The sequence below is a fragment of the Grammomys surdaster genome, unplaced genomic scaffold (genome assembly GCF_004785775.1).
Source record: "Grammomys surdaster isolate TR1022 unplaced genomic scaffold, NIH_TR_1.0 192, whole genome shotgun sequence".
Lineage (NCBI taxonomy): Eukaryota > Metazoa > Chordata > Mammalia > Rodentia > Muridae > Grammomys > Grammomys surdaster.
The window spans coordinates 213,598-284,904 of record NW_021604637.1 but is presented as its reverse complement, the minus strand read 5'-3'; the positions used below and the strand labels follow the sequence as shown (position 1 = coordinate 284,904).

Here is a 71,307-nt window from a genome sequence, read left to right as displayed (position 1 = left end):
CTTGTCCACACTCACCCAGCCATAGCTGGAATATAAACTCAGTTTGTTTCCAGCTATTTCCTCTAATTACTGTAGATAACTTTAGGAAATACCAAGAGACTGGGGGGACAGGGACTCCCCTATGAGGAGGCCAGTGTTGCTACTGATTAAGTAATAGTAGTTGTAGCTGTTGTTGTTGAGGCAGGGTCTCACTATGGCACTGGTGGCCTGGAACTCACTATGTAGATCAGGCTAGCCTCAAACTGCAGCCTGCCTCTGTTTGGCAAGTGCTGAGATTAAAGGCATGCGCCACCACACCTAGCTTTCTTTTCTTTCTTTCTTTTTTTTTTTTTTTTGTTTCTCTTTCACTTTTTTGGTGTGTGAATTATATTTTCGTTGCTTGCACAGATATTATTTTAGGGCTGACCACTATGTTTTGAGTAACCAGTTAGGGGCCTCATCCTGGGAAGAAGCTGATTCTTCTCCTAGCAGTCGTTAGTTTCCTATAGGTGTTTGTCTAGGGGTGGGCTGGCCCATTGAGATTTCCCCTTTTATGTTAAGATGTCTAACTGATACTGTCATTGTTTGAGTCTTGTTTTAGTCAATCATATTGTTGAGGTAGCAAGGGTGTAGCTCCCCTGTCATTTTTAGGAGACACAGCTATGTGACAGACTTCCTGGCCCTCTGACTCTGGGAATCTTCCACCCTCTCTTCTTCGATGTTCCCTTAAAATTAGGTTGCAGGAATTGTGATAGATATATTGTTAAGGCGGGACTTCTCACAGTTTCTGTATTATGACCAGTTATGGTCTTCTGCAATGATCTCCCTTTATCACAAAGAGAAGCTTCCTGGGCGAGAGCTACATTTACCATTATAGGGGTACGTTTTAAAAGGCAGTGAGGAATTGTGCCGATTTAATAAAGTGTCAGTGGTAGGGTCTTTCTAAGGTCCATGCCTCACTAGTCCTGGGTAGTTTTGAGGTTTCTGGTGCCAAGCATGATTTCCTCCTACGGAACAGATAGAGAACTATTGGTTGCCATCAAGATATGAGTGCCACTACTGCACCTTTAGGGACATTGTGTTAATCCGGTCATTGTGATCATGGGTGTCGCCGATGGATAGGATGGATAGAACCGTGGATTGCTTCCCTCCCTTGGTGGCTTGCATAGCACTTTTTCTTTTCTCTTTTATTCTCTCATATAGTACATCCGGCCTAGAGTTCCTACCCTCCATAGGGTAGGAACTTTCTGGTGCTATGGAAGCTCGACCAGCAGATCACAGACTTGCAGTTAGATCACCTCAAGTCCCCCCGACACCTGTGTCCAAAATCAGTGGTGTCTTTAGCAACGGGGGCTTACCTTCAACCTGTGAGAGACGTCTGTACCCTGCTACTCCCCTCTAGCCCCTCCCTCATGGTCCCTTTATACTTGACCAGTTTCTTTGGTTACTTTTGAGACAGGGTCAGTCACTGGCCTAGAACTTGATAAGCAGGCTAGGCTGGCCAAGAATCCCCCTCTGTCTGCCTCCCCCTGTACTGGGCTTGCAGGTGTGTACTACCATATCTGGCTTGTTTTTTTTTTTTTTTTTAAAAAAAAAAAAAAATGGATTCTGGGGATTGATTTCAGATCCTCCAGCTTGCAACACAAGGGCTTTGCTGACTGAGTCATTGTCCCAGCCCTCTGACTGGCTCAATTTCAAACACCAAGAGCACCTCTCTTGTCTTTCATTTTCAGAATAAAGAGATAGAAGAACTCACCAAGATTTGTGACGAACTGATTGCCAAGATGGGGAAAAGCTAACTCTGGACCAAGCACTTGGACTTGGCCGCTGCGTGCAATACGACCCTCCGTCGGCACACTGTTCGTCCTTCCGACTCTGTGGACAGGTTCTCCTTTCACTTCCGTATGCACTACTGTGTCCTCTTTCTAAACAAGGTTGGTTTGACCGTATGCAGTGCCGAGACCTACCAGGATTCCTTGCTATCTGTTTGCATTTTCTAGTATAATTCATAGCAAGTTGACCTCGGAGTTCCTGTATCAGGGAGATTATCAGATTCTCTAATAGAATACACATTGCTGACCTTGGCTTTGCCCTTTGGTGAGCGGCATCTGATGTGACGTGAACACATGCAGCCTGCATCGGGACTCTTGCCTTAAGGAGTGTACAATTGATCCACATTTGCTGGTTTGATTTTTTTAAAAAAGGAATGCATGTTTCAAATAAAATTCTCTATTGTAAATAAATTTTTTTCTTTGGGTCTTGACAGCGAGTGTGGCTGTGAGTTATTTTCTGGGAATGGCTGAGTCCTTTCCTTTGTTAAATCATATCAGGTTTGGTCTCTGCCTCTTTGGGCTCTTTTCTTTGTTTATTGATTTAAATTGCATTTCCTTCATTATCGTGTCTGGGTTTGTAAGAGGGAGCAAATGAGAAATATTGATTGGGGCTTAAATAAGTAAGTGGATATATTGGATTAGCTTAGATTTCATTTTTACAAAGTCTTGGTCATTAGAAGGCAAAAAAAAAATCTGTTTCCTTTTATAATTGTGCAAAGGAAATGGCAAGCTGTCAGTATTTCTGTCCCGCCCCCTTGGAACCTGACCAACCCTGAAACACTGACTATTCCTTTATAAGTGGCTAGGAAAGGCCCAGGAACACCTGGCGGGAGGCAGGCAATTAGTCACCAAGCTTCCTGATGCTCTGACCTGCACATGTGACCTGTGACCTGTGAGGGAATGTAGGGTAAAGGATGAGATGGAGGGATGAGGGAGTAGAAGGTAGCCTGGTTTTCTGGGGCTTTGGTCACAAATCCCCACAGACATATCAGCTGATAGCTTCCAGAAATTCAAAGTCAGAGCGCCCAGTAAGGTTTGGGCACTCAGAGAGAATCCATTTGGTCCCCCTCTCCCAGCTTGCTGTATCCTCTGTAACATTCAGCCTCAGCTCACACAACCTTCTCAGCCTTTTGTGTGTCTGTCTCAAACACCCCTTCATAATAGATGCTCTCACCCCAGCTGAGCTATATCTCCAGGCCTCTTTATTTAGTATGTAGTAGATGCTGTCACCCTGGCTGAGCTGTATCTCCAGGTGTCTTTTTATTTTCTTATTTTGAGACAAGGTTGCTCAAATGGGCCTTGAACTCATTCTGTAGCCCTGACAACCCTTGAATTCCTGTCTCAAGAAGCTGGCTCTACAGGTCTGTGCCACCACATCCAGTCCTTCTCTTTATAAGAATACCATCACTGGGCTTAGAGCCTACCGAAAATCCACGGAGATCTCGGATATCTTGAGATCCACATCTGCATCCCGCAAAGGCCGTTTCCGGTTACAGCCGTGTTCATGGGGAGCAAGGATGAAGAAGTATGGATGTATTTAGTTTATCTTATTACGTCATGTATTTATGTATGAGTGAGGTCAGAGGACAACTTTTGAATGCACATTAGGATGGTGCACATGTGGGTCCTGGGAATCAAACACCAGGTAGGTCACCAGGCGTGGCTTTGAGAGCCGTTACCCACTGACACATATGCGCCGGCAGAATAGGTGTTGTGTCTGAGTGTGGAAAGCAGACCTGAGCTCCCGGGTCTCAGTTGAAGTCCCCCTCTATGCCCCAGGCACAGCATTAGCCACACCTATCAGGGCAGGTTTTAGGCAGCCTTGTCTGGGAGAGAGGATGGGCTGGAAGTCTCAACTGTGACTTAAAAGGTAGATGAAACTGGGCCATCTGGTCAGGACAAAAGGACAAAGGGAGATAGACGAACTCTTGAACTCTTGTGAGGCCATTGGTTCAGTGGCAATGGGCTACATCATAGGGTCTCTTGAGAGTTTTTACTTCATTTCCTCTGTATCTGGGCTCCATTGGTGGGGCTCTGGCCCCATTGCTGTCCTCACTTGACAGACTCCCTTCACCTGTCCAGTACCCACTGCCTGATCCATCCAGCACCCGTGACCCTAGAGTCCTCGCTCACCCTGGCCATATACCTCTCTAGGATTCTCCCTTCTGCTTTCTCTTATTTTTACCTAAATTTAAGAAGAAAATTTTCATTTCTTTTTTTTTTTTTTTTTTTTGGTTTTTCAAGACAGGATTTCTCTGTGTAGCCCTGGCTGTCCTGGAACTCACTCTGTAGACCAGGCTGGCCTTGAACTCAGAAATCCGCCTGCCTCTGCCTCCCAAGTGCTGGGACTAAAGGCGTGCGCCACCACTGTCCGGCTTAGAGTTTTTAACGTATGTCTTTTTCTTAGCATATGAAATATTTACCTAATTTTTTCACTGTGCTACTTTTAAAATACTTACCTGTTTGTTTGTGTGTCTGTCTACCAGCCTCAGGTTCCCTTCTTTTAACTTTTTCCCCACCTAATACTGTAACGTGACCATCACAGAAACTCTTTTTCCTTAGGAAAATAATTAAAATATATATTTTTTTTAAAATGCCCAGCTGTCTAGAATATCATCAAAACAGTTGCCACCTGTACTTTGGGTGATTACAAGGTGTTCAAGTCTCGGAATTATTCCACAGAAGCCTCTTCAGAGATGGCTGACAAAGCCTGCTGCCAACTCCCATGGTGTTTCTGTCCCTACACCGGACAGCCAAGGTAGCGGCTGTTGCCTGAACTGTCAGGACAAAGGTCTGGAAAGACGCATTCAGTGGTGTGGAGTTCTGAATGAAGACTGTCCCACATAAGTTCAAGTATCCGAATACTTGTCCCCTGCTGTTTGTGGCACAGCATGGAGAGGTTACCAGAAGACGCCACCTTCCTGAAACAACTGTGTCACTGGAGATAAACCTTGAGTAAAAGCCTTGCCCCACTTTAGCCTCGCTCTCTGCTCTGTGATGGTGGTTAAAGATATGACCTCTCAGCACCCTGCTCCTGCCGTCATGCCTGCTGTTTGTGGCCATGCCTTCCCCCATGATGGACTCATCCCCCTGGAACAATGTTGGTACAAGGTGTTGAAGTCACAGAATGATTAGTCCGTAGAAGCTTCATCAGACAGAACTGTCTGGCAAAGCTGCAGTGCATGGACAAGAGCTGCTGGAGCTGAAGGACTCTCCTAAGATGCCTCTGGTCATGGTGTTTCGTCACAGCAACACAAAAGCCACTAATATAAGCAGTGTGCTCCTGACACCCTTACTTTATTTTTCCTCCAAAAGAGATAGAGAGTTCATATTTTACAGACAAGAAAAACCTTTCGCTGGAACCCACTTCCTCTTCTGCCCATTTGTCTTCTCCGTTGTCTCAGTTGGGCAGTCTCAGCTGCATCAGGCTTCGCTATGCTTGTGGGCCGCACATCCTTCTTGTGATCCTTTACTTCAGTATTCTTCTCTTCCCAAAGTAGCTTGTCACCTATGCAAGCTCGGTCCTCATCTCTCCGGGGGCCTTGGAGCTCACCAACTGAGAACATGGTGATCTTCGGAGTGATCCTCAGACCAGAGAAAAAGGTTGATTCTTGACCTGTCTTTTGTTTTCCCCACAAATGGGATTTGTGTTTATTCATCCAGAAGGCCCTTATTTTCTTTGCCACATCTTGTTTTGCCCTTTCAAGATTTGCTTATTTAATGTGTGAGTAGTACACTGTTGGGAGCCGACTCCTAGCCGAAAGCGGCTATCATCTTTGCAGCCATCTCAGGCCATAGACCCTGACAAGAGACTTGTTTTCAATAGCCCGAAACAGCTGAGCACACTCTGATAAATATCTTGTTTTTCTCACATATCTTGTTTTGCTGTTTAGTGCCACCAGCTGCAAGGCACACGTGATATCCACGCTGCTAGGTGCACGTGGTCTCCTCACTGCTAGCTAGGTGCACGTGGTATCCATGGCTACAAGGCACATGATGTAGTGCCTTCAGCTGTGCTTGTCCACGAGGGCAAGGCACGTGGTAAAGGGTATAAATACCCAGGATTTCCTTCCAATAAAGGAGACTTGATCAGACTCCCTGTCTTGTCTCCATTCTTCACGTCTCCGTCCCTACTCTCTCTCTTGCTAGGCCCTGACCCGCGGACCAGAGCAGCAGAACGGGCGGTTACAAAGTGGCGCCTCAACGTTGGAGCTCCAGTAAGTGGGGTACAGTGAAGGACACAGCAGGAATTGGAGGCGTGCATCCTCACTCCTGCGCTGGAGACCCTGCTGACTGACCCGAACAGGCAGCTACAGTACACTGTTGCTGTTTTCAGACACACCAAAAGAAGGCATCAGATCCCATTTGAGATGGTTGTGAGCCACTGTGTGGTTGCTAGAATTGAACTCAGGACCTCTGGAAGAGCAGCCAGGGCTCTTAACCACTGAGCCATCTCTCCAGCCCATTGTTTTGGTGTGTTGAGACAGGATTTCATAAAGCTCTCTCTAGCCTCTCACTCAAGTGACCTTGAACTCCTGACCTGTCTGTCTTAACCTGCTGGGATTATTAGGTGTGTGTTGTTTTCATGTTGGTGCCTGGTTTCCTTGTACTTTTTTTTTCTTTTTATTATACCTGTGCTGGTTTGTGTCTGTGTCCTGGACGCTATCTGCAGAGATCTTCGGAGCCAAAGAGCTGTACTCTCTGAAGGGGAGGGTGGGGCCAGATCAAGGCGAGCTGCTGGGGTCTCTTCTGAGAGTCAGAAGAGTGACCTCCAGAGTCAGTGCAGCATGGAAGGTTGGGGCCACTGAAAGGGAAGTGATTGTGGTGGGCTCGAGCAGCTTCTGCGACTAGAGCTTCAGGAGAGAATTCTCTTCCCCAAAGTGTTACAGCTCTATAAGACAGCGGCTCTCAGGTGGTCCTTGGTGAAATAACTTGTGTTTTATTCACTGTGGACAGGATCTTATAGACATTTTGGGGTGGGATGGGGTCTAAAAGCAGATACTTTCTATTGGCTTGGTCTGAGATGTCAGGGATGCCTCATCTACATGTAGAGGGGCTTCGGGCGCTGTCCTTATGTGACTGATTGGCACAGTCCTCTCCATGGGGTGTCATGGTCACATGTTCCAGGACAGAAAGTTGGTCCAGGGTAGATGAAACTCCTATCGTCCTCAGGTATGACAGTACCAGGGTTTCTGAATCTACTCAACCTTACCAAGTTTTTGTCTGGTGACATGGTTCCGCTTGCCCCACACGCCTGGACTGCTTTTCAGTCCTGCTTTGAAACTTTGAGAAGCTCATGGAAGCCACTTGCAGACAGAGTACAGTGGTCTGGTAGTTTAAATGAAAATGGCCCCGATAGGCCCACAGGGAATGGCACTATTAAGAGGTGTGGCCTTGTTGGAGTAGGTATGGCTTTATTGGAAAAAATGTGTCACTGGGGGTAGGCTTTGAGGTCTCTATGATCAAGCCAGGCCCAGTGTGATACTCTATTCCTGCTGTCTGCTCATCTGGATGTAGAACTCACAGCTACCTCTCCAGCACCATGCCTGCCTGACTGCCTGTCTGGTGCCATGTTACCAACTATAATGAACTAAAACTCTGAAAAGTAAGCCAGTCCCTTAAATGCTTTCCTTTATCAGAGTTGCTGTTTTCATGGTGTCTCTTCACAGCAATAGAACAAACACTAAGACCAATTTGTTTCAGTGTCAAGCCACAGTGTCACATGATAAAAATTTCATCCCCAGATGGTGGTTCTATTTTGAGATGTTCTGAAAATATTTTTAGGAGGTGGGGCCTGATGGCAGGTAACAGGAAGTATCCTTCTGAAGGTTATTCTCGGTCCTAGGTCCCCCCTATTTTTCTTTAATTCCTGTCTGCCTTTGTCGTGTGCTTCCTCTGCTGCCATGTCCCTTGACACAGGCCCAGAAGAGTGGAGCTGCCCACAGCAGACTGAGTATCTGAAGACCTGAGCCACGATGAGGGGAAGGTGTTTCTCAGAACCTCTTGCTAAATTCTGTTACTTTTCCTTGGGGACTCTGTGCTGTCACTCTCTGTGGAGTTCAGTGAGCTGCAGTCTGGCAAATTCTCTGTCAATAAATGTAGCCATTTGTCCCTTTGAGTTGCCACATAGCAAACCATGTTACCAAATAAACAACTGTCCTGGGGATGGTGGGCATTTAAGTTGTGTTCAGTGTTTTGCTATTGTTCTGAACTACCTGAGAGTCCTTATGTACCTATGTGGACATACTCCTTTAAGCTGAGTAATTTTTGTTGATTGTTTTTGAGACAGAGTCTTACTGTGTAGCCCTGGCTGGCCTGGAGTTCACTGTGTAGACCAGGCTGGCCTCAAATTCACAGTTCCACCCACCTCTGCCTCCCGAGTACTAGAACTAAAGGTGTGTACCACCACACACAGCTCCTAATTTTTTTTAATTATTTTATTATGTATGTGAGTACAATGTCGCTCTCTTCAGATACACCAGAAGAGGGAATTGGATCTTATTACAGATGGTTGTGAGCCACCATGTGGTTGCTGGGAATTGAACTCACGACCTCTGGAAGAACAGTCAGTACTCTTAACCACTGGGCCATCTCCAGCTCCCTCCTAATTTTATTTTATATTTTTACTTTTAGTTTTTATGTGTATGATTGTTTTACCTGCATATATGTAAATGTACCTACCAGGTGCATGCCTGGTATCCATGGGAGGCCAGAAGAAAGCATCAGATCCCCTGGAACTAGAGTTACAGATGATTGTGAGTCACCACATAGGAACTGGGAACCAAATGCTGGTCTTCTGCAAGAGCAACAAGTGCTCTTGATTGCTGAGCCATCTCTCCAGCCCCTAAGCTGAATTCTTCAGAGTGGCTCACCTGGGCTGAAGATGCCACTGTGACTGCAGATCCACCAGGTCCCAGCTTCTTAAACTGGGTCATGCTAGCATGTGGTGTGCATAACTGAATGTGGAGATTGAGGAAAAAATTGGCAATAGTAAAAGATTTTTGAATCTGCAGTGCCCACAGAATTAATTAAAAATTAAATGTACAAGGTATTTTTGGCTGGTTTATTCCATTTCACAGCTACAGCCTGGGCTGTGAACATACATGGGCTTCTACATTGCTCAAGGTCAACAGCACTGCCCAAAACAGCCCGCTTCCACCCGAGGCTCCCAGTGGAGGCTGCCACCCGAGGCTGCCATGTGTTATAAGTGGCAGTGTTTTTTACTGTAGATGCAGAGTTTTCTACTCTAATGGTTTCATTATGGAAAACAAATGGCTTGCCTGGTCTACAGAGTGAGTTCCAGGACAGCCCCGGCTATAAGAGAAACCTTGTCTCGAAAAAACAAAAAACAAAAAACAAAAAAAACCAAATGGCTTTTAATGGTTCCTGCCATCATTTGTCAGAGTCCAAAGTATCCAGTTAGCATTGGGGAAGTTGTGTTGCTAGGATACTTGATTTAAAATGAAAACTGGGTTGTTAACCTAGGTTCCTTGAAATTTCACTAGGTGGATTTTGGCATGGGATTAGGACAGAATTTCCAACAATTTCTTCAGTGGTTACTGTGCCTTTGTCATTTGTACTGTGTAAAGGTATGTTCTCAGCACTGATAATTATAAAATCTAAATACTGACCAACTCTGAGAAAGAAGGTGCTCTGTATGCCGCAGTATCAAATACCCAATATTCAACTAAGCTCTCTTATTTATGTGAAAATAAATAAGCATCCATTCTCATTAGCATGCAAATTTGCTTTCATCTTTAATAAATGACAAACTATGTCTACCAAACATGGTTTAAATATGTCTACCAAAACTGTTTCAAAATCAACTTCTCCATAATTGTTTGCTGGCAAATGTCTGATTTGTAGTCATTTACATGCCCAGTGCCCATATACACAGGCTTGGGTAGAAGCCACTGTTGTAGCCAAACACTAGCCAAACCAGGTGTAGTTGAGCAGGTTGACTGTGGTTGCAGTGTAGCAGGAAGTCCACCAGGCAGAGCTGCAACACATCTTCTAAAAGAGTCCCAGAAGGCCTAGGAAGAGTGGGGCGGAGCCACCTTAGACTCCAGGACTGAGAAACACCGATCCTCGATGTAGGTCAAATCAGGTTCAAGTTTGTCTGTGTCTGACATGCTTACAGAGTGGTATCGGTTCTTTTTGATCCACCACAATGCAGGTGGCCCTGACCAATGCTGTGGTTCCTGTGACATTGCTTGTGCCCAGGGCCACATGAGGTCCAGGCCAGCTCCAGAGTTTCAAGGTCTATCCTGTTCTTTCTCTTCAACAGCCACGAAGCCACCTTGAGGTGTCGTTTCTCTTCTCCTCTCCTCCCCTCCCCTCTCCTCCCCTCCCCTCCCCTCTCCTCTCTTCTGTTTTTTGAGACAGTCTTCCAGGCTAGCCTCAAATTCATTATGTAGCCAAGGATGACCTTGAACTTCTGATCCTCCTGCCTCTACCTTCCAAGTGCTGGGGTTGCGTGTGTCACAATGGCTTGTTCTATGCTGTACTGGAGATTGGGCCCAGAAGTACACTTTAAAGTTTAGGAAGCTTATTGTCTTAGAAGCCTTCTAGAGTTGGTACTTGTGCTGGCTAGATTTAGATTTATGTCAACTTGAGACAAACTAAAGTCACCTGAGAGGACTGAGAAAATGCCCCCATGAGATCAGGCTGTAGGCGAACCTGTAGGACATTTTCTTAATTACTGACTGATATGAGCAGATCCAGCCATTGTGGGTGGTGCTGGCCAGCCAGCCTCCATGGCCTCTGCATCAGCTCCTGCCTCCAGGCCCCTGCCCTGTTTGAGTTCCTGCCCTGACTTCTTCCTTCAGTGATGGACTGTGATGTGGAAGTGTAAGCCAAATAAACCCTTTCTTCCTCAACTTGTTTTGTTCATGGTGTTTCACTGGAATAATAGAAACCCTAACTAGGACAGAAACCATACATACCTGCTCCCCTGGCCCTTGGTGTATATATACACCCTATGGGACATGTGGAGCTGTCCCTATGGGACATGTGGGACTGCTCTCTGCCATTCAGCTGCCTTGGCCTGGCTTCAGACTTGTTCTGTGCGTGGTCACCTCTCTTCTGGTGTTGCCTGCTGAGGATGCTGCACTGTCAGTGAGAGGCTGTGGGAACAGCTGTGTTGGCTCCTCCGGTATCTGCCTTACTGAGGGACTGAGTAAGTCCCTGAGTATGTGTTTCCAGTCCCTTGGCTTCTTTGAAACTCTGAGGGACTGTGTCAAGACAACACAGAGGTATGAAACTGAGGTAGACCTTCCCCTACAGAGGAAGATATGGGCAAAGATAGCCATGGCCTCCTTTCTCTATGCCCTAGAGGGAACTTAGGGTCCTCCTGCCTCAGTCTGTCTTCTGATATTACAGGCTATTCACAAGCCCAGACATCTGTGCTCTCTTGAGGCATATTGGGTTACTGTATGATTCTGTTACTTGTGTGTGTGTATGTGTGTGTGTGTGCACTCGCACGAACAGGCACCTTTCTGTATTCATAAACTGGCTCTATATGGGGAAATCCTTGAGTATGGGGCACACTCAGTACTCACTGTGGCTTCACAGCATGTTTCTGGAAATGTATCTTTTCCTGACCGTGTGCACACAGCCTCCCTGTCAGAGGCTGCCATGTTCCCTCTAGGAACTTGCTCCCCTATCCCTCTCTGGAGCCTAAGCAGGTGCTCTCAGAAGCCGACTCCAACCCTTCAGGATCCAGAACACACCAGGTGAGACGGAAAACAGCTCCCTGAACACTGGCCTAAAGCTGGGATGGTGGTGTTGCACCCTATCCTCCTTTTTCTCTCCCATGGGGGTGGGTCATCACCATCACCAGCAGGTGGATGCCGCCAGGTAGAACTCTCAGGGGACTGCTAGAGCTATTTCTGTTTATGTGCGGTTGACTTCGGCTTACAGCTCAGCTCTGAAGAGATCCATGGAGCCATCTGGGGGTGAGCTGAAGGCTTCAGAGCCAAGGTCAAATGTTGGGCTCAGGGACGGTGAGGATTGTGGCTCCCTGAAACACTTTCCCAGTGTGGCCAATAGGAGGCGCTCAGGGGCTGTTTCTTAGCCAGTAGCCCCAATAGTACCAGAAATAGGATCCAGAGGGCAGGTGTGATGTCAGGAGGGTCAGGTTCTTGTGTTTCAAACACCTTAATTCAAATCATGTGTAAAGTCCTCTATTCCAGAGAAAGTTTACATGGGGGAAGTCTGAGGTAAAGGGAGGGCAATAGCAACAGAGAGGGCAGACCTGCCCTTTGGTGCTTTTGCTGAGGCGCCTCCTTCCACACACACTATTACACCGTGGTCTTGGCACTGGGCTAGGAGGGAAGCAGCAGAGCAGACTCCAGGTCAGCGAGCGGCTGGTGTGTACTCTGGTGGTACGGGAAGTGTGGCAGACGCTCTCCAAGTGTGTGTGTAGCTCAGTCCCCTGCAAAGGAATACAGCCCGGTTGCAGGTCTTGCGCTTCGAGACACTAACGTCTGTCAGAGGCTAGCTACACTACCCACCACTTTCCCCCACATTGAGAGACACGGCATTACTATTATCAATAATACACAGGAATGGGGGAGGGGAAACATGTATATATGTGCACAAATATTGATGTAGAATTAATTAAGGGTAATTTTGGCCATGAAATTCAAATTACTTTTGTTGTGAAAATATTTTGGTGGCCAGGCAGGGTTATGTGTGTGATAAACTGTCACTAACAGTCTGTTTCCCGACAGTATTGTCTCCTCTCAGCAGAGAGCCTGAAGCCTCAGGCTGAGCTAACACCAGAACCCCGGAACAGGAAGTCCTTGGAATCTGACTGCTGTTACCATGGTGCCCACAACTACCCCCCCAGGAAGCCAAAGGCAGGCTTCCCCAGCAAAGCATCTCATCCTGTAAGAGAAAGGAGTGAGCCCCAGGTGTCATGAGAGCTTTCAAGATTCAGGCTCAGAAGGTGGCGAGCCTCCAGCTCTCCCTTAATTCAGAGACCAGTGCGACCAGTGTCCCTCCGCCTCACCCTCAACCTCTGTGACAGCCCCTGTGGGCAGCAGGACTTCAGAACTATTAAGTGGGATTGGTACCTCATCCACAGCAGAGACCAAGGGGTCACCCAGTGATGGGAGCTGTTTGCATGTAGCTCCGCCAGGGAAAGGAGGCAGGCACTTGAGAGGTTCCTGGCTGGGAGCTGACAGAGGGTCACAGGCACCTTCCTCACCAGAGGACCAAGGAAGCAACAACTAAAGCTCGCCAAGGACAGCTCCTGGTGAGACAAAAAATAAGACATTTCAGTGCTACTGAGATATTCCTGGGGTTCAAGGCCAGCTAGAAAGACCCTTGGGTAAAAGAAACAGAAGCTAGGTAGCCGCCTCTGAACTGAAATGAGCCTTTTCTACGGAGGGCCCTGCCTGGCAGGAGCGTTTCTTCACATGCTGACCCGCTCTGTGTGAAGTCTGCCTGGAACCCACTCCTCTCTCCTTACATGCCTCTGGGCTGTGATGAAGACTCAGAGCTCTTGTGTAGAATAGTAGATAGTTGGCAAGCTAGAGAGGTGCAGGGTCATTCTGACTTTGGTATGAAAAACAGGTCAGAGAAGCACCTAAGATTCCCTGGAGGTGGAAACCCAGCCATGAACAAAAACTTGTGTGTGTGTGGTGTGGTGTGTGTTTAGTGTGTAGTATAGTATAGTGTAGTGTGTGTGTGTGTGTGTGTGTGTGTGTGTGTGTGTGTGTGTAGTGTGGTGTGGTACGGGAGTGGTGGTGTGTATGGGTGTTTAGTATGCTGTGTAGTGCGTGTGTGTGTCTGTGTGTGTGTGTGGTATGTATGTGTTTAGTATGGTGTGTGATGTGTGTGTGTGTGTTTAGTATGTCTTTAGTATGGTGTTTAATACGGTGTGATGGTGGTCATTGTGCTTGAGCAGAACCTCCTGGAGATGGAGTGTGGGGAACTGATTCATCCTCATGACATCCTCTGACAAAAACAGCCTTTGGTGCTTGTACCTCAGTTCCTGTATTGGACTCTCGGTCCCCCTGGAGTCTGAGTGTCCTCACCCCATCAACGTCTTTCAGTCAGTCCTAACCTCTTCTTCCTACTAACTGTTCTTGGCATACCATTAATCAGATTGGTTTATGTCACTTATAACTAAATTATCCTAATTGTGTTCAGAACCAGTGGAAGAATGGATGCTCTGCCAGTCCCCTTTCCTGGTCTTTAAGCAAAGGTAATCATAAATCCACTGGGCTCCAGTACAGCCCTGGCTAATTGGTAAAGTCACCCATATAGTCTCCTGATCCAAATAAAGAATGCATGTTCACCCTACTTGAGGCCATACATTGATCTTCATCCTCTTGACAATGTGAGAAGGCATATCTTGCTGCTCCTCCACCTGAGCTGCTTTTCCAAATTAATAGCATAGATCTATCTATCTATCTTTCTATCTATCTACCTATTCATCCACCCACCCATCCTTTCATCCACCCACCCATCCATCTATCCACCCATGCATCCATTCCATACTAGAGCTCTTGTGTAGTATGAGGCACTGCATCCAACTATAGAACAAACAAACAAACAAACAAACAAACACTTAGACAACCTCTGGCTTTGACACATGACCCATGTTTGAAGCTTTCTCATCATTCCTTTTATGGTAAAATATGGATTCTTTAGCTCAGCCTGTTCTACAGTAGTCTGATGAGATGCTTTAGAGATGTAGTAAAATGTTCAGCTTTAGTTCTTTGTCTTCCAGGTGCGCCTCACTTTCCTCCAGTGTCATCTCCACTATCATCCATGAAAATGTTGAACTCAGTAAGTAGATCCTTTCACAAGAAGGCCAGTGACAGCAGGTCTGGGGAGGTGGTTATAGATACAAAACCCAGAATTCACAACTCAAGACGGGTAAGGGATAGTTTATTCTGGAACCAAATGTAAGTGGTCGTGGCTCAGGAATGCGCATTTCAGATATTCTGAGTTCCATTTTCTAACGTGCCTTTATGGCATTTTATACTAACAGATCACTGTCAAGTGCATTGGCGGGAATATCAAGGCGTGGGAAACTCTCTGCTACAGATAGAGGTGTTAGCTGATGACATTTTGAGTTTTTAAGTTGTTAATACATTGCGAAACTATTTCACCTGATAGTCACAAGGGTGTGTCAGACACAGAGGCAAGCAAGGAATGGCCTGTAAGGAGACTGAAGATAGCCCAAGATAATTTCACTCTGGGTCTGCGACATTCCACAATCACTGAAGTCCTAGTCACTTCATCAGCCTCATAGACATGTCTTTCTATGGAACCTTTCATTCCTCTGGCTCAGTTGCCATTTGAGACTGAGGGCTTGAGTTTAATCTCCCAGCATCCATAGAAAACCCAAGTGTGGGTGGAGTACCCCAGTGTTGCGTGTGAGAAAAGACTAGAGAATCCTGGGCTTTCTAGACAGCTATTCTTGCTGAATTGATGAGCTCTAGGTTCAGTGAGAGTCCTAATTCAAAAAATAAAAGGGTGATAAAGATATCCAATGTCAACCTCTGGCCATACACACATGTTCATGCACACAGGCATTTACACACACACACACACACACACACACACACACACACACGCACACACACAGAGTGGTTATAGGAAGGCAGGCAGCACAGGGTTACAGTGGGGTTCTCATGTTTTCATAAGGGCCAGGGCATGCACCACTGAGTGCCTCAAACTTGACTGGCTGTCTACCGGGAAGAGCGAGTCTAGGCAGCACTGTTCAGAAAGCAGAGCGCAGCCCCACAGCTGAGCAACCCTTGCTCGTGCCTTAAGCCTACAACTAAAGTCAATCCATAGCTTACAGCCACCTGGCTAGGCAGCCTGCTAAGACATACTTCCTAAACAGTTTTCATTTTATCCTCTTAATAACTCTAAAAACAGGGTGATATCATCATGGTCACCATCTTAGTCAGCATTATCGCTACCGCCACCACTACCGTAACCAATGCCACAGCATCATCACCGTCTGTGTCACTACCATCACTACCATTACTATTAACACACCACTTTAACTGTCATCACCAACATCATCACCATCATTCCTTCCACTGCCATACCTGCCGTCAGCACCATCACCACCATCACCATCATCACCAACACACGGACCATGACTTACTATCGTCATCATCTTTGCAATTATCATAATCACTATGTTCATCTTTGTCACTATTCCCATTGAAGCTGATTCCTATTTTGCATGACGTCTGAGGGGGCTCAGGAGGTTAAGTGACTTGCCCAAAATTGTCAATCAGTAAGTGACAATGACAGGGACTGAACTGGGATCCCATATCTCCACCTATTCTCTTGGTGCCTGGGTGGCTTAGGATTGATGACTTCCATGGATCCCTTGTGCTGAGTGATTCTTGTTAGATGTCCCAGTCATCAGTCGGAAGGTTAGATTCCTGGTGTTCTTTTCCCTTAAGGAAACTGTATGAATATTCCTAGCAGCATGATTCGTAACAGCTAGAGGCAGAAGCAATTCAGATGTCATCAACTGATAAAAGATAAGCAAACGGTGGTGTAGTCACACAATGTGGTATCAATCAGCCTTGTAAAGGAAGGGTGTACTGATAGATACATGCATGAACCATGGAATGAAGCCAACTGGCAGGAGCCAGACACACAGAACCAGACATTGTGACATTCTACATTTACGATATCCAGGGCGAGCAAAGGTTTTTGAATCAGAAAGCAGCTTAGTGATCACCAGCAGTGGGGGAAAGAGACGGATGGGGAGGCTGATGGACACAGGGCCTTTGGTGGGTAATGAAGATGTTCTAGAGCTGGATAAAGGTGGTGGTGGCATAAGACTGTGCATGTAATAAACACCACCGAGCTGTATGTCATAATGAATAAGATGGTGAACTTTCTACTGTGTATTTTACCAAAGAGAAAACTCTGTGTCCATAGTATCTCTCCAACTGATGTTAGGCTAAGTACTCAAGGAACAGTACTTAAAGCACGGTACTATCCCTACTTGTGGATTCTTAGCTACCTACCAAAAAGCAATTGGCCTTTTTGCCCCTGGCTGTTCTTGTTCCAGACCCCAACTTCTGAAGTAATTCATAGTTTGAACCATAGGACATAGACAGCATCCTTTATTTGGAAAGATGCCCCATGAGAAACACTAGCCAGGTCCTAGAATTCGCAAGCAGTTTAAAGTTTGCATTGGTTTTCTTTGTGTTGTACAGTCTGGGAAAGCTATACTGTGGATGAAGTTAAAGCTCACTTTCTCTCTCTCTTTCTCTCTCTCTGATCTAGCAGCGCAAGGTTCGGCTGGAGCGCCGGATTGTTGGTGCAACCAACCGATGGCGTTTTCCCCAAGACCATTTCTGCGGAGACTTGCTGGCACTCTCCCAGATGTGCAATGTTTTGAACATAGACCTTGACGAAGCTCTGAAGAACCCAGACAGGTAGGGAGGGTCAAATGGCCATGACAGAGAATGGCAGCCCAAAACGGGAAGGGGAGGTCTTGATGACCAGACCACGCTGACTAGTCTTGCTAGTCAGGGCTGCTACATGTTAGACTTCGGTGCGCAGCTTGGAACAGACAACAGCAGACCAAATGGTTCCAAAGGGGAGAGGGTTTATTCAGGGCAGAGGGCAAAGGTAGGGAGAGAAATGGGAGAAGATAGTGGAGAAAGAAGGGAGAGAGAGGAGAGAAGTGGAGGCTGGCCATGACCACGTGGAGAGAGGGGGAAGGGAAGGAAGGAAAGGCGAGGAGAAGCTAGAGGCAAGAGAGTAAGAGAGTAAGAGAGAGAGGAGGAGGCAAGCAGCCCCTTTTATAGTGGCACGCCTACCTGGCTGTTGCCAGGTAACTGTGGGGCAGAGCATACCTGGGTGTTGCCAGATAACTGTGGAGGTGGAGTTTAGACAGAATACTAACACTACAGGCATGTCTGAAAGGAAGCTTCACTCAAGGACCATACATAGGGAAGCACAGGGTCTGGAGAGACTCCTTGCTCTGACCAGGTCTGCCAATGGTGATTAATCCTTTATAGATGAGCTTCGGACTCTCACAGGAGTCTAAATTTGTCATCCAGGGACCAAATGATCTCTTGAAAAAGCTCCGTGGCTAAGTGTTTGGATGTTTCTCATGGATTCCCATTTTCACCCAGCCTACCATTCCCCTTCCCTCTGTTAGTAACTAGTCTGAGCCTCAGGCTAGACCATCGCTTCTCCAAATTGTGAGTTCTGCCTGTCCAGGGGACATAGCAATGGACCTTACTACAGAAAGGTCCCTTCACTTCCTGGTGCATTTGCCCTGACTTAATACCACTAATCTCTGAACCAGCAGGGCCTGTCTCAAGAGTTCATGGTTAAGTCTAGCTAAGCAAAAGCTGCCTCCTGGAGCAGCTTGGAAGATGTGCTGGCATAGAAGATCCATGCTTGTTGAGTGACTGGTTAAATGTAACCGTTAGCCAATGGCTAAACCTCACCCAGCCTCACTCTCCTCATCTGTGAAATGGTTATGATAGAAACTCCTTTGAAAACTCGATGGATAATTAAATCTGCTGCATGATATCAGGGTGTATTAGAAACCTTTATTATTAGTCTTACAAATAGTAGACTCTGAATAAATTGAGCATTTAGCCTGGTGGAGTCTGCCACAGGGGAAGTATGGGAGATGAATTTTCTTCCATGAACATGGATCACAATTCTGTCTCTGTGGTGGGAATCTATCCCTGGGACTATGAAAAACTTTTGGGAAGCACCATAAAGGCTCTATTTATTTTTCTGTTTATTTATTTTTATATTGATAGACAACATTTAATTTAGGTAATAAAGAACATATTCTTAGTAACATTGTACCTTTAGAGGAGACTCTCTGATCTCATGTTCCAAGGCCAGTGTGTGTGGAAGTACCTGGAATTGCACTGTGTAGTACACATGTGTCTCCCAAAGCCTACTCAGTTCCCAGCCCCGACCCATCAGTAACGTCTTGTCCCTGCCTCTTGGGTTGTAACTGTGGCTTCCCCAACATGGGTTCATTGTCATCTTTAACAGAAGCCAGATCAAACTAGTAAATACATCACACCAAGGGCCACTCAGCTCCCTGCCCCTGGCTCCCGGCTCCTAGTTATTTTGGGTGTGTAGTGCTGCCTTGCTCAGGTCAGTGACCTGCACGTCATCCAGCTGGCCAGCTCTGCTTGTTGTGTCTGTGGGTTTCTAGGGTGTGGGGGACTCTGAGTCTGCTCACTCCTAAACACTGTGCAGAGTTGGGAGCTGAGAGACACGAAGGTGTTGACTCCTTTGATACGGTTTTAGTTTCTTATCTGTAAATTGAATATGAATGTTCTCGTATGTGACATGAGTCCTGGAAAGATACACTCAGTAAAAATAAGAAAAGCTGTCTTGGTGGGGGGTTGTTCTGGCATATGTGGGCACACTATCATTTACCCAAAAGAGGCAGCATGGAGGTGGTGTTGCCCAGCCAAGACTTAAAGGTAGGGCCCACCCACTAAGGTTCCAGGCATGCTGGGAAATGGGCCCAGGGTCTGCCCTTCCTGGTCTCTGGCTGGTGACCCTGGATGATGTTTTCCTTTCGTCTGGTCTGCAATGCCAAGTCTGTATCTAGGTCAGGAAGGTCTTAAAAAGTAATGAAGATGGTAATAGGAGAGACCGTGATATTTTATCAGCATACAGTTATGGAAGAGGGATATTAGGGACATGTGACTAGGTTAAGGGGAGCAAACATCAGCCAAGTGTGGGGTTAATTCCAGTAGGCATCCCAGACTCCCAGACATTCACCTTCCTACTCTTCCAAGACCTTTTTTTTTCTCTCTCTCTTTTTTGTTTCAAAACAAGGTTTCTCTGTGTAACAGCCCTGGCTATCCTGGAAAAACCTCTTTTTAGACCATGCTGGCCTTGAACCCACAGAAATCTTCCTGCCTCTGCCTCCTGAGTGCTGGGATTAGAGGCTTGTGCCACCATACCCTGTGAGGCATCTTTGTTTTATAGTGAAAGCTCTGAGATTAAGAGGCAGGTCCCAAGGCCCTGTGGAAGAAAATGGAGGGTCTGAGACCCAGGTCTATGTAGTTCTGCCCAGTTAGTCAGATTGGAGTCCATGACACCTAAGCATCAAGTCAGCATTCTCACACGTGGCTTGTTGCCAGAGGCCTATACACCATGAGAAACTTCCTGAATCCCTTTACTCTTTCTTGATCATGGGCCACAGCTTGAGGGAACAAGTGCCAGCCTATGAACACATTACCGTTGCTCCCTGCCACATCTTCACAGGGCATTTCTCCTCCTGGTGCGTGAAGGGATGTTGTGTGTACCAAAGACTCTACCAATGGTCCCAAAGTGAGCCAGCGTCTTGAAGTCTACAAAGACATGCATAGTAAACAGCCATCACACCCAGGAGAGGCAGCGTGGCCATGTGGTCATCTGGCATCTCCTGGCTTAGCTGGTAATAGGGATGTTTATGAGGCTGGTTGAGCTCATGGACGATTCCCTGTGTTTTCCAAAACCCATCCCCACTATTTAAGGCGATGGTCTGAACTCTTAACCCTGCCTAGGTCTTCTCAGACATGTCAAGTGATTGAGGGAAGGTATGAGGGTGGCTGGGTCCAGTCTATCTCCTAATAGGAAAACAACTCAGGCTCCCAAGTGCCTTCCTGAGGTTGAGTCACTTGCAGCCACCTCTGGAAAGGATGGCATGCTGTCACTATTATTCCGGAAACAGGCTCCCACCCAAACCGCCTCCATGCACCTGGCTCATGAGGGCTCTGAATCACTGGGAAACAGCATTTCCAAGTGGACACTGGGTTACACAGACCAGATGCAGTCTACAAGCATCCCTTGGCTAGTTGCCTTTCTTGGGATGATCGTCTTCTGAGTATGTGACTCACGTTTTAGTTTATTTCCACACTCTGCATGTGGAGTACATAGTGTCTGTGCAAACCATTATCGCATTGCTATTCATACTTATGGACTCAGCTGACACTGACTGAACACATGCACGGTGACTTGTGCCAGGGTCACAGCAGTAAACAGGCACCCTGCCTGTTGTTATGCACAGGGCACAGAAATAGACAGGCAACCAGAAGACATTGCAGTAGGTCTAATGGGACAGTCTTGGAGCATATAGGGGATGGGGCGCTGGACCAGAGAAAGCAATGATGTTGCTTTTCCTAGAGAATTAGTAAGAGCCCTAGGAGAGAGGCAGGAGAATCCTCAACACAGGAATGGGTGTGGGAACTGCGTTCATGAAGCCAGAAAGGGCTGCAGCCAGAGTGGGAGGCACAAGGCTGTAGTGAGGCAGGAGCTTGTAGCTTAGCCAAGGAGTCTATAGGGACTCAGTGGTGGATCCCCAACAGAAGAGACAAGACCAGTTCTGTGTGTTGTGTGGGGTGTGAATCCAAGGAGGAAAATGCTGGGAGGCTGGGAGACAGACAGTGACTGGGGACATAAGGCATAGCCTGGAGAAAGGGTGAGAAACGAAGGCGAAGATGCATGAACAGATTGAAAAGAGCATCTCATCAGATGAAGACAATGCCAGGCTCGGGTACCTAGGGGTCCATTTCTTGAAACAGAAACTGGAGGAGAGGAACAGAGTTGGGTTTGGGCTAGACTGTGAGGTTAATTTTCAGATGTCCTGAGACTGGTAGCATATGACAGCAGTTAATATCCTAGAAAAGAACTCCCTATGCTCTTCCCCAGGAGATAGTTATTGAGTACCTACTGTATACCATTGTTTTAGCAACTTTCCAAAGGAAGTACCATTCTACTGGCAGGGGTAACCTTGAATACCTCCTGGGTAAGTCAAGCTTACCAGCAGAAACAGGGATCAGTGTTTTGGGATCAGCCATACTGAGAGTTGAGAAAACTCTCACATCTCAGCTGTGATGGGGTGATGTTTCAGGGATGGATGCTGTAAGGAGAGATGATGCAGGGATGCTCTAATGACGTATCTTGTGCAGATGGATGCTGTAAGGGTAGTGTAGAAGATGAATGGTATAGGGACTTATGTTTTAGCTATCTATATAATAGCATGAGTTGTGGCCCAGTTTATGAACCCTGCCATGAAACACTATCACAAAGTTGGTGAACAATAGTGACCATATCAGAAAGGAGAAACAGGTACCCTGGGTCACACAGACAAACTAGCGCCAAAGCCAAAGCTGGATGGAGCTACATGACCATCTGGGTCCTATCTGCTGCAGGAACTTAAGGTTTGGGGAATTGTCCTTCTTTCTCTAACTCTTGGCCCACATAAGACATACAGAGCCTGTCACCTACACCTTTTATGACTTCTTTAGTTAGGAAAAAAAACACTTAATATTAACTGCCGGATCTTCTGTTTGTGTTTTCTCTCAAGATTATGTACTTCAAAATTCCAAAAGCTTTTCTCTGAGAATGTCATGAACAGTGGCACCCAAAGTGGGGAAGCAGGTGAGTTGCCACCAGTGGACTCAACAGAGCTATGCTGACTTCATGAGCCTCCTATGTTCCCTGTGGAAGGGAGCCAGCCATTGGCAGGTGTCTGTTCTGTGGACCACAATTCTCATGCACCACAGTGTCTAACATGAGGCAGGTGCCTGTAAACAGTTTCCTATGTATGATGAGTGGAACCACATATACATATGCATATGCATGTCACAGTGGGCACATAAAGACAAACACACTGATGTCAATAAGTAGCCTTGAGAGAAGTCTAAACATAGCATCTGGAGCAGGGCAACTGGGGTTTTGTCCCTTTGGGATTTAGCCAGTCATGACAGACATCCTGCTTGACACTTGCCCCCAAAGGATTTTCCTGTGATCGGAGCATAAATCAGAATAGGAGAAAGGTCCACTGAGCCAGGTGAGGAAGGTCAGAAGAAACTGTGGTGGGTTTTTTCCATACCTTTTGTTATGCTGGAGACTGAACCTGGACCCTCATGTATACCAGTCATTCACTCTACCATGGAGCCACACCTCTACTCCAAAGTCAGCCTCTTAAAGGAGTTGTTCAGGGTTAAATTCCTTCTAAGGTCAGAGACAACCTCTTTTCCACGGGAGAGCTAATAACTTATTCTCATCTGCCAATTCTAATATACTTAGAGAAGCAATCTGAGACCTTCTTATAGCGAGGAGAAAGAATATCAGGATTAATTAGTGATGTCTGTCATGTAATGGCCATCTTCAAATTTGAGATTCATGTCCAGAGAGGAAGAATACTGGATCTATAATTCTATTCCTTTCTATAGTCACCCCACATATATGGGACTTTTTTTTCTAACCAAGCATAAACAAAGTACCTGAGGTCATCCAAGATTTAACATGCCAACTCAATTTCTTAACTTCAACTCGAAACAATCTCTTAAGTTGGTGAATGACACTATCAGGAAGAGAACACAGGTACCCCAAGTCACATAGTCAAACTTTTTTGCCAAGAAACAGCAAGTGACCCTTTAGAACTTGTCTGGTTTGGGACAATTGTCTCTTTCACCATCCCCCTCCTCCAGCTCAGTGCTAACAGTAAGAACAGAGTCATTCAGAATCCTCCCACCTTCTCCCCTCATGCCTCACCGCCACCTGGCATCCTTGTGTCTTTCACCTGCCCCTCTATCAAGGTCTCCTCTTAACCATCTATGACAGACACAGGGGAGAATGGCCCACATAAAGCACTCCACAGTTTGTAAATGGCTTCCTTTACAGTGCCCTCTTACTTCAATATGAAACCTCCCAAGAGAGTCCACCCAAGAGTGTCCCTAAAGAGCCCCTGAGTTAGAGGGCAGCTCTCAACCTTGTCCACAGCACTAGAAACACTGATTGCCATACACTGCAAATGTAGCTCCCTCAAAGCCAGCAAGTGCTTGGCCCCACACTACACTAAGGCCTCGAGAAGCCACTTGTTCTCATTGTCTGCTGAATAGCTATGGCCGTTGTGGGAGAGACTGCATCTCCAGGCAGCAATGTTCTTGAACTGACCAAACATCGTTTTCTCTCCTCAGACGTGATCCTTGAATGCCTCGGCTTCATGTGGGAACTCCACCACCCTCAGATTTTTCAGTCTGAGACCTTGGCCAAGCTCTACTTGACAGCCCTGATACAGAACACAAAAAGCCCCCAGAGGGACCTGGACAAGATTCTGAAAGGTAGTCTCTCCCAGGGGACCTGGGACGGGAGCCACAGATACCCTTGGCATTCCAGGAACCTAGCTTGACCTGTGGTCCTCCTTAGTGGCAAATCACGCTCTACAGTGCAAGCTCACCATGTCTGCTTCCTCAGCCATGAGGTGGGATGATAGTTCTCATTGCGTGATGTTGGAGCCAAGAGGAGGTAATGGGCGTGGGGTTCTAGAACAATGCCTGGTGCACAGCAAGCTCTCTGTGCATCTCTACTATTGTCTTAAGACATAGATTCTGCCTACTTAGAGGAGACAAGATGGGCTACGGTGAATCTCCAGAAGAACTTTCTGGAAGGAAAGCATAGTTCTGAAATCTGTCACCTGTTTCCCTGTTCATGCTGGTTAGAGGTTCACATGTGTTTGTCCTTCTGTTTCCTTACCTGATGTTCCATTTTCCTTTTCTTTTTCTCAACTTAATCTCTTTCCAAAAAGAGTTTCGGGCACTTCTTTTATTCTCCTCTCTTTACCACCTCACCTCCTCGGGCCTCCTCTTTCCTGGTCCTTATGTCTTCTCCGGTTACAATACTAACTTCTCCAGCCGGCAGCCTGGCCTTGCTCCAGACTGACTCATAAGCAAATGACATGGAAAACCCACGGTCCCCAAAGCCAGTCAACATGCTGGTCAGGGCAGGATTACATTTTCAGGTCATGGAAGCAATGCTTTGTTCTGGAGCCACCCAGGCAATCAGAGCCCCCAGTCACTGCCCCTCCCTGAGCCTGGAGTGCATTCTCCTACCAGCTAGAATCCACCTGGCTGAACAGCATCTGACTTACCAGGGAGCCAAATATATATGCTGCTGTGATGCTCCACGGAATCGTGGAGGCCTGGCCCCTTCTTGTGATGTCTTTGCTGTTCCTAAGCACTCGCCCCATGTGCTCGAAGATAGGGCTGCCTTCCTCCATTTTCCCACAGCTCAGGTCAGACCATTGGCAGAACCATCCATACAGGCTCTGGTGACTTAGAGAAGGGGTACATTGGAAAGTAAGAGAGCCCAAGGTAGGAGTGAGGGGGGGTGGCAGTACTCATGTTGTCTTTAATGGCTCCAGAACAGTGTCACTAACAGAGAAAGGGTCCTGCCCTTCAAATCCAAGACCCCTGCTGGTGATGAGGCTAAAAATATCAGAGAAGATTCAGTGACTGCCACTGCTCACACACTGATAAGTGCTGGGTCATGTATCTCCAGGATGTTCCATGGGACAGTCACCACCCTCTCTCTGCCTTTAGAAATCAGCAGAGCCTCTGTCCCAGGGCCACACACTGATCTCATAATCCTTGCTGGGGGTTTGTTGGGAAGGTCTGTCCTTGGAGCTGTCCTGGAGTTGGCGCAGACAAAGCTTCTGGGAAAGCTCTGGAGAGCTGAGCTCTGTAGGTTCCCCAGGCTTCCCATGGCTGTTCATCCTCTTTCTACCTCACATTGATAGGCTGCTGAACTTGGAACTGGTGTTTATTGTCTAGGATGAAATCCAAAGGAAACAACCTTTTCTGCTAAGCATAGGCTGGCTGCCTTGATTTCCACAGTCCTCAGGAACATGGCTAGTTTCCTATCTGTCTGGGTGTCCCTAACATGGAGAAAGTTTGAGCCTGTGTGTCTGTCTCTCACTCTGGCCTAGCTGATACGTTCTTTCCTTCAACAAACACTGGATGCTGTGCTTATACCAGGCATCTAGGGGGGGAAGAAAAACACCAAAATGATGATGAAATATGGTAAGTGGCATGATCCATTATAATACTAACCGCTCCCGTCCTGCGTGCCTACTGTGTGCAAGACATTTGTGTATAGTGTCATTTGCTTTTGGCAATAGGGGTAAAATCAATTGGCAAGAGAAACCATGCACACAAGAATCTCTGCCATCAAGTGGAGATGAAGGTGATCTAGAGCTAAGGAAGACCTGGCACTTAGTGGGTACAGAGGTAGGCAAGGGTGGCGCTTAGTGGGAGTTTATAAACATTTGCTGAATGGGAATCTGAATACAGATAAACGTTGGAGGATTGTGCGGGGATGCTGAGGAAAGGGAACTTCTGTTAGCTCGTGCTTTCTGAAGCATCACTTCCTCTCTGGCTCCCATCTCGCGCACCTTGGGCTCTGTGGTGCTAGACCTATTTGTTTTTGTCAATTCCCCTAACACTGACTCAGGGCTAGTGTGTGAAAGACCATGACGCATCCTTGGGATGCTGTGTAGCCATCAGTGTGCTGCCCAGTATCCTTGGGATGCTGTGTAGCCATCAGTGTGCTGCCCAGTAAGTATAGTAACAGACCCGTGGTATAACAGCAGGTTGTCTACGTTGGTCTTTACAGAAGAAACAGGCCATGTAGTTGGGGCAACGGTGCTATCCGCCATAAGGGGTCAGCCAGGGAAGGGGACCTGTATATAGGGCCCTTAGAGAAGGAGAAAGGCAGGAAGGGAGTGTCACACTACTCAGGAAAGCAAACTCAGACAGGAAAGTTTAGGACCTAGGAAGAAGAGCAATGGAGAAAAGTTGGTAGCCATGAAGTTCCTGGGATCACAGGCAAAGCTCTGGCCTCCATGAGAGAGTATGATCATGGACACCTCCTCTGAGAGCCTCCATTTAGAACAGCTCCAAGAACACAGATTAGCTAGCAGTTCATTGACCCGCCCTATCCCTTTCCCCAGAACTCTTCAGTGGCAAGGATTCTCAATTTAAAACCCACGGGGCAAAGCAACAAGAGCCACTGTAGGGGGCTTGTGAAATGGCTCAGCAGACAAAGGTGCTCGCCACCAAGGCTGACAATTTGCATTTGATCTCTGGGATCTCAATGGTGGAAGGAGGGAACCGACCCCCTCAGATTGTCTTCTGACCTCTGCATGTGCGATGGCATGTCCCCCAACCAATCAATAAATGAACGTTAACAACATTTTTAAAAAGAAGAGAGCCACCACACGGATGTCACAGCCCTCACTCATCCTTCAGCAGGAGGCCTCTGTGTTTCCACTTGCTACTTGTTCTCTGCCCACGGAGCCCAGGCATAAAAACCAATGATTAAGGCCCCTACCTTACCCTCAAACTGCTCACAGCCTAGACAGGGGTGGGGGATGGATTGGGGATGGGAGGTGGGCGGGTGAAAGAAGGGGACAGAAAGAGGGGCAGAGAGGGAGACATGGTAAACATGTCCAGCACAATGCAGGTTTTAGTCACCCATCTTGGCAATGCTAAGATCACTGTGGGAAGCTGGGAGAAAGTGTCACGGGAGCTTCTGGATCACTTTGCAGCTTCTTGTGAGTCGTAAGCTATTTCAAAATAAGTAGTCACCCCCTAAAGTGCACCTACCAAACAATGGAGCTAAATACAAACAACATGTGCCAAGATCCAGGCTGTGCACAGGGTGTGGGCAGGGCCTCGGTCTCCATCTCTGTTCTGCGTTTCCTTCACTAGCTCATCCACTGGGGAAGATCAAGAAAAGGTCCTCTGTAAAGAAGATCATCATTTCCCTGAGGATCAATGACCCGGCAGTCACCAGAGTTGGTAATGTAACCCACCTTCATGTTCTGAGAAGGCCACAGAATGTCCCTCCCAGAGACAAAAAACAAACAGCAAAACATAACATACAAGTGAGACACACTCCCCCTCAAGAATACTGAGCAGGGACTGGAGGGGTGGTTTAGTCAGTACCGAGCCTGCTGCATGAGCATAAGTACCTGAGTTCAATCTCCAGCACTCAAGTAAAAAGCCAGATGTATGCACATCTGTAGCCCAAGTGCTAGGTGGGGTCGGGCAGGCAGACATAGGCAATCCCTGACCACTGGCCAGCCAGCCTAGCCAAATTGATGACATCTGGGTTCAGCAAGAGACCCTGCCTCAAAAAAATCAGTTGGCAAGCGATTGACAAGTTACTTGACATCAACCCCTGACCTTCACACATACTAGGAAAAATAGAGGTAAGTAGATTACACCTAAAGATCAATATGGCCACTGGTTTGGGAACAAGATAGAAGAAAGGAAGAAAGTACAGGCTTCTCATGCCTGGGAGAAGCAGAACATCCCTACGGAGCTTATACCTATAGGCACAAGGATACCCACAGGCCTATGCTTCTTCCCAAGCAGCATTTGGCCTGCCCCCTCCCCATTGTCTCCCACTGTCTGGGGGACAACAGCTGTAGAAGGTTCCTACAGAGTGTTCAGCCTTTCCCCAGCTTCCCCAGTCAGTCATGTGTGTGAACACAGAACTCATGACAAGCTCTGATAACACAGGTTTGTGGGTAGGTAGGTCAGGAGCAAATGCCCCAGAGCAGTGGTACAGCTTGCAGTCCTCAGAGCATGCTGCAACAGCAGAGCAAGACTGTGTTGGAACATGTTGCACTTGGAGGAGGCCAATTCCATCTGACCCCTAGTCAGGCAGCCTGGTTCCTAAATCATTAAATTATCCTGGCTCTTCCCAGGAGTGCCTGCCCTTTTCTGAAGTTCTCAGGCTCCAAGGGAAACCCATCATTAAGTTCCTTCATAGATGTAGAGAAACAGTCCTATGGGGCCATGGGCCCCAGATTAAGGGAAACCTGGGGGACATGCTCGTCTTGTGATTATCTGTCACACACACACTCTGAAGGCAGGCTCAAAGAAGCAGCTTTATAGTGGAGATCAGCTTTCCTTGTCTTCATCCTCAGCTTCTCCAGGAAGCCGTGGATCTAGGTGGTCACCTGACCAGGTAGGGTCTGTATCAAAGCCAGCACTTCTCACCTTTCCTCCAAGTATCTCCACCCCATCCCAGCTGTAGATGTAGCAAGGCCCCCAGGTAGGCGCAGAAAGCCCATGTTAACGGGTCCCCCCTCTGCTACTGCCTCTCCAGCCTTTGCCCTGGCCCTGAAGAACCTCTACATGAACGAGGTGGAGATGACCGTGGACAACGTGCTGGGCGTGATGGCTTCTGCTCATATCCTCCAGTTCAATCGACTGATTCAAAAGTAAGGACAAGGAGGGGCAGACCAGCCTGGGCAAACTGGGAGTATTCTTTGCATCTTATTTCAGGAAACAGTCCTCTTTCTTGGAGTTCCTCTGTACCAAGCCTAACTTAGAGCCCAGAAAGGGACAACTTGAAACTCAAACTGATGCATTAAGTGTTTTTTTTGGCAGCCCCGATGATTTTTGTGTGCATTGGCTAAGTGACTCTTGATTCATAGGAATGCATTACAAGTGGGGAGATACTACCATGGGGAGAGAGAATGCCAGCATGTAAAGTGACTTCCTTCAAACTTGGCTTGCTTATGTGAAGTTACTCTGTGCTGGTGCTTCTTAAAGTGTTTGTGTGCAGAGAAATCCCTTTGTGGGATTTGTCTTTCTAGACTACCCTGTTCCTTCTCCAAGTCAGAGGGATATATTCATACTCTTCCCATTTGGTCTTGAAGACAGGAGTAGAACTGAGTTTTGTGGCTGTCTGATCTTCAATGAAACTTAGTACAAAGACTTAGGACAAGGATAATCTGCCTGGCTCATTTAACCTCTTCAGGCCTCAGTGATTTTTTAGTTTGGGTTATAGCTGACGAGGTCATACTGTATAGCCCAGGCTGCCCTTGAACTAGCAACCTTCCAGCCTCAACCTCCTGAGTGCAAGGATGTCCCACAGCTCTTGACAAGCCTCAGTTTGTCTGTATACGTGAGTGAGTATCCTACTCAAGCCAACAGAAGACACCATCTGCTCTGATAGGGCAGAGACAGGCTTTCTCCCAGGGAATCTAGAAGGATTCCACTCATTAATTTTAGAGGCCACATACTCGGATTCAATGCAATATGTTTCTGAGCCATTGAGGATTCTGAGGGTACCTGAGGATGCCTCAGGCCAGGTACTCTACCTGGAGCTTCCTACAGGTTTATTGAGGGATACAGATGCTCCCCAAGCCAAGCACTTCAGGTGCTCAGAGGTCTGGAATGATTTGTAAGGGACGTAGTGAGAGGGATTTGGGGTTCTGAGAAAGTCTTCCAGTATGTCTGTGTGGCCAGAGGTCTGTGTAGCTATGCATGATGGGAGCATAGCAGCTAAGTCAGAGCCAGTTTGTGTGGTGTCTTGCAGTCATCTAAGGAAGCTGGCCTTGATTCTTCTTGATGGGTAGGAAAGCCAGACATTGCCTGAGACTTCCCCAACTCCTTATGTCATAGCTGACCCCCACTTCAGCTTGACCTAGCCTGTTACTGTGATAACTGTGGAAGTGCAGCTTGCTCGCTCAGATCATGTCTGAGCAGCTGCTTCCCAGGCCCACATATTGGCTCCTTCCTCTGGAAGGGAGCCTCTAGCTACCTTCTGTCTCCACCCTTCACCATCCTGTCTCCAATACTGGAAGCCTTATACAACAGCTAGAACCCTGTTTCTAGAGTATCTGTGGCTGGGCCAAGAATAGAAGATCCTTTGTTCTCTTGCCTCCTCCCTTGCCTTATTCTGGGTGCCAGAACAGGAAGAATGTTGCTTATAATGAGCCAAACCTATTGACCTGTTCATGAGCCTGGGCAGATGAGTCCTGCCCCAGATTCTTCACATGACCCCAGTGAGCTTAGTATTCTAGGTCAGAGGCCAGGGCAGGTCTGCCACACAGCTGAGCCTGTGTTGGAGAAGCTGGTGGTACCATTGGCAGGGATGTGGTATGTGTGAGTATGTGTGCATGCATATATGCTCATGTAGTATGTCAGCAGTGCCCTGGGTAACACTGATAACACTATAATTTCAGGCCACAGATGAGACCCTGCAGGTTATCTCAGCTGGGTCCTGGTTCATGAGAAATCACACTGACGGTTGCTCAAGTCTGAATCATATATCCTGGAGGTCTTTGAGGGATGGGACCTGTGCACACATGTGCCAGTCACCTGGTGATGTTGCATAGATTCTTTCATTGATGTTCGCATTGGTACCTGGGCTGGGATCACAGCTGAGATCATGGCCGTCACAGGATGACTCAGGGTGGCTGGAGCAGAAGAGGAAGGGAAAGTGAATCAGGAGTTTAGGATGAGGCTGGTCATATAGGACCTCAGAGGTGACATCAGCAACTTCCTCAGTTGGTTTAGTCAGCAGAGCATGGTGAGCGGTTAGCAGGAACCACTATGTGGTATGGGCGTAGTACTTCAGGCACTGTGGGAAGCTGGTACTGAGGCAGAGCTGGGAGGCACAGAGGATCAGAGCTAAGTTTGGGGAGCAGTGGGACAGGCCCACGAGACATGAAGATGGGAACCAATGGGCCTCATAATCTTAGGAACCAGAGGTGTTAAAACAGAAGGAAGGGGTTCTAGTAGGCCTTGGCAGAAATGAAGATATTCTAAAAGACATTTGTCTCTCAGTCAGACTATCAGATTATTAAACAGTAAAAACTTCCCCCAGGAACCTCATGCTGAGGGAAGGAAAAGGTGCCGGCCAGAAGAGGTATTTGTCTTCCTGAAAGAGAGTTCACATGGTTCCAACAATTTGTCACGTGACTGTATAGGATGCCACTGAAGCCCAGACAGCGATGGGCCAGTTGTGGGTGGGACCACATGGTGACTGGGACTTCTTACATGTCCTTGGTCTTCTAATTAAACTTTAATTTCACATCAGGACCCCAGAGACAGACTTGGGGATGTGGGGTGGCTCACTGGATCTTGTCTCTCTTCCCAATGTGATCACAGTGGATAAAATCTCCTTTATTCCTGCTTTTAATTTAGCTCTATTTTAAATAATATATTTTTTTAAAAAATGTATGTGTATTGGTGTTTTGCCTGCATGTATGTCTGTGTGAGGGTGTCAGATCCTGGTGTTACAGACAGTTGTGAGCTGCCAGGTTGCTGCTGGGAATTGAATCATCCTGGTCCTCTGGAAGAGCAGTTAGTGTTCTTAACTGCTGAGCCATCTCTCCAGCGTCTAATTAGCCTCTTTTAATTGACTTATTGAGGATATGTGGATGCACCTGGCTTGGGACACAGGTTGTGACCCTTAAGTTCAATAACAAGATTACTACAGGCCTGGAATCTACTCAGCATGGGTTCTCCTGTGCTCACGACCAAGCCCCATCAGGGACATGGTCAACCTCCCCAAGTCAGTGAGGCCATCCTAGAATCCAATGGTAGAGGTTCACATGGTTGTGACCAGGTTACTTATTCATTCGCTGGTTCTCACCTTGTGCTTTAAAGTCAGTACATAAAATAAAACAGTTGGACACTTTAGTTTTTGTTTGTTTGTTTGTTTGTTCATTTGTATGTGCGTGTGTGTGAGTGTGTGTGTGTGTGTGTGTGTGTGTGTGTGAGAGAGAGAGAGAGACAGAGAAACAGATAGACAGACAAGGTTGGAAAAACTGAAACTTGCCCACCATAGCACCCTAGGCCTTGACCACAGCCCATCACACATTCAGCTCTGAACATCCTGGCAGCTAAGGCTAGCGGATGCTTGATGAGATATAAGAGATGGGTATTAAGATTACCTAAAAATCCAGAGGAACAAACGACTTTGTACAGGCACAACGGTTGTGGATATCTTCAGTGTCCTTGGTGATAGCCAGAGAGAAAATGGACAGTGAGCCTCTGTTCTTTTTCACTTTGGTGAAGATCCAGAGCAAAACACAAGTCAGGAAAGGCAATTCTCTAAGGTCATGGGCATTCTGGAGCCCCCTGCCCAGTGGCCACTCTGGCTCATTGACAAATATGTTTAAAATACATGGGGCCGATTAGATGACTCAGAGGGAAAGATTCATGCCACCAAGGCCAAGAACTTGAGTTTGATCTCTAGAAACCCCCAAGGAGGGAACTGTCTCCTACAAGTTTCCCTCTGAATCCACACGCCTGCCTTCGCACTCACAACTACACACACACACACACACACACGTAATCAATAGCACAAGACTCACCGGTTAGCTTTGAAGTGAATCTCAGCTGAGTTTGCAGTAACCACAGAGTGATAGTGGCCCTAACAATGTCTGAGAGCTCTGTGGCGGCTGCTCTCGGTGCCTTCTTCCATTAAATGAGCATGCCTCATGCTTGAAAGGGACTTAACGTCAGATAAGAAGGTTAAGTCACAGACACTTCCGAGGGGCCACCTTCCATGTGGCAGGGCACCCTTCAACAGCTCCCTACTCCCAGCTCACCTCGGTTTCTCGCTCCCCTCTCTCTGCATAGCAACTCGGTCACCCTAGCTTTGCCGCTACCATCTGCGCATGCTCCTGCCCCAGACCTTCGCGCATGCTTTTTCTTCTCTAGGGATGCTGGCCTCTGCCCCAGCCGCCTCTCCACCTGTTTCAGGTTCTAAATCCTACCCTTTTCGTTTCTGATTGCTTTTCAGATTTAAACCCAGTCAGGCTTCCTCCTTTCTGCATTCTCATGGTACCTGATGCTCCAGGTTGTTTAGTACAAAGGTGTCTAACCTTTTAACACCAATACACAATGTCTTCTACATGTGTGTTGGACTGTGATTTGGACATATCTCTTCTAACCCCTAACCAATTGCAACAGCATGACTATCTGTTCAGTGTGTACTTAGCAGGGTGTGTCATGTGTCTTTCCATTGGTCATTAGCTTTGTTTTTTTTGTACACCAAAGTCCTGGGCCAGTGCTGGGCATATGGTATGTGATCAGTAAATAGGATTTTGTTGTGAAACTGGTCAGTGGAAACCAGGCCTAGCTATGAGGAAGGACTGAGATATTCATCAGGAAGTTACTGCTGGAATCCATTTGTGGACAGAAAGGGACAATGTTTGAGGCCACCTAGCAGTGTGGCAGGAGGAAGAAAATGCCTTGGGCAGGAGGGCATCTGGAGGCTATCTTGGCAAAGCCTGAGTTGTTAGTTTCTCTGGCTCCAGGCCACGGTGCCACTCCCTGCTGATGAGGCTGCTCAGTTGCCTTCTGAAGAGTCTGGGCACCCTCTGGCCTCACTTCCCTGCCTTAACCCAGAGCTCTTATAACAGGCCACCTGGCTTTTGTCAAATCCCTAAAATAAGGTCCCCCTTGTCAGTGAGAGGTCTCTGTTGCCAACCTAGAGTTGAACAAAAGTCTCTGCCCCAACCTCCTCCCCAGCGCTGCCACCACCTCCTCTGACAGCCTATGTGGGCATCAGCAGCTCTCTCTCCACAGGTGTGTCAACATGATGCTCAACAGGCTCGCACCAAACACCATCAAGAACTTCTACTTGGCCGGCTGCAAGGTGAGAACGGCTGGGTGGGTGTGTGGGCCCCGGGGCGCCAGGGCTTCAAGAGCACCCAGATCCTGAGTGTCATCCAAAATGTCTACTCAAAGGCATGGAACCAAGAGTAGAAAATGCTTAGCTTCAGAAAGAGGAAAAGAAGGAAGGAAAAAAAGAAAGAAAGAAAAAAATTTTTAAAGATGCACGGATAAGAAAACGGCTTAAAATGCCTGAATCCCAGGATTTGAGAGCAGAAGCGGGGCTTTTCTCAGCAAGGCAGCAAATACCTTCTAGAATGTAGATGGAGTGAGTCCTGAGCTCTTGTACCACCTGGGCCAGCATGTCAGTGTTGGGGACGGTGATGCAGTACAGCTCTCGTTGTCAGGGGACAGTGAACACGAAGAAGAATGCAAACTGCTCAGGGCAGTGCCGAGGGCCAGCACTGAGTCCTAAGCCTCACCTCCTGATCTACCCCCCAGGCCACCCTTAGCTACCGCTCACTATGACTAGTGGCACACTCTGAGAGAGGCATGTTTCGGGGCGACAGTTCACACATAACCAGCCCATCAGAATGCTATAGCTAAGAATACCTTCAGTGTCTGCCAAGAACCACCTGGTTCTCATAGTCACTCCTCAGTTCTAGAAAGTCACTCTTGGTGACGCTGGTGACTCTGGTTGCCATTTCTCAGAAAGACTGGAAAAACCCAAATCCCAGGGACATGAAAGGTCTACCAAAACCCTCTCAAGATCCCCAATTCTAAAAGCCTCTCCCTCTCTCCCTTCTCCATTTTATTCGCTCTTTGGGAATTTCATATATAGTGTATTTTAGTCATATTCACCCTATCCCCCAACCCCTCCCACACCCTTTTCTTTTCCCTAAACACCACAGTCTGTGTCTTCTCTCCATTAGTTAGTTTGTTAAAACCCACTGAATACAGTTTGTGCTGTCTTTATACTATTGCCTTCCACTGGAGCCTGGTTGCCCTACCAGAGGCCACATACTTAGAGAAAAGAAAAAGAAAAGGAAAGGAAAGGAAAGGAAAGAAAAGTCTCTCTCCCAACAGCTATTAATGGCCAGTAGCTTCTTAGCTAGGGTGGGACTTGGTGCCCACCTCCCCTGCAGCCCCTGTATTTTCATTCTTGCTTCTAAAATGTCTGCTGGAGCAGCCATTGAACTCCACAGGTTATTCCTCCCCCCAGGATTGCAGTAGATCACTGAACACAGCCCAGGGCCTTCAGCATACAGGTCTCTGCACAAGCAGCCTGAACAGTAGCTGGACCAGTGAGCACAGGAAGAGACGGCCCCTTGGAGCCTCAGGTTCTCCATTGCTGACATAAGGATAGCTAGGAGCCGACTTCATGGGGGTGGTTTAAAGCAGTGTACTTCAATGCTCTAAAGGTTATGAAAAGCCTCCACCATCCCAACCCTCCACCCTCACAACCACTCCTTCACTCCCAATCCCCACATCCCCCTGTAGTATGTATGAAAACTGGGCACATCTGCATGCAATGTCACTGCACGCCAGCAGAGGGGGCTGAGAGCCAGGCATGCTTTATCTTATGCTTTACCCTACTATTTGCCCCTCAGTACAAGGAAGAGCAGCTCACCATCGCCTGCGAGAAGTGGCTGGCAATGAACTTGGTCCCTGTAGTGGGGACGCAGATCCACCTCCGGCAGATCCCTGAGCCTCTGCTGTACAAGGTGCTGAAGTCACCCAGGTCAGAGCTGGTGTGCTGCCTCCAGGGTGGGTGTAGCAAGAAGCTGAGGCTGTTGGGGAAAGGAGTTGTCCCAGTAATGGCCACACACACACTGCTTTGAACTTGCCATTTTCTTCCCAATTCCCTGCTCTCCTGGACAACCAGGCCTTGGGTGGGAGCCAAAACTCAGGGTACTACATGTGGGGTCAGGAATAGGGAAACCCTTCCTGCTCCTTCTAGGAAAGGACCTGCTGGGGTCAACTGTCTCCTTACCTGCCTAGGTCAGAGAAGCAAAAGACTATTGCTTAAGCCATTTTTAAAAAGGCAGAAAAAGGAAAGAAAAATCTTTCACCCCAAACAAGATTTCATCTCTAGTCCTGACTCCTTTGCCAAATATTTCTAAACTTGATTATCCAACTGCCTGCTTGGCCTCTCTGTCAAAGCTAAAAACCCCAGCCTCCAGAGCTCCTTGCCTGCACACTCCTGTCCTAGCTCAATGTTCTCAGAACACATTAGAACCTGGAGAGTCCTCTGGACCCTAGTTTGACCTCACCTTGACCACGACACCAATTCTGTTTCCAAACTGAGCACTTCAGAGTGCCAGTGCTACCCCAAGGTCAAGTCTCCTTCCCTCATCTTTCATGGCCCACAGTAATGAAGACGCCTCCAGTGTGAACTTTGCTTCTGGCTTTGACCCCTAGGAACGTAATCTAGCTGCACTATCTCATGATCTGACACAGCCCCACAGGGACCTTCCTCGGACTCTCCACAGAGGTGTAGCCACACTGTGCATGCTTCCTCCTGCATGAAATCTATGTCCTGTCCTGCCAAGCTCTGTCCCCTCCTCTCTCCATCTCCTCACAGAGCCATGGCTCTTAGCTGATGCCTGACATTTTACTAACACTTGCATCTCAGTAGCTGGTCTTCAGTATATATTTTTCTTCATCTCAGATTATTTCCTTACATTACCCTCCTAGAAATGAGATTGCCAACATGAAAGGACTGTTTGTTCCTAATTTCTCTTTTTAAAAAATATTTTATTTGAAAGTCTCAAACTTCAGGGAAAATAAGACTAGCGCAAAAAGCATTGGCTCTCGATTTCCAGTGGGTTCCCTCTCACTATATCCTAAACTCAAGCTGAAAATGCAGGGGATGCCTTGAATTTCTCTGACCCCACAGGCACCATAGGGTGTCCATCATTCACTGTTGGCTGACATCATGTGATGATGACATGCCTGCCATGTCAGTGTGATTGCCCAACGTCGTAAGAAAGGAATACATCACACTTACTGCTCTTCGAGGACAAGATCACGACTTGAAGTTTGCTTTCGACTGAATGGGTTTTTACACTATTGCAGAATAGAAAACTCAATCAGACCACTGTCACTCTCAGTCTGACCGGGACAGGCCCTCTGTTGAAGTTCCCTGTTCCTGGGTGACTCTAGGTTGTGTCAAATTGACAATAAAAATGATCTAGTACAATGGATAACTAAATGACAGGTAGTCCTAAACTAAACCTTGAATTAGAGGGAGAAAAACAGTAATGTTACTGGGAACGGAATTGGGTGAGTGATATCTAGTATTATGCCAATGGCAAGCTTCCTGAAGTTCATAACTGCCTTTGTCACTATATATTTTTTTTAATGTCTTTCTTAGGAAACCATAAGTGATGGCATTTGGGGTGAAGAAACACTTAAACACAGCTTACTTCAGTTCCCAGGGTGTGTGTGTGTATGTCTGAGTGTATGTATGTCTGAGTGTATGTATGTCTGTGTGTATGTATATCTCTCTGTGTGTATGTGTCTATATGTGTGTCTCTGTGTGTGTGTCAAGTGTGTGTATGTCTGTGTGTGTGTGTGTGTGTGTGTATGTCTGAGTGTATGTATGTCTGTGTGTATGTGTGTCTCTCTGTATGTGTCTATATGTGTGTCTCTGTGTGTGTGTAGTGTGTGTATGTCTGTGTGTGTGGGTGTGGGGATGTGTATACCTAGCCTGCATAAGAACCTAGCTCCTATTCCTACCACACACAATTGTACACACACAGTTGGTCTTGTGAGAGTTGCTGCATGCTGGTTCTTAACCTATCCCACAATTTAACTTTACCAAGCGATGCCCAATGCCCTCACATTAACAGAGGCAAGGCAGAGTCCTGGTGGTGTGGGACCCCATCATCTAACAAGACCCCAGAAGCCAGTTCCAGAGAAGCAGGGCACTGTGAGCTCCAGTCACTCAGGCTCTGGCTCCCTATGTTTTCCTCACTCTTGTACCCACCACCCTCCACTCCACCCTTCAACAGAGCAAAGGTCAGGAACTGAAGCACACATAAACATGGGGTCCTTAGACATTACATAACCCCATGTGTCCCTCCCTTGGAAATGCTGAGCTGTCCAGCACTGGCAACATTTCACTGAAAAAGAGGGAAAAAACATCTGACCACAGGCAGAACATTGGTGATGGCCCAGGCCCGACAACACACTCAGCAGGCAGTTCCAGAACATGACGTGTCAAATGTCTAGACGCGCCAGCCTGGCAGACACAAGGCTATCCTTCTGGCTCTGGGCAGGAGGTACCTGTGCAGATAGGCCAGGGGTTACTGTACTACATCCTTGACCCACACACCCTGAGGTAGACACAGACTCAGGCAGTCCAGACTCCCCCCAGCCTCTTAGGTTGGTCTTGATCTTCAGTACCCACTGACTTCAAGGCAGCTCCTGTCTGCTATCCCATGCTGGGATGGTGGAGTCACATGGATCCCAGGAGCTCATGGGTCATTCAGCCTAGTTCAGTCAGTGAGCACCAGGCCAGCGAGAGATCCTCTCAGAAAATGAGGTAGAGAGTGATCAAGGAAGATACTGAATGTCAATGTCTGGCCTCTACACACAGGTGCATGTACATGAACACATAGATATGTACATGCACAGAGAGAGAGAGAGAGAGAGAGAGAGAGAGAGAGAGAGAGAGAGAGAGAAAATGTAACCAGGCTAGAGGAGCTTCTGTCAGGGCATTTGTTGAGAAAGGTTGGTAGCACTTTTCCACATCAAATCAAGAGAGCACACCTCCTCCAGTAACCAAGCTCCGTGACCAAGCACTGTTGCCAGGTGCTGAGCTGCATGGTTACCTTTCATTGCCCCAGACCCGACACTACCATACATCAGAGAGCTGATGACCCGGGCAGGATCTCTGCTGGCTCCTGGACCCACATCTTGTCTCCAACATGGCACCTTCCCCTATTCATCGAGTAAGCAAGGCCTCCCAGAAAGAGGTCAACCAGGTCTGAGAGGTGGTGTGAGCCCAGAGCAGGAAACATGGAAGTGGCCAACCTTGGGGCCAGAGATGGAATATTCCTGGGCCCCACTCAGTTGACCTGCCAGCCACTCACTGTCACTTGACCCCCCAGCCTATGAGAAAGGCACAAGGATCTCTTCTCAGCGAGCCCTCTGCCTCTGGGCTGTCCAGCGTTCTCTCTCTGAAAGTAGAGAGAACTTTCTTTGGGTTTCACTTTCACTTTGTAAACAATCTAGACTAAACCATATGCAAATATACACAGTTTTTCCTGACCTCCTGGGCCTCTGGGCTTAATTTGTTTGCCTAGAATGTGGTTCTCAGTTCATTTTCCTTGTAGAGGTCACCACTAGGTGACCCTGTTCTCACAACTCCAATTTACGGAAACCTCATTCCAAGTTCTACGTTCCTGGAAGCCAAGCCCCACTGACTATCCAGTTCCCGTCTACACAAAAGTGTACCTTACAACAGGGACCCCAGGCCTCTGTCTCCAAGATCCCCTGCTTCCTGTCTGTGACTCAGGGGAGCTCAGCATCTCAGAAATTCCCTAAACAAAAGGCACCAGTGGGACTGCTTAGCAGGTAGGGAGCGTTTGCTGTGCCAGTCTGATGAGCAGCCTTCCATCCAGAACCCAAGCAAAAGCTGGGTGTGGTGGTGCAGATCTGTAACTCCAGGGTTTCTACTGTGAGATGGGCCATGGAGGCTGAAATGCAAGGGCTGGCTAGCCTGAGGTACAAGGTGCAGCAGAAACAAGAGAGACGTTACCTCAACAAAGTGCAAAGTGAAAGCTATGTCCCCAAAGCTGTTTTCTGACCTCCACGTACAGGTCAGAACATATATTCACTTGTACTTATATATACCATGGAATGCACACACACACACATACACACACATACATATATATACATACTCACACACATATACAAATATATACACACACATCCACACACTCACACACACATATATACATATATGCACACATACAATCATATACACACACATACGCACACTCACACACACATACACATATATACATACACATGCACACACACACACACACACAAACTCCACGTACATATGTAACATTCTTTAAAGAAAAAAGAAGACACTCCTGTTATCCTTGTCACACCTGTCACATGCTCTGACAGTGATACTGAGCTGTTCCACATGGAATTCCTGAAGCTGGTCCTTCTCTGGCAAACAAAAACAATGCCTACCAATTATTGAACATTTGTCAAACACAACCCTCTGAGTGTGTTATCCAGAGGGCTCATCCCCACAGCAACTCAGTGTACCTACACTTCTCACCTGTGAGATCACAGGAAATGATTAGTCAAAGTGGTGCATCCCCTCTCCCATACAGTAGGCGAGCTGGATCTGAACCCAGGTTAGAATGGAATGCCCTCTGAGCCAAGGCCAGCACCAGACTCTCCTCTACCTGTGAGACCTGTTTCCTTACTGATAGTCAAGATCAGTAAGGATGCTAATCTTAGTGATTTGCACTAAAAACATTAAAAGTATGTATTAGATTTATCTTGTGTGAGTGTGAGCATGTGTGTGACTGTGTTTGAGTGTGTGTGTGACTGTGTGTTTGAGTGTGTGAGTGTGTGATAGGACAGCCTGTGGGAGTCGGCTCTCTCCTTCCACTGTGGGTCCCCAGGATTGAACTCAGCTCGTCCGGTTTGTTGGCAAGCACCTTTACCTGCCAACCTGTATCTCTTGCTGATTTTACCATAAAAGTTTTTATACAGAACTCAATACATTTAGTGCTCTAAATGAACAAATAATAACACTTTGCCATAAATTAAGAAATAAATTGCCAGGTGGTGGTGGCGCACACCTTTAATCCTAGTACTTGGTGAGAGAGAGAGGCAGGGGAATCTCGGAGTTTGAGGCCAGCCTGGTCTACAGAGTGAATTCCAGGACAGATAGGGTCACATAGAGAAACCCTGTCACGAAAAGGAGAGGGAGACAGAGACAGAGAGATAAAGACAGAGAGACAGAGAAGGAGAGACAGAGAGATAAAGACAGAGTGAATATTAGAAAACATTAGGCCAGGAGTGGGTGACACCCACACTTTCAATCCCAGCATTCAGGAAGCAGAGGCAGGTGGATCTCTGTGTATTTGAAGCTGCCCTTGTCTACAGAGTAAACTCCAGGCCAGCCAGAACTACATAGTGAGAAGGCTCTTAAAATCAAAACAAAACAAAATAATAAATAAACAAAAACAAAACGAACAACCAAAACTAAAGCATTACCAGCAAAGCCATTCACCTATCTTCCCCAGTACTATTCCATTTCTAAAAACAAGGGTCTGGCTGGTAGGAGCTCGGAGGCACCCTCATCATTCGAGTGAGCGCTCTCTGCATCCGTGTACAGCCACAAATAATGCATTCTTTTGTCTTGCAAATCAGCAACCTTCTGACAGTAGGAAGGCACCACAGCCTACTCACTGAGGCTGGCCCGCATGCTCTGTCCCAGGCCGTACTGATGTATTTAATCAGATTTTCTAGTTCTAAGCACTGGGCAAGGTTCCACAACCATCTCTTTTAATGCCTCTCCCAAAGGCCTTTTATTTTATTTAGTTTTTTTTTTTTTTTTTTTTTTTTTTTTTTGCTATGACAAACAGTGCAGCAATGGATGGCCTTGTTCATAGCCTGCTCATGTGGGCCTGGCTTTCTCCATGGTGAGCGTTCAGAAAGGAGGCTTATTGTTTATGCACAGCAGTTTCCTTGAAAATAAAATAAGAGGACAGTGTCTTATGGAAGACAATGACTTTCTCCTAAAGAACAAGCGTCAGTTAAGTTAGGTTGAGATGGCTTCCAGGAAACATGCACAGCACAGAGTGGGAGACTGAGTTCCATCTGCACTGAAGTCTCCAAAGCTCTTGGATTAATTAAAAGTGTGTGTGAATGCTCTCCTTGTGGTTACTTCCTACAGTGGGGCTAGCCACATCTAACCTTTGACATTGAGACAGTATTGTCATCTATAATGTTCAAGTTTAAGGACTGCAAAAAAGTTATCAAAAAAAATCTCACAATGCTTTCAATAACTTTATGATTACATACGGGACCACACCCATCACTTTTCTGGGGATTCATGTGGCACACAGGCTGCAGGTTGGATATGCCTGGAGATGCTTCCAGAGACTGATTTTTCCTCAACCTTAACTTCAGCAAATGCCTTTATAAAAGCCAGAACCTGTGTGACAGAGCCATCCCTCTTGTTACTTCTGACTCTTCCTAGGTAAAGTCTCAAGAAGCTTTCTAGACTTGAGGTCCACAAGGCTAGTGTCTGCTCTAGAAACCACACAACTTCCCTGACCCAGTTGACCTAAAGCCTCAACCTGTGGATCATGACATCTTTCACAGGGGTTGCATATCAGAGGTTTACATTACAAGTCATAACAGCAGCAAAATTACAGTTATGAAGTAGCAAAAAAAAAAATATTCATGGTCAGGGGTCAACTCAACATGAGGAACTGTGTTAAAGGTCACAGCATTAGGAAGGTTGAGAACCATTGGTCTATGGGAATGTTGCATCAACTTCTTTGTGGCCCAGACAGTGACCAGCTTGGTTCTGACTGGCCAGACTCAAGACAAGGCATCTGTAGGTAGCCTGGAAACAAAAGGAATGAAGAAGTTACACTGAGTCGAGAAATAGGGTGAAAGGTGGGAGGATTGTGTTTGCATTGATCTCTAGAAGACATGATTTATCTTGATTTATCTACAGTGACCCCTGAGGTGGGAAATAAAGAGACTATGACATACTTTATAACCAGATGCTGTGCTTAGGGTCAGGTACCAGAGGTGTCAGTAGGTTTAAGAAGTATTGGAACAGTCCCTTTGAGAGTCAAGCCAGCAGAAACTATTGGAGAAGAGAGAGGGTTGAGGTGGCTTTGATCATAGTGAACTTTTCCTTTTTTTGAGACAGGTTCTCACTGTGTCACTCTGGCTGTCCTAGAACTCACTATGTAGAGTAGGCTAACCTCAAAGCCACAGAGATCATCCATCTGCCTCTGTCTCCCTGGTGTTGGTATTAAAGGCATGTGTCGCCATTCCAGGTGGCATAGTGAGTTCTTGAGATGCCCCTTGCTGCTGTGGCCACAGCTTGAGCTCTGGAGCCAGGAGCCTGTCCCTGCCACTTTGAGTAAGACCTGACATTGGGCACATTGTCACATGATGGGTACTATCCTAATTTGTGTGTGGTCACCACAGCAATGGTTCCAAAGATGCCCAAATAATCTCTAGAACCTGTGACTATGTCAGAGTACATGACAAAGGGGAGTTGGGGTTGTACACGGAATGAAGACCACTGATTTCAACTTGTGAGGCTCCCCAAGGTATATCCAGTCTCACTGGAAGGATCTTTTACATATGCAGAAGAAGAACCAGAGAGAGAAGGGATCAGAAGATGCTGCATTGCTGGCTCAGCCAAAGAAAGGTCCCAAAACCAAGGAACTGTAACAGCGCTTTCTAGGTGCCATGAAAGCCAAGGAAACGAGCCTCCAGGAGAGTAACTGATCCTGTCCACTCCACAATCAGAGCCCAGGGAACTGCTGATCCCCAGAGCCATGATTAATTCCTGTGAGCTTAAGGTGCTTTGAAACAGTTGCAACATCAGTTAGAAACTTACAAGATGAATCCTGTCCTCTGGTCTTCAGCACTGCCATTCTGAGAAGTGGCTATGCTTGCCCTTTCATGACTGAGTGATCTCAGTCATACCCCAGAGGTCCCCAACCCATGCCTGGGACTGAGCTCAGAACTGTGTGACTTGAGATGAGTTATTCATTTCAGGCTCTAGCTGGGCCGAGGTCCAGCAAGGCCAATGGTAAGGGACACCTGGGCTGTAAACTTTATCGGGCATGAAGGGACAATGGCTAACTGAAGCACCTAACTTCTTAAGATAAGTGTATCTGTGTGCAGTATATTAAAATAAAAATTAATGTAAAGCACCACAAATGAACACTAATTGAATGTTAAATAAGCATAAGACAAGGACCAACTTCACAGCTATCAAACCAAGGTACATCTATCTCAATTTCATAGGCTCCTGCCACTTGGGAGCATAGAGCATCTCGAGAGCTCACTAAATGAGCGTATCACTTCTGTAACGGCATGGCAGGTGGCTGAGAAGCTCAGGACCCAGCGCCCGGTTCTGAGGTCTCCCTCAGAACTGAGTTGATCCGCCCTGAACAAGTTACTCAGTGTCTCACTGTCTGAGGTCACTTACAGACTCAAGCTGGCTCTGTCTCATCCCCAGACGCACTTCTGCCTTTTTTTCTTCTTCCAAATGGTTTTTCCCTCCTAGTCCTAACACACCTCCCTCTGTCATTCTGGCCAGGTTGTTCACCTTCAGCGAGTTCCATCTCCTGAAAACCTTACTCATGTGGGTTTACCTGCAGATGAACTGCAAGGTCCAGATGGTCCCAATCCACGAGACCATGCTGGCGTTTTTTAACAGGTAATGCATCTTAGTGTTGATCGATAAAGTATATGTTTAAACTACTTTAATTAATTAATTGTTCACTTATTTATTGTATGGGTGTACATGCACCTGGAGGTCAAAGAAGTCAGTTCCACCTTCGACCATGTGACTCCCTGAGATCAAACTTGGGATTGTCGGGTCTGGTGGCAAGGGCCTTTACTTGCTGAAGCATCCCCGTAGCTATCTATTTAGAGGAAAACAATGCCAGCAATATAATTTTCATTAGCATCATCTGGAGAGCATACATAGGGTGACTGTGGCTGTAGAGTATCTCAACCACTGAGAAGAGTCAATAGCACACAGTTCTTTCTCTCTGAGATAACTGCATGCTTCTGGGAACTGGTGTGCCCAGTAACAGCCACGATACAGAAGGTAATAATCCTTTGTTCAGGAAAATGACTGTGCTACACTGACCTTAAAATATTGGGTCAGATGTTTCATTTATGGGTTTTTTTTGAGATAACATATAAAATGTTATCTCAATGTTCTAGGTTTTCTGGAAAAAAAATGGAAAATTTTTCAGTGTACAAGGTTCCTAGCATGAGTCCTGTTTCTTATACTCTCTAAACTTAAATGATCTAAAATTAATATACCTCAACATTCAATGAAAAATAATAATTAGACTGATAATACAGAGTACCCTTTAAGCATGTCTTACTGAGCTCTCTTGAGAATGCTTCGTATTCACTACCCTGATTATCTGCAGAATATTGTTAATCTCTCTCTCTCTCTCTCCTCTCTCTCTCTCTCTCTCTCTCTCTCTCTCTCTCTCTCTCTCTGTATGTGTGTGGAGGTGTATAGTGTGTATGATGTATATGTGTATGTGCATGGTGTGGTGTGTGTGGAGGTCTGTGTGCGTGCACAGATTTATGTGTGAGTGCAGGGATATATGTGCCACAGCACACATGAGCAGGCCAGCCTTGGGTGTTGGTCTGTACTTTCTGTCTTGTTTGAGGCAGAGCGAGTCTCTTGCCTGCTGCTAGATGCAATGTGTTAGCTGGCCTTCAAGTTTCTGGAGATTCTCCTGTCTCTGCCTTGTATCTTACCTCAGGAGCCCTGGGTCACAGACACACATGCTACTGCTGTGCCTGGCTTCTCGTGTGTTCCAAGGATCCAAACTCAGGCCCTCGTGCTTGCATGGAGAGCATTTTACCCACTGAAGGTCAAGTCTGGCTTAGTTGTATTGGTTTCAATGTGTGGTTGACTGGTCCCATTACCATTGGGCCTGGGTAGACACAGAACATCAAGGTGGGTGCAAAGTGCTCACTTCATGGCGACCAGGAAACAAAAAGAGAGAAAGGGTTAGGGTCCTAATGCCCCTTCCTATAACACACACTAGAGGCCTTATTTCCTCCCACTGAGACCAAAACTGAAGGTTTCTCCATCCCTAATGACCAAGTCTAACACTTGCACTTAGGTTAGAGCAAACCATAACATTTTATATTAAATGTAAAAATCACCTCCATATCATCCAAGAGGGTGGGCGAGTTGGTGACCCTGTAGCCAGACTATCCCAAGTAGCTGTTGAGACTCTGTCCTAGCAAGGAAGCCCTGGGCAACCTTGCTTTCAACTCTGGTCCATGTTTCTATAGGAACAGGAACTGGGGTCTCTTAGCATGAGGAGGCATGTTCTCTGAACATAAGAACTTAGCAGATAAGTATGTCTTCATGTATTAATGAGCAAATTGACTTGTTTGAGCCAAGTTTCATTTGTATTGGTTTGAGACATTTCATCCACTCCTGAAACATCTGTGCTTGGTGTTAACTACAAAGCCTGTTTTTTTCTTGTCTTGTTATTTGGGGAAAGCTTTATTTGGCGGCAGGATTATGTGCACTGTGCTTCGTTTCTATATAATTTGCTTTGAACCCAAATGTTTTAGCTCCACGCCCTCCCTCTTTTAATATCCCAGAGACACTTTCCAATGAGTCATGCCCACCAGGAAAAATTGCTGCTTAGCTGCAGGTCAGCTCCTGCCTTAGCACAGGGAGATAGGCAGGGAGCTATCACGTGACTCATCATAGCTGTGATTGGCGAGTGAGGAAAGTGTGTCAACAGGGAGTTGATGTGTGGAGCCCTCCACCACAGCTGGGCTTTGTGGAGCTGGCTGGCCCATGGGCCTTCTTTCATCTCACTGGTCCAGCATAAGCAGTGACAATAGCATCCTCTTCTGGGGCAGTGTACATACTGATGAAATCACTTAAATGATAGTAATCTTAAGCCATCTTGTTGAGAAGAGATGGAGTAGACACTGAGGACCACACATGGGGATCTCCAAGGTGAGATCATGAGAATGTGGCAATAGTGAGACAGGCTGCATAAATCCGAGAGAGCAAGGGTTTGCAGCCTTCCACGGAGGAGGCAGAGCTACAGCTGTGGGGTCTGGCAGGCAGGGCATCCTAAAGGAGCCTAAGATTAATAACCATTCGCAGCCGTCACCTAGCTCCCTCTTCACCGTCCCGGCCCCGTCCTAAGAGAGGCCAGAAGCAAACGTAGGTATGTATGTCTGAGCTCCATTTTTCTTCTCTCACGGACTTTTGCAAAATGTTTCATTCACGCACCAAATTCTTCCGAAGTGTACCACGTGCCCAGTACACCAATGGGAGGTTTCCTCATTCAGCCAGGTGTTTTTGAAACATCATCAATTGTGTTTTTATTACTAATTACACCAGTGCAAAAGGGAGCCTGTGCTCCCACATCAGCACACATGTGAACACACACACGCACACATACACACACACATACTCACACACACTCATACATACACGGCAATACACACATGTATAAGCACATGCTTACACATACACATGCACGTGAGCACGCAGGACAGAAAGGCATACACACCTCTGCACCTTACAGTGGTTTCTTCCTAGTAATTATTTTAGAGAAGTAAACAGGCTGTCCAGAATCAATCGTGATGCCTCCTCATAGGAAAGACTATGTAAACAAAGCTGGGCCTTTCCTCCATTGGGGAAAAGTTCCCATTCTGCTCCACTTACTGAAGAGTTTGGGAAAGCAGCTACAAGCTGAGAATTGCTTCTCTGGTGCTGTGATTTAAAACAAAAAACAAAACAAACAAGCAACACTGACCAAGAGACCTTGGAGAGGGAAAGGCTGATTTTAGCTTACAGATTATAGCCCATCATAGAAGAGAACACTCAGAGACCATGGAGGAGTGCTGCTTCCTAGCTTGCCCAGTCTGCTTTCTTATATGCCCTGGGGCCACGTACCCAGAGGTGCCACTGCCCACAGTGTCCTGGGTATTCCCATATCAACTGTTAAACAAGAAAACACCCCAGAGGTGTACCCACCAGCCAGTCTACAGAGGCAATGCTTCTGGCTGCATATAGTTTATATTAAATTGACAAAAACTAACCAAACAGCTGGTTAACTGAGAAGGACCCATTAACTCAGGAAGGACCAAAGCAGAAAACTTCAAAGTCCTCTTGAAATATTATTTATTGGGTGTTAGTAACACATGCCTTTAATCCCAGCACTCAAGTGGCAGAGGCAGATGGATCTCTGTGACTTCAAGGCCTACATAGTGAGTTCCAGAACAGCTAGGGCTACACAGAGAAACCCTGTCCCTAAAAACAAAACAAGAAAACATTTATCTAGTCTGTCTGTCTGTCTGTCTACCTATCCACCTATGTATGTGTGTTTTGTATGCTTGTATGTAAGTGTACTATACATATGTATACATACGTGTATATGTATGTATGTATAGTACACTGCATGTCTATGCAGTGCCTACAGAAGAGGGCATGAGATCCCCTAGGACTGGAGTTTTAAAAGGACATTGTGAGCTATTGTGTGGTGCTGAGAATCAAACCCATGTCCTAAGGAAGAAGACCCAGGGCCCTTAACCACTTAACTACTGAATCATCTCTCCAGCCCTAAAGTGTTTTTAGAAAGTAAACTGTAGAAAAAAATATATATATATACATATACATATATATATATATATATATAGAGAGAGAGAGAGAGAGAGAGAGAGAGCAGAGATCTTAAGAGAATTTTCACATATGAATACACCTATGTATAGACCCAGCATGAAACATGAAGATGTTCTGTCTTAGAACCGTCCCTCAAGACCCTCTGCTGGGGGTGGAGTGGCGTATTCTGGGACAAAGGTTTTCCAGCACCCAACTCCCATGCTCCCTGCCTGGCCCATATCTCCTCTTGCTTTGACTGAAGCTTCTGCCTTAGTTTCCCTTCCACATAGCTCTCCAGAGCCTGACTCTTCCTTCTTCTCAGTTCCCTCCAGTATTGTGGGTCTGAGTCTTTTCCAGCTTTCTACTCCTCCAAGTACCTTCTTGGCTTTCAGAATATGGAGAAGCAGCAAGACGCCTTACAATGTCCTAGAGAAATGGAAGAAGGCCCATGAGGAGCCTGGACATAGAAGGTTCTTTGAAAGGACAGCTGTAGCTATCATTAGACAGGATTTGAGTGACTGAATCTTGCCGGTTCTCCTTTTGGACATTTGCCAAGAGCTGTCTTCACTGTTAGAAAGCTACCAGACTGGGTCTTGCAGTGTGGCTGATAGGGCTTGGCTTGACAGAAGAACCTGGTAGCAGCAGATGGAGCATGTAGACGCAGGGGTCTTCACACAGACCCACCGTGTAATAGGCCCTGTATCCCTGGCATCCCCACTAAACACATCGTGGGTGGATGGAGAGATGAAAGATTGGCAGAAACCAGGTCATGTTGGTCAATCCACCCGACACAGTGTAAGACAAAGCACCAGGGCCTGCACAAGGCCTTGTGGGAACAAGAGGCAAGCAGAATAGACACAAATCCCATTCTTCCCAGGGCTTAGATGGGGAAGAGTAGAGAAACCATAGGTGAGGGGCAGGTTGGTAGAAGTCCTTGATGTATATCTCATTTACTGACATGACATTACATCATATTACATCTGCCATTTACTCCACGAAGGCTTTGGACCAGAAACCTAACCGTAGTGTATAGAGGTGACACACCCATGCTCAGATGTGAGAAGAGTGACCCATGAAGCCCTTGGCAGGAGGAACTGACAGCAGCAGCAGCACGGTTGGACCCTGTGGGCCTGTGCTGTTTATCCCATGCTGGGGTAGGAACAAGAGGCCATTTCTCACCTCTTTGATCCCATAAGATGTCTATGTCTTCCACACAGAATTTTGATCAAAAAGCCATATTTTCTCCTCATGGTGAGCTATTGACCCCACATGTATTTTTTTTTTCCAAAACTACACCTTAGCATTTAATGTATGGTTTCAAACACTTCTCAAAGAAGCAAGATACTTTTTAAACCTTAAATCGTTTCTTTTTTTAATTTTGGTCAAATGTACACTAGATACAACTTGCCATTTTCACTACTTTTCAGTCCACACTTCAGTGGCGTTATGAACCATCACGTCACGTGACCATGCATCCATCTTTAGAACTCTCATGCCTTCACAAACTGAAACTCGAGATCCGCTAGCCTAAGCCATGTCCTTCCTCGCCTCAGTTCTCTATAGACTTGGCTGATCTAGTTCCTGAAGGAGTAGAAAGCTGGTTATTCACCCTCGGTGTCTGGCCTGGATCATGGTGTCTGTGGTGCTGTGGTTTGATGAAATACCCCCATACACACAGGTTCATGTTTTAAATACTTGGTCCCCAGTTTGTGATCTGTGTATGTGTGCATGTGTGCACATACATGTGTGAATAAGGGAACATGTGAGTACTGAGCCTAGAGTCACACAGATGCTTGGCATGCACTAGGACACTGTACGGTAGGTAACCCGGTCCTTTTATTAGTTTTTAATCAGTTTCACTAAGTTCTCCAGACTGACCTTGAACTCACTCTATAGTCCATGTATGGTTTGCTATCCTCCTGCCTCAATCTTAAGAAGCCTGGGTTACAGGCCTGTGGCTCCAGGTTTGTTTTCTTTTTCTTTCTTTCTTTCTTTCTTTCTTTCTTTCTTTCTTTCTTTCTTTCTTCCTTTTTTTGTCTTGTCTCTTAATGCTAGCTCTCTTTATTATTTTTACCCCCCCCCCAAACGGAGGAATGGATACAGAAAATGTGGTACATTTACACAATGAAGTATTACTCAGCTATTAAAAACAATGAATTCGAGAAATTCCGAGGTAAATGGATGGAACTAGAAAATATCCTGAGTGAGGTAACCCAATCACAAAAGAACACACATGGTATTCACTCACTGATTATTGGATATTAGCCCAGAAGCTTGAAATAGCCAGGTTTGTTTTCTATGGTGCTTGTCTGAAGCCTATAGAGCCTTTAAGAGCTGGGTCCTGGCTTGGTAGAAGTACCCAGCCTTCAAAAGTCATGCCTGACCATGGTTCCATCCTGTGTTCCTGGCTTTCTTGTCTGCCAAGATATGGGGGCAGATTCCTGCCCTCAGAGAGTGGTTCCTCTGCCATGCCTTCTCTTCTATGAGGATTTCTATGAAATCCCTCTGAAGCTATGAGAAGAAGAAGAAGAAAAAAAGACTTTTTCAAAATAACAACCACCTTTCTCTCCTTTCAGATGCTTCTGTCAGGTGTTTTGTCATGGCAACAAACAAACAAAATGTAACTAATCCAACCAGGTATAACATCTTCAGATCCCTCCGGTATAGCACATGTCATAAGCTCAGATCTGTACCTCACGGCTCAGATTTGAAACGCAGGGACCACAGAGCTCTGAGTCTCAGACTTACTCATCAGGAAGGGAAACTGACTCCAGCAGATAATGAGAAGGAGAAGTGAGAAAACTGTGGCTGCTGTGAGCTTTAAGATTACAGTCTGAGACCTCAGAAGGGGATTTACCCCAAGGAGCAAGTCAGGAGGTCTAGGAGGCAGGATCAGAGGTGGGGGCGGGGAGAGGAGGGGGGGGGGGAGGAAGCATACCTTGAAAGCAGGACCTGGAAGCAACCAGTTTGTGTTTCAGTTTCCCGGGACTGTCTTCCCTTAAGGGGTCAGTCCCTGAGGGTTGAAAAACCTTAGACAATTTGCCCCTGAGAAGGGCTCGACCATCAGTGAGCACAGCGCCTGGGAAGATAGACAGGCAGCGGAGATCTGGAATCCACCAGCACAGCCAGGCAGGAGGTCCCATTGTATGACATCTGATGGATGTCTGCCCTCACTATCAAGACAGACAGAAAGGTCCTGGGCTAGACCTGTGAAATGACAGAGGATGTCACTGGGTCATAGGAGATGAGAAACGGATTGGTTCCTGTGGGTCAACCCCTCAGGCCCCTTGAGAGTTTATTTTAGAAAATCAGAGGCCAAGCCTGGGTGGTCCATGTTGGGTGGATTGGTGGACAGCATAGATGACAAATGCCACCAGGAGCAACTCCATGTTCCCAACATGCCTGAGCCCAGATCCCTTTGGGATGGGAGGATTTATAAGGCACAGAGGACTTTGCTGGGTTCCAACTGTGCCAGGTACTTCCCAAGCAGTGTCCCCTCAGTCTCTCTCATCCACCCAAGGAGACACGTTTGTCTCTACAGAGGAGAATTAAGCTCAGACGGGCTCAGTCACACAACTGATGGGTGACCAGGCCAGGACTGGACCCTGGTGTGACCGACTCCAGACCCCATATTGGTTGGTTGATGAGCCGACTGTGACCTTTCAGACTAGCCATAACAGTGTGTATTATCACCACTTTCCTTATGAAATTCAAATGCTTGTCTTAAAGCACTTCTCCAGTTCTCTGAGACAGGAGGGCTATCCAGAGGCGGTTTGGCTGACAGTCCTTCTGGTCCAAGTGATTCCCAAAGGGAGGATCAGGTCCTGGGTCTCTTCGAGCAGCTTCCAAACAGAGCAGCAAAATGGGAACCTCATGGCTTCTGCATTGGAGGAAGTCAAACCTCTTTCCTCTAGGCCTGGCCTTTTCCCTGTTCTGGTTCCACCTGACTGTATTTAACCTGCAGCTCCATCTGGGGCTCAGGGCTCTGGGGCAACCTAAGCTCATTGATCTGGGCTAGCCTGGGCTAAGAAAGCCCTGGTCATGAGTGCTAGCTTATTTCCCAGAGCACTCAGTGGAGCTGGGGAGGACTACTGCAGCTTAGCCCTTCTTGACACTTGTCACCAGCCCTGACACCTCCTTACCTGGTACTCTAGGTGCCATCCATATCAGAATGTAAAAAGAGCAAAAGTCAGTGTCACCTGTCCCACTAAGACACTTGTGGGCTTAGAGCACTGTCATAGCCATGGGTGGCAGAGTATGAACCCCAGGATCAACAACCCCACTGTGATGATAGCATAGGCCTCTGTCAATATCCGCCTCTTCAAGTCACTTCCAGAGACTGCTGCACAGTAGAATCTAATAACTACTCATGGAACTGAATCCACGTCCCCGCTACAGCTCTGTGGCACCCCTAGGCTTATGTGTGGGAAGCACTGACATTCAGGGGAGCTGGGGAGTTAGATGGGCCTGGGTTTCCTGAAGAGTAACAGTTTCGGGTAGCTTGGCAAGCTCCCCAACAGAGGTGAGACGCAGAGCCAAAAGTACATCCAGTTCAGCTGGGGCAGAGTATGACTTGAGTTCTTGGTCCATGACAAAAGACTCTGGGCCAGCAAGATGGCTCAGAAAGTAAAGGCACTTGCCACAAGCCTGATGACGTGAGTTTGATCCCTAGAACCCACGTGATGGGAGAGAAGCAAGGTCCACAAGTTCTCTGACCTCCATTTGTGTACTATGACCTGTGCATCCAAACTACCAAATAAATAAATAAATAAATAAATAAATAAATAAATAAGGCAAAAGAAAAACAGAATATTCTAAACATGTCCTTGGATGATTTTCCGGAACCTCTTCAAGCAGCTGAATGTATTTCCAAAGAGGCTTGGAAAAGTATCCCTCGTTGTCCCCCATGTAAAGAATGACAGTTTTATGAAAGAGTATGTCAGGGTGGTAGGCGTTTGTCTCTCCATGAGCATTTTTCCCTGGAGAATCTGACCTTCTCTACCTACTCTGACTTTTAGCCTGTGTCACAGGAAATCAGTATTTAACATTGCCACTGGCCATCACAAAACTAGTGGTCAAACCAGGGACCCATCCTTGGCTCTCTGGTTCTTCCTTAATTCTACCAGCAGTGCTTTGAAAGGCTTGCTTCTTGCTGCAAGTGAGACATCTGGGCCAGGCGGTGGTGGTGCACGCCTTTAGTCCCAGCACTTGGGAGGCAGAGGCAGGCAGAGTTCTGAGTTTGAGGCCAGCCTGGTCTACAGAGTGAGTTCCAGGACAGCCCGGGCTACACAGAGAAACCCTGTCTCGAAAAACCAAAAGAGAGAGAGAGAAAGAGAGAGAGAGAGAGAGAGAGAGAGAGAGAGAGAGAGAGAGAGAGAGAGAGATCTGTATAGGTTCCAGGGTTCAAGTCCTGGCCAGGGCTCAGATTTCTGTAAAATGGAGAGGACAGAACTTAACTTGTGTGTTCCATAGATTTGTGAAATATAGGCTGAAGTCCTTTGTGCCTTTGTGCATGGCATATGTTGCTATCAGTCATTTACTACAAATGCTCGAGGCACCAACCGTGTGCACGGCTCAGAGATAGAGGGCAATGAAACCACTCATCTCTGTATTATTTTAAGCTGGCCCTGCTTCTACACGCCTGCCTCTAGCCTTGCTGGGGAGGACCACCAGTCTCTAGGTCATGGCTTTCAGTAGCTCACTCATTCCAGAGAGGAGTTTTCTGAAGGCTTTCTATTCTTATCTTCCAAGCTTTCCCAAGAGGTGCTGCTTCCTGGAACAGGATCCAGGACAGAGCTGGATGCCGCTCTTCCTTTGCCTGCGCCTGCACGGCATCACCAGTGGTAAGTGTCACCACCCATGTGACTACATGCCTGGGAAGGCTGTTTGGAATGAACCCCCAGCAAATGCTGTCTCAGATATTCTCCAGAAGCCCCAGCAGATGTTGCCACAGGAATGCTTCTTGGGATTGTCACTCCTAAGATGTATGACTTTGGTCTCAGTAAAAATGGGAGATAATCAGAGGTTCCATTAATAGCATACTGGGTACATAGTTTGCTTTCTATTCTTGTAATGAACATCATGACCAAAAGCAAGTTGGGAGGAAAGGTACATTTAGCTTACACATCCAGGTAACAGTCTGTTAGGGAGAGAAGCCAGTACAGGAACTCAAGCAGAAGCAGAGAAAGGAACCATAAAAAAAAAAAAAAAAAAAAAAAAAAAAAGCTGCTTACTGGCTTATTCCCAGGTAGCTCTCTTATTTGGCCCAAGTCCACCTGCTTAGGGATGGCACCACCCACAGTGGGCTGGGCCCTCTTACATTAGTTAGCAATCAAGAAAACGCCCCACAGACATGCCCACATGTCAATTACTAGAGGCAAGTCTTCAGTTAAGGGTCCCTTTTCCCAGATATGTCAAGTTGACGGCCAAGGCTGGCTTCACACTTGTAACGATTTTCATTTTAGCCTCCCGAGTGCTGAGATTACAGGCCTTTCTCCATTCTCATCTCTGTTGTGTTTATAAAAAGATAAGGAGAGAAGAAATATGTTTTGGTACAGGTGTAGTTAGGTATGGGGGAAGGGGGTGCCTCTGCGAGCCCATGCTGAGGCATCCCTTCTCGCTGAGGGACCAGCCACATGATGGTATAGTATAGAACAGAGTTTATGCAGGGCATGGGGAGGGGAGTTAAGAGGGTAGTAGAGACAGAGAAAGAGAGAGAGAGAGAGACAGAGAGAAACAGAGACAAAGACAGAGTAGAGGAATAGAGGAGTAAAGACCAGCCATGAGCACATGGAGAGAGATCGGGAGGAGAATGAGGAGGGGAGAAAGGGAGAGAGGACAGAGCAGGAGCAGGAAGGCAAGAGCAAGAGAGAGCAGTGGAGGCAAGCAGCCCCTTTTATAGTGAGTCAGGCACACCTGGCTGTTGCCAGGTAACTGAGGGGCAGAGCTTAGACAAAAATGCTAACAATCTCTTTCCTTTTTTTTCCCCCTTGGGACAGGGTATCATATACCCTAGGCTAGACTCAAATTCAATATATATCCAAGGATGACTTTGAACTTCTTCTGATCCTCCTGCTTCCATGTCCCAATTACTAGGATTGTAGATGTTTCCCTCACTCCGTTTATGGGGTGCTGGGGTTCCCATCCTACAGAGTTATGGATAATAGACAAGCACTCTACCACCTGAGTGGTATAATAGTACACTCATACCTCAAGGCTGTTTTCTTGCCATCTGATTGAGTCACCTGATGCAGCACGGGATTAGCTTCTGGGTCCCTTGTTTGACAGTTTGGGAGAGAAATTGTCTCTCTCTTGAAGCATTTCAACTGCTGGAACCTTTTGTCCCAGCAGTTGAAGTGTGTTGTGTTCTGCTTTGGAGAAGGAAGTATGGGTTTCCCAGATTCTGCCTCATAGATCCAACTTACTCATCAACCAGACCCCAGTTCTTTAGAAATCTTTAGTGATTTCTGCTCAAGGTTTGCTGCCTCTTTTGCAATGCATAGCTGGGCCAGGCTGTCTCCTTCCCACCCCTGTGGGAAGCTTCTCTCTCTCAGGCTAAGCATATCAGCCTCAACTTTATTTCCTGTCCCCTCCTGAGGTGAATAGGAAGCAAAGAATGAGACCCGAAGAGTTTTCCGTCATTTGTTGGTTTTATAACTGGCTGAACTGATGTGGTCCAAAAGGCTTGAGGGCTATGTTTTCAGTTCCCCTTTATGACAAACATTGGGTTGGTTTCCCACAAACTTACTCCATGTTTCTTTCGCTGCATACACCAGGGACATGGTTATTTCATTTGAATATGTTTGAAAGGCAATATTCAATGAATCCCGAAGCTCCAGGTCTGTTTCCTAAACTAGGCTTCTGTTGCCTGGACCTCATACTCTGGGAGAAGGGAAGGCAACTGACTTGAAAAGAGGAGGAAAATATTATCCCCATGATCTGGGCAGCCCCGGAGGCCACTCACTGAGATAAATGTACCCGAAGGGGTTTTTGAGAACTATTTCAAAGATATTTCCAGGTCCTGTGGATGTGGTAATACCTGAAAACTTAGGAGCGACTGACGGAGTCAGGGAGCTCTGGCCAAGCTGCTTCTAGATGCTCCAGTGACATTGATGACATCATGTAAAGCCCCACCCCTTGGCAGGCAGGATTACAGCCAGGAGACTGAAATGTTTGGACTGGATGGGGAGGTGGGAAATGGTGTGTTTTGTAATTTATGAATATCTTAGGGACTCTGTAAAAGTGTCTGGGGGAGGGGAATAAAAACAGAAGCAGGTCAATGGACAACTCACAGGTGTCCACTCCCTTTAACTTTATGGGTCCCGAAGATTTGAACTCAGGTCATCAGGCTTGGCAGCAAACACCCTTTTTCACTGAGTCATCTCACTGGCTGGTTTGCTGCTGTTGTTGTTTGTTTTGTTTTGTTTTTTGTTTTCTTTCTTGTTTTCTTTTTTTTTTTTTTTTTTTTTTGGTTTTTCGAGACAGGGTTTCTCTGTATAGCCCTGGCAGTCTGGAACTCACTCTGTAGACCAGGCTGGCCTCGAACTCAGAAATCCGCCTGCCTCTGACTCCCAAGTGCTGGGACTAAAGGCGTGCGCCACCACCGCCCGGCTTGTTTTTTGTTTTCTAAGACAGAGTTTCATGTCACCCAGAATGACCTTGAAGTTGCTATGGCTGGCCCCAAATTTCTGATTCTTTTGTCTCCACCTCACAAGTGCTGGGATTGTAGCTGGGTGCCACCATGCCTGGTCAGAAACAGATTTTTTTTTAATTATTATATTTAATTGTATGGGGGGGGGCGTGGAATAAAGCTGCCTGTGGAAGCCAGAAGAGGCCATCAGGTTCCCTGGAGCTAGCTGCCTGATGGAGGCATTGGGATTGAACTCAGCAGTTCCTACGAGAGCACTAGGAGCACTTAGCCACCGAGCCATCTCTCCAGCCCTGCCAGAAGCAGGTTCCAATAGGACCAGTGCACGGCCTAAGTAGAGGCTCCCTTTCGTTTGTTCAATAACATAGGTTGGTAATAATAATATCAAGAGGATACACACGCCTTGGCAGTGCCCAGTGGACTGTGCGAAGGGAGAGGCCCTGCCCGGCCGTGGATGTCAACCTTCTGCTTTAATGTAGTTTCCTGACAACCATGTAGCACAAGGTGTTCTTGCAGGGATGCTGAGAACATATTTCTTTTAAAATAATATAACCTAAGTGCTGTATTTGGGGGTTTTTTTTTGGTTGGTTGGTTGGTTGGTTTTTCGCTTGTTTTAACGAGAGGTCTCACTATATAGTCTTGGCTGCCCTGTAGCTCAATGGAGTATAAGCAGGTTGACCTCAGACTCATAAAATCCTCCTGCCTCTGCCTCCCAAGTGCCGAACTTAAAGGCATGAACCACCACAACGTCCGGCTGACTTAAACTTTAATAAACAGGTTATAGCATGAGGGATTTCTTGTCAGATTGAAATTTCCCTTCAGTTTGGAGTGACTCACTTATTCCTTTTGAAGTATCTTTGCATAAGTTTGTGTGTATGTGTGTGTTATAGTGTGTACACATGTGTATATATCCACGTTTACATATGTGTAAGCGTGCAAGCATGTACATTTGTGTATTCATGTAGAATTTGACATCAAGTGTCCTCCTCGTCATTCTCCACCCTCTATATTGAGGCAGAGCCTCTCACTGAACTTGGAGCTCACCAGATGGGCTGGTCTAGCTAGCCATCTTGCTCCAGGGATTGCCTGTCTCTGCCTCCTCAACCCTGGGACTACAGGTGTCCCTTAGATATCCAATCCCCACACTTGCATAGCAGATACACTGCTCACTGGGCTATCTCCTTGGTCCTATAAGTCGTTTTTCCTTTAGGAATAAATTTGGAAAAAAAATACGCTTCTGTATACAACCATAATGATTCTTAGGTGTCGTCTTCTCGTTTTATGAACGTTCAGAGGAAACTAGCCCTTGCTGTTTGCCCGATGTCTCCCTTTTTCTTCCTGTAAGTCAGACATCTGAGGCTCTGTTATGAATATGCCAATAACCACTTCCCCTTGTGTTTCTCTAAGGCAAGGATCTGGAGGAGTTAAAGCACATCAATTTCTTCCCTGAGTCCTGGCTGGTCCGGGTTACAGCCAACCATTATCACGCAGTGAGTCGGCTTCTCAAGGGAGCAATTAGCAAAATGTGTTGTGTCCCCCCGCTTTGCTTTTTCTGGAGATATGTTCCTCATTTGAAATCTCTGGGCCTCTGAGTTCAGGGCATATCTGGAGCTTCTTCAGGGGAGGGAGGGGGTGAGATCCCACTTGGCCTCTGAGCTGGAAATTTAGCTAGTCTAAATTTCTCTGGTCATACCTTCCTCCAGGCCCTACTAGACACAAATATAAATGTGCTTATTATTGAAACTGCATAGAAAAGAAATCCCCTAAGGCCATTGCTCAAAGACAACAGCCACAGTCAACACTTCTCTGTCTCTGCTGCCCTTCAATAGAGATCACGTTTTCATAGGATAGTTTATTCTCTGTCCTTTAACTCTTTGCTTATAGGAGATTCTCCACAACAGAAATGCATTATTACGTATGTACTGTTTTGTTCCTAGTACGTACTAATAAATGCTGGGTCCAAATGACTCTGCCCCCAGCAAGAAATAACCTCATCCCACTGTTCACACACTTGGCAGCATTGAGCATTCAAATTTCAAATCACTTTTGTTCATTGAGGAGGGAACAAAGGCACTTCGTCTTTCAATATGCATTTCCTTTATGACTGGCAAATGTGAGTATTTTCCACGTGTCTGCTTTGTGGATTGTCCTTATGAGCTGCCCTGCTTCTTGTACATTTCCAATGGCACACTTTCAGAGATAAAGCAGGGCAGTGTTGGGAGTTCTGAACACGCATGAGTCATGAGTTAAAATTCAGCCGGCTTCACAAGTACTCATTGTGATGCTGGAACCAATCCTCCAAGCACCCTGCTCCCTGCTTATGTGAGGACGACTCCACGGAAGGCCCTTGCTTCCCTAGGACATAATTCAGAACTTCGCTCCAAAAGCAACCAAAGAGCTTTACACTGAGAGAGTTCCCAGCTCCATCTTCCCACGCACTGACCCTGCCCGATCCTTCTTTTCACCCCTAACTGCAGCTCATGCTCCTGAGATCCACACCCCACTTTCCAGTCTTCTCCTTGGAATGTCATGCAAGAGTACTGCTCATTGAGTTTGTGACCACGGCCATTCCCATGAAGAGGCTATTGACGGATGTATTTTATTATCTCCGTCACAATACCTAGCCATTTTTCACTCTCTTCTCTGCATACTCTGAAAACACTGGGAGTATAAATAGTACTTAGATACAGTAGGTTTCCAGTAAATGTCTGAAGACAAAACCATGGGGCCTGGGGATCCAGGAGTGGTCGGAAGTGATGAGGGGTGCTCCTGTACACACATCAGGTAAGCTGTGTGCATTTCCTTTACAGCTGGAGAGTGGGGGCAACATGATCCACCTGAAAGATCTTTCTACACAGGCCATGAGGTTCGGGCTGCTCTTTAGGCAGGTACTAAGAACTTGACCAACCAAGGGGAAGGAAAGTCTCTTCTATGCTGAGTGAAAGAGCTCGGGGTGGGAGGGAGAGGAACACTTATGATCACTCTGCCCTCTGGTAGTAGAGCCAGCAAAGTCCTAGGAAATCAAGTTCATAAGACAGAAGGCTGGAACAGGCCAGTCAGCAATCTGATGTGTGTGGTCCAAGTTTTCCCTATAGGGTGACCAACAATAGCACTTTTCCCTGGACGGAAGAAAATTCCTGGGAGTTGAAAGTTTTCTTCTAAAAGAGGGAACCATCTGGGGAAACCATGGGCTAATCAGACACACACACACACACACACACAGCTGCCAAAGGCTCAGCAAGTCTCAAGTCCAAGTGCATGTTGAAAGTTGCAAGACTGGGCTGGAGAGATGGCTCAGTGGTTAAGAGCACTGACTGCTCTTCCAGAGGTCCTGAGTTCAAATCCCAGCAACCACATGGTGGCTCACAGCCATCTGTAATGGAATCAAACGCCCTTTTCTGGTGTGGCTGAAGATAGCTACAGTGTACTCATATACATAATATAAATAAATATATCTTTTAAAAAAAAAAAAAAAAAGAAAGTTGCAAGACCTGTCTCATTCTGGTAGCAGGTTCAGTGGATCTTGAGCAAACCATGGCTGGCCAAGGAGCTCCAGTGTGAGGTCTCAGTGCTGAGCTGGGACAGGGTCTGGGATTGGGCTTGTAATAGACATAATTTTTTTAATGTTAATATATGACTTCTTTAAGGTAATTAAGGGATCTTAAAAGAACTCATGTTTCAGGGACTTGGGACCTACACCTATCATCTGAGAGACTGAGTCAGTACCTGTTTGCAGTGACCCATCAAAGTAGTATGGCATGTCCATCCGATTGAAAATAAAAGTACACTGTGACATATGGGTGATTTAAGACCGTACCTAACTCATTCTTTCTCCTCCAAAGGATCGTGTAAAATAATGATTAGAGACACTGGAAGAATTTAGCAGCTATTTCTAAGCAGTGACAGGTTTTGAGTGAGTCCCTCTGGTTGTCGCTAGAGTTAACCTGCTGCGTCCTGTCACCATTGGATACTGATGGTATTTACCCGTTCACATTGTCTATTCTTCTTCCCAATGTAGGAATATACCACTTACTCAGAAAGGATTTCTATATATGGATACTTCTTTGAGATAAAGGGAATCAAACTCGACACTACCTCTTACAGTTTTTCTATGCAGGTAAGAAGGTGGGAGAACAGGGAAGGCTCACCTCTGAAACAACCCCTGACCCTGGCCGATTCATATGGAATTAGAAGGAACTGAGGAATCACTAGTTCTTCATACAGGCTGTGTCATAAACATCGTTCATAGTCACGCATGTGGTGCCATGTGATTTTTCACAAGCAGCCGGGGAGGTTAGTACTGGTGGTAGATGAAGCTGTCAACTCTGATCTGAGGGACTTCATTTTCATGTCACGTGGCCTCTTGACAAAGCCAGGGTTCAGTCTGTGTTAACTGGGAGTCATATCATCATCGGTTTACACACAGTGGCTGATACTTTGCCCATGGTCATTCTTTGAGGAAGTGACAGATAGTGCCTACCAGTAGCAGAGGAGAAGAGTCTGTCTAGAGTGACACGGAAGGACAGCGTGTGTGACATCTGAGGAATCAGGTGAGAAAGTGAGGTCTCCTTATCTTTGAGCCCTCAGGAGAGGATGAAGAAGACCATGGAAGGGCATAGAATTGCAGTTACACTCTCTGAGGAGCTGTCTGCGCTCAGCAAGTCCCACAAATCTCCTGCCATTAAGATGAAGTCAGTAGCCGGGCGGTGGTGGCACACGTCTTTAATCCCAGCACTTGGGAGGCAGAGGCAGGCGGATTTCTGAGTTCGAGAGTTCAAGGCTAGCCTGGTCTACAGAGTGAGTTCCAGGACAGTCAGGGCTACACAGAGAAACCCTGTCTCGAAAAACCAAAAAAAAAAAAAAAAAAAATGAAGTCAGTAACAGAAACTGGCCAGTGATGGCTCAGGCCTTCAATCCTAGCACTGGAGAAGGAGAGGCAGGTGGATCTCTTAAGTTCAAAGCCAGCTTAGTCTACAGAGGGAGTTCCAGGACAGCCAGGGCTCTGTTACACACAGAAACCCTGTCTTGGGGTAAAAAAAACAAAAGACAGTAACAGGACCAACCTCAGATTATTAAATAATTGTGCAGAGGGTTTGCCACAGGTTTAGCATAGAAAGCCTTGTACGTATTTTATTTCTGTGCATTCTAAGCATGTGCTGTACTGTTGAGCTGTGCTCCCTGCCCAGCACTGCTTATCTTTAGCAATAAAGGTAGTGACAGTGATGACTGCTGTGGTGAAGGACTGCTGTAGCCCACTTAGGATCTGCTTAGAGATCTCTCTTCTCTAAGGGCCAGGCTCCCCGAGAAACTGTCTCTTACTTGGCTTTTTGGTTTCACTGCCAGTCACCATGCCTAGAACCTAGGGGAACTTTTTTTAAAAAATAGATTCTTCTCTCATACAATACATCACAATGACAGTTTTCCCTCCCCTTACTCCTTCTAGCTCCCCAACTTGCAAACCTAGGGAGAGTTTAAATGGCTGAGTGAATGAATAAGAGGACACATACATGAATGAATGAGTAAATGATGGAATCCGAATGCTAGTCCCAGTTTGGCCACCACCTTCTCTTCCACAGGAAGAAGTCCCTTCTCTTCCTGGGTCCTCCTTTCTTGGTCACCAGACCCTCAGGCATCTTCCTAACTGAATGGAAGAGATGAATTATGTAACACCAGCACTCAGAAGGCCCTTATGTATACATTGTTGAAGCTTTATTCCAGCAAAGCAAAAGGAAGCTTGATTTGATGGCCACGCCCTAGTCTGTTGAAAACGGTTTGCATATGGAGAGGTCTTAGATGTCACAGGGTTCCAGCAGTGGCTCTTGGGAAATTATGCCATTTGTAGAATGACATCATGCTATCTGTATAGACTTGAAACAGAAAGGCTGTGTGTCAGGAGCTCTTTGCTTGTTCTCGTCACCCTAGTCTCAGGGCTACGTGGGATGGGTCACTGTCTTTGCAGAGAATAAGGCATACAGACTTGGAGTGCCCCTCACCAGTCTGTGAGCACAGCACTATCAGCCTGAGGTCGGAGCGCCTGGTGAAGTACGAGATCCGAGCCCAGACACTGGTGGACGGCAGGTGGCAGGAGTTCGGGACAAACCAGATCATGCAGAAGTTTGGGTTTATTAAGCCGGGCTGCAAAAGCCATGTGAGCACCCCCCCCCCCCCGGCCTCTGGCTTCTCTCTTTCTCCGCTGTTTCCTTTTAGCTCCTTCTTCCCTTCACTACCTTTTGGGCAGTCTTCAAATCGCCAGTGATCCATCTGAGGATCGTGCTCAGTTTCGTTAGGATTATAACGTTTCCAAATGATGTCAAAGAAAACCCTTCTAAGATGAAAAGCATTAGTTGTGAGTGACTCTAACAAATCAAGTCAGACGCACCGCAGACCCAGTCTGTAAACGTCAACAGGTATTTGTGTATAGATGTAAGGAATCAACCCATCAGTCCCTCTGAAATCCTTCCCAGGCTATCTACCTCCTTCCGGCTTACCCAGGAGGACAGAGCCCATCAACCCTAGAGTGGAACAAACATCTAGGCAGACTTTGTACCTGCCTGGCTTTTGACAGTCCCCAAATAGCCAGAGAACCAAAAAAATGGGGAGAGCTCTTTAGGCTGTGGCACAGCTACAGTCCCCAAATAACCAGAGAGCCAAAAGGGGGGGGGGGCTCTTTAGGCTGTGGCTTTAAAGTTGGGACTCACCCTGGTATCCTATTGAGAATGATGCTGTACCACAAACCACAGAGTCATTCTCAGTCCTGACTCTAGGGACACATTAGAGTGACCTGGGGCTTTGGGATGCCCGTTGGAGATCAGATCATACAAGTAGTGAGATCAAATGCTCTATAGATCGGGCCTGGGTTTAATGCTTATAAAGGCTTTCTGAGGGGGCTTGAATCAGCACAGCCATTCTCTCTGTCGAAGGCTGGGAGAGGCTAGATTGATGGTAGGAAGCAAGCCTTGAGGGTTGGAAATGCTTCCCCTAGATCAGGTGACAATACAGGTGTAACCTTTCGACAACTCCCAAAGATTTAAGCACTTTATCTAAACTATGTCTGAAATGTTTGTTTATCCTCTCCCTGGGCTACTCTGCTGCAGGCTGGTCTGGGAACCACCAGCTCATACGACCCTCTGGCACAGCCGTGTTAATCTGAAAGTCTCATCTCACCTCCTTTCTTATTTTTAGGCCTTGAAAATCCAAACTGTGGGCATCCCGATCTACGCCAGCTTTGCCTTCATCTTCCCAGCATCTTGATAGCTTTCACAGGAATTTACGGGATCCCCTTCCCTGACCGACCTAACTCCAAAAGAGAAATAAAAATGACATTAAGGAGGGGAGTGTGGTGTCCAGCTGCCTGTGCTTCTCAGCTCCCCTGGGTCCTCGGCTCCCGCATTACCGTTTACTGGCCAACTGTTTCCATTTTCATCTGAAGATAAGATTGGGAAAATTCAAGGTTAAGTTCACTCAGGCTGTTGACAGGCTAATCTTGCAGATGCCTGACTAAAGGCCTTAGCAGCTCCTAATTGTTTACAATGTTCTGCAGACCTAAGCTATCCCATTCCCTCTGGTTTAGGAGTTATGTCACATGCTGCACCCTTTCCTAAGAGAGAGGGTTGTAGGAAGGGTCTCCTTTGCCCACCTCTCCGTGTTGCTGGTTTTCTTTGAGACCCTGGAGATTTGGTGGTGGAGTTCTGAAAACAGTAAGGTGGGTACACCCAGTCTGATGGCTGCTGTAGGACGGCACTCAGCTGAGGGAGTCAGAGAATATCGGGAGGTTAGAAGGGCTGGGGTACCATGGGAGTTGGGCCTGGGAGAAGAATCAGAGCCCAAGCACTGGACTTTGGGAACCTGCCCCCTCCCTCCTGTGTCCCATGCTTGTATACTGTTGCTCTCACTCAAGTCCAGTAAAAGAGAAGTAGGCACGGGAGCTAGGAGACAGGAGAGGAGAGAAACTGGGACAGCTATCACCTCTGGGTCCATGAGGCATCTTTCTGCAGTGACTGTGACCCTCTATGTTCCCAGCCTGCTCTGATGCCTCCATTTGCCACGCAGCAGTTTCCTTCCATCATTCCAGGGTTCAACATGGACATCCCTGGTCCATTTCTCAGTGAAGATCCTCATGGTGCCACAAACACACATTTGTCTTCCTTCCTAGTACCCTCAACACTCACAAAACAACAGGCTTAGGAATCTATTTTACCACCCTGGTGAAAAGAAGAAAAAAAATCATCCTCTAATACAGTATCAATACAGCCTCCCTAAGAAGCCCCCAGCACCCTATCCCCTACCCCCCCCACCCCCCCACACACACACAGGAGAACCATTTGCTCTGATTCTGAGAATCCATTCCTGTCCACCAGAGGGCACAGTTGACCTCAAACTTGGGAGGCAGAATTCCAGAGGCTGAAATTGGCAATCTGGAAAAACTCTCCATCCTAGTTAGTGTTAACTGTCGATTTGACCCAGTCCAGAGCCATCTGAGAAGGGAGTCTCATCTGAGGACTTCCCAGATCAGACTGGCCTGTGTGCAAGTCCATGAGGGCATTGTTTTCTTTTTAGTTGATGTAGAAGGGTCTAGCCCACTGTGGGCAATACCATTCCCTCGGCAGACAGTCCTGGGTTGTATTAGAAAGTTAACTAAGCATGAGCTTGTGAATGGGCCAGCTGGTAGACTCACTCTATAGGTTTGGCTTTCAAGTCTCCCTTTGAAATCCTGCCCTGACTTCTCTCGATGATGGACCTGGCAGTGTAAATCAAATACATCTTTTCCTCTGCAAAATTACTTTTGGTCATAGCAACAGAAATGAAACTAGAACACACACCTAGAAACATTGGGTCCTCCTCTCTTAATGGTTAAAAATGAAACTAACACATCTGGTGTGAGAGGCAACAAGTTCGCCCATACTTGGGAAGTATAAGTCTTGAGACAAACAATTCTCAAGAGGCTCTCACGAGCTCTTCTCACAAGGTAAAGCTTCACAGAGTTGGATGTTATGATCCATGCTTGCAATGCCCAAAACAGTGGGCATGGGCACTGGACAGTACTGCATCCTCTGTGCTGCTTCTGGAGCCGACTCTGCCTGCTTCTCTCATCATCACCCCATCTCCCAGGCCCTGATTTACTTGGTACACAGCAACTCTCAGGTACCCGCTGACCTAGCATCATAGGGTCCTAACTCTGCCTCTCATGGGCTGTGTGGGCTTAGGCAGTCAGCTAAACTCTCAGCCTCAGAATCCAATCTGACTCACCAATCACCCAAGCATGTCGTAAACACTCAATGAGTGCTGGTCCTGTCACTCGATGGCTGCTTGGTGTCACTTTGTACTTGTTGAAGGTTGAGACTGATGCCATCTGGGCTTGGGTGCATCCTTCTTGGGGCCCGCTTTGCTGATATAGAATGAGATGGTTGGGCTATCGGCTCCCTTGGGAGTAGAAGAGCAGCTGAGCCTCTAAAGCAGGGGTGACGGTGAAGGGGAAGTAGCTTTACCACAGGCTTGTCAGAATAAGAATGAATTGTGGGCTAGGAAGATGGCTTAGTGGGCAAAGTGCTTGCCAGGCAAGAGCGAGAGTTGAGATGGAATCCTCAGAACCCACATAAAAAGCCAGATGATGTGGTGAACACCTGTAATCCCACTGCTGGGGAGACCAAGAGAGGAGGATCCTGGTGCTCACTGGCCAGCACCTAGACAAACCAGTGAGAGACCCTGTCTCAGAAAAATAGAACTGGATATGGTAGTGCACGCCTTAGTCCCGGAATTTGGGAGGCAGAGGCAGGCAGATTCCTGTGAGTTCAGATGGAGGTCAGCCTGATCTGCATAGTGAATTCCAGAGTTGCATATTAAGACCTTAACTAAAGCAGGGCAGTGGTGGCACACACCTTTAATCCCAGCACTTGGGAGGCAGAGGCAGGCAGATTTCTGAGTTCGAGGCCAGCCTGGTCTACCGAGTGAGTTCCAGGACAGCCAGGGCTACACAGAGAAACAATGTCTTAAAAAAAAAAGAGAGAGATCTTATCTAAATGTCTAAATAAATAAACAAATCGCACGCGCATGTGCGCGCGTGTGCACACACACACACACACACATATATATGTACGCACAGAGGTGGAGAGAAGAAGGAGGAGGAGGAAAAAGCATTAGAAAGAGTAAGAAATGTCCTCTCTCACTGTTTGTTGGTTTGTTTGTTTGAAACAGGGTTTCTTTGTGTAGCTCAGGCTGGCCTGGAAAATACTTTGAAGACCAGGCTTGCCTTGTACTTAGGAATCCACCTGCCTCTGCCTCCCAAGTAGTAGGTGCTAGGACAAAAGGCATGTACTACCACTCCAGGCTTGCCTATCTCCTTTTTGGGGTAACATCTTATTACGTAGCCCAGGCTAGCCTGGAACTCACCATCCTCCTGCCTCAGGATTACAGGCATGTACCACCACACCCAGCTCTCCCCCCCTCTTTTCAGAGGTTTTATGTCCTGCAGATCTTTTTGTCTTGCAGTACAAGGAGGAAAGAGGAAGCTCTTGTAAACCTAGGATGGGGAGCTCTCAGAGAATGGGTGAGCTTCCAAGAGTAGTGAGGAGGGCCAACCCGGCCCCACTTCTCCCACAGGATGAACGTCAGATGCGAGATGTTGGTGCATAGACCCGAGTCCTTGCCAGCCGACAGCGGAGGCTCTTCTAGGAAAAGCGAACAAGCTCCTAGGGAAACTGAAAGCAGGGCTGGCCAACAGAGCTCCCTGTGCTGATGAAAGCCCTGAGTGTCTGTCCTGCCCAGTGTGGCAGCCACAAGCCATGTGTGGCCACCAAGTGTGGGTACTGCAACAAAGGAGCTGAGTTTTGACTTTTCTGCCATCTCACTATACATAAGTTTAAATAGCCATTAGTGGAGGTTAAAGGAGCAACAGCACTGTGTTCACCCTGGAACAGAGACCTGCTGCCCTTGCTGATGTCACACTCTCCAGGGTTCAAGACCCTCTGTCTCCCTGTATGAGTGGGACCAGCCATGCCTCAGGCTCAGCTGTGGCCATCCTAAAACCTCAGCTGGACTGCTGAGGGGAAGCCATTTTCCAGGAGCCAGGAGAAGCTGTGCATCAGGCCAGGGAAGCAGAGCTCAGTCTGTATTGCAATATCACCCGATCTTTCTACTTGAATGTACGTATATTTTAAGTACATCCCAATGAAACAGAATAGACTGTCGCTTGTCAGTTGTGTTTGTAACCGGTCACACACAGCTAATGGCTGCCACGTGAGCAGGGCAGGAACAGGAGGGAAGGCACCATTGATGAGCCTCATGATTCTGAGTCATGCAACCTTTGTGCTCTTGATCCTTGACCATTCACAGATATATGAATTGCTGCCAGGCCAAGAGTTAGAGTTGCAAAAGTGAGTGGAAGACAGTCTCTGCCATTACGGAGTCCCAGGGATCTGGAAAGGACAGTTGGGAATATAGTTTCGGCACCGAGGATAGCTGGGTGAGTTGAGGAGAGACCAGCTCTTTGTATAAATAGAAGAAAGAAGCCTAGACCCTGGGGTCTAGGAGAGCCCTTCCCAGAGATGGGGAATTGAATCCCTATGCACTGCAATGGGTATATATAAAATGGAAATATGATATGAGGTACAAAGCAGGAATTCCTCCTAGAATAACCTAGATACACACTCAAAAGAAAGTAAAACACATGTCCCCATAGAAAGCTATGTGTGGATGTTCATGACAATGTTATTTATAAGCTCCCAAAGGTGGGAAAGCGTAAATATACACCCATAAGTGAATGAATGCGAAGATGAGATGTGGGTGAACCACACAATATGATTGAGATTGAGGGTATAGTCAGTGGTAGAGCATGTGCTTGGTATGTTCAGGGCTCCAGCTTAATCCCTGGCAAAAATAAAGGGATGAAGGACCTGTTCATACTATGTGCATAAACTCTGAAAAGAGCATTCTGAGTAAAAGAAGCAGTCACCAAACCCACATCGGGTGTGACTTTTGTTCATAGAAAAGTGTCCAGAGCTGGGTGTGATAGTACACACCTGTAATCCCAGCTCTTGAGAGGTAGAGGCAGAAAGATCAGGAGTTCAAGACCAGACTTAGCTACATAACAAGTTTGAGGCTAGTTTGGGCTACCTAAGATCCTATCTCAAAAACCAACCAACAAGAAAACCAACCAACCAAAAAAGTGTTAAGAGACGGAACTTTTCTAGACAGAAAACCAATGGAGTTTTTTAGGGTTGAGGGAGGGAAGGGAGACTACAGACAAGAGGCAAAGGACCTGGGCTTCTGTTGGAGCTGAGGGAAACATTCCATACGTGAGCGGGATGCTGACTGCTCGGCTCTGTGTGTGCTGACCACCACCGACCTGTGTGTTCCAACGAGCAGCTCCTGTGATGTACGAATCCTATACCTAAAGCTGGTGGGAGAACAAAGAGAAGGAAATCGGGAGCTCAGAAGATCCTAGTCCAGATGACGGCACATTTAGGGAAGGCTGGTGCCTTTAAAACACACAGAGTCTTCCTGGCTGGCCAGGGCTGTCAAGAGCCAGAAGTGGGAGACAAGATGGGACTTTGAGGATTCTGGAGGACAGTTACCTGCATTAAAATTTGATTTCTCTTTTACGCATGTGTCTACTCTGATGATGTGCACTCTGGCCATAATGAAATGTCTTTCTGGATGGCCATTCAGCAAAGGTATGGAGGGGTCATGAAGAGAGGGAACAGCTTTAAGGGGTTTTTTATGGCAACACTAGCCGAGCAGAAGAGTCTGGGCAGGAATAATGATGTCCCTGGGGCTCAGGCTTTGCTCTGTCCTAAGCTGGGGAGGGTCCCTCTACTTCCCTGCATAACCCTTTGCTTACTTTGGTCACAGCCATGTGACATTGGCCACTCAGGGGACAGACCCTTCATCCCCATCATATTGTGCAGACTGTTCCAGAAGTGATTTACCAGCTCATAGAAAGTTAAATATTCTGGAAAGACAATGAATGGCTAGCTGCCTTTCTTGGGCCAATATGGCTGCATGTAAGAAAAGGGACTAGGGGCTGAGGCTTGGTTGGTAGAGTATTTGCCTAGCATGCACAAAGCCCTGGGTCTCATTCCCAACAACATGTATACCTATGCCATCATGGACGCCTGTAGTTGCAGCACTGGGGAGATAAAGACAAGAGCGTCAGAAATTCAAAATTATCCATAGTAAGTTTGAGGCCAGCTTGGGCTACATGAGACCTTGTCTGAAAAGAAAAGAAAAAAGGAGGAAAGAAGGGTCAAGGGGCTGGGCAGTGGTGGTGCACGCCTTTAATCCCAGCACTTGGGAGGCAGAGGCAGGTGGATTTCTGAGTTCGAGGCCAGCCTAGTCTACAGAGTGAGTTCCAGAACAGCCAGGACTACACAGAGAAACCCTGTCTTGAAAAATCAAAAAAAAAGAAAAAAAAGAAGGGTCCTGTGGCAGATATGGTGATCTAGCAGGTGATAGTGGCCCCAGTGAGTTACACAATCTGGGAGCTACTCCCTGGTTCTCTAGCTCCACCCATCAATGGGTATATTCCACCCTCTGGGGCTGCAACTGGGCTTGACTTAGCCAGCAGACCGCAGCAGAATTATAAGCACACAAGTCAAAGAATTTGGGGCCTAGAAGCCATGCAGCTCCACTCTATGTCCTCTGGAAACCTCATGTTCACGAAGTGCCTGCTGGACCCTTGAAAGCCATATAAAGGAGAGCCCCACAGAGGAGAAACAGACTTCAGCCCAACCTCCAGCACCAAACGGCCTGCTAGAGCCTTCCGGCCAGCACCCTCCAGTGGAATGCAGTCTGCTGATGATGCCAGGGGAAACCCTGCAAAGGATCTCTCAGGCTAACCATTCAGACTCATAAACAAATCAGCCTCAGTCCACACAGTGAGTTGCAGGACAGCCAAGAGCTGCACAGTGAGACTCAATCTAAGAGACCAAAAAAAAAAAAAAGTTATTGTGGAAGCTTCCCACGGCAATACCTTTAGAATATAATAATTGGATAGCTTTTAAATTGTGTAAATGTGACTCCCTAAATATGAGTATCTTAAATATTTGAATATAAAACGATAGGTCCATATGGTGTGTAACACTTCACTTTGTTATGTGCACTGTCTCTAAAACTAGTATGACCATTTCTCTTCCTGCTGCTGACTCAGTTGTTTCTTTGAGCCCCACTCCCCTGGGATGACCCTCTACTGAGGATTTAGAGAGGTGGATCCACCTACTATCAGAACTGACCCTGAAGCAA

General features: G+C 46.9%; 2 protein-coding genes across 5 annotated transcripts in view; both read left to right on the top strand.

Moving 5' to 3' along the window:
- The window catches only part of Tacc2 (transforming acidic coiled-coil containing protein 2), a 186,237-nt gene extending 183,995 nt beyond the window's left edge, over positions 1-2,242 (top strand). For all 3 annotated transcript variants that reach the window (XM_028769369.1, XM_028769371.1, XM_028769372.1), the window contains one exon: positions 1,713-2,242. In XM_028769369.1, the coding sequence (XP_028625202.1) occupies positions 1,713-1,778 (66 nt within the window). In that variant the 3' untranslated portion in view covers positions 1,779-2,242. The remainder of the gene's footprint in view (positions 1-1,712) is intronic.
- Positions 2,243-14,594: 12,352 nt separating this feature from the next.
- On the top strand, positions 14,595-64,365 carry Btbd16 (BTB domain containing 16). 2 transcript variants are annotated; one of them, XM_028769466.1, is made up of 15 exons: positions 14,595-14,612; positions 17,097-17,245; positions 22,156-22,229; positions 23,774-23,917; positions 27,344-27,433; positions 28,752-28,866; positions 33,977-34,046; positions 35,614-35,744; positions 44,349-44,468; positions 54,177-54,268; positions 58,480-58,562; positions 59,883-59,960; positions 61,091-61,189; positions 63,032-63,220; positions 64,255-64,365. In XM_028769466.1, the coding sequence occupies exons 1-15, from the start codon at positions 14,595-14,597 to the stop codon at positions 64,321-64,323; spliced, it is 1,521 nt and encodes a 506-aa protein (XP_028625299.1). In that variant the 3' UTR covers positions 64,324-64,365. The 2 variants fall into 2 exon arrangements, with proteins under 2 accessions (XP_028625299.1, XP_028625297.1); XM_028769464.1 differs by having other exon boundaries at positions 14,595-14,660.
- Positions 64,366-71,307: the final 6,942 nt, after the last annotated feature.

Excerpts from the sequence above, each read along its gene's own strand:
- Btbd16 (XM_028769464.1), top strand. The coding sequence starts at position 14,595 with ATGAAAATGTTGAACTCAGTAAGTAGATCCTTTCACAAGAAGGCCAGT. Across the intron at positions 34,047-35,613 it reads TCTACTTGGCCGGCTGCAAG|TACAAGGAAGAGCAGCTCAC; the intron begins GTGAGAACGGCT and ends TTTGCCCCTCAG. Across the intron at positions 35,745-44,348 it reads AAGGTGCTGAAGTCACCCAG|GTTGTTCACCTTCAGCGAGT; the intron begins GTCAGAGCTGGT and ends CATTCTGGCCAG.